Source organism: Mya arenaria, chromosome 6 (genome assembly GCF_026914265.1).
Source record: "Mya arenaria isolate MELC-2E11 chromosome 6, ASM2691426v1".
Classification (NCBI taxonomy): Eukaryota; Metazoa; Mollusca; class Bivalvia; order Myida; family Myidae; genus Mya; species Mya arenaria.
This window is the reverse complement of record NC_069127.1, coordinates 10,462,788-10,514,384: the sequence shown is the minus strand read 5'-3', so window position 1 is coordinate 10,514,384 and position 51,597 is coordinate 10,462,788. Positions and strand designations below refer to the sequence as shown.

At 37.0% G+C, this 51,597-nt stretch overlaps 3 protein-coding genes across 6 annotated transcripts; all 3 read left to right on the top strand.

Annotated features, from left to right (window-relative positions):
• Nucleotides 1-1,120: 1,120 nt before the first annotated feature.
• On the top strand, nt 1,121-6,814 carry LOC128236814 (glycerol-3-phosphate phosphatase-like). 2 transcript variants are annotated; one of them, XM_052951922.1, is made up of 2 exons: nt 1,121-1,218; nt 5,669-6,814. In XM_052951922.1, exon 2 carries the CDS (start codon nt 5,672-5,674, stop codon nt 6,656-6,658), a length of 987 nt encoding a protein of 328 aa, XP_052807882.1. In that variant the 5' UTR covers nt 1,121-1,218; nt 5,669-5,671; the 3' UTR covers nt 6,659-6,814. The 2 variants fall into 2 exon arrangements, with proteins under 2 accessions (XP_052807882.1, XP_052807883.1); XM_052951923.1 differs by lacking the exon at nt 1,121-1,218 and adding an exon at nt 3,864-4,015.
• A 2,623-nt stretch (nt 6,815-9,437) lies between these two features.
• On the top strand, nt 9,438-24,666 carry LOC128236755 (uncharacterized). Of its 2 annotated transcripts, none has more exons than XM_052951852.1 (9): nt 9,438-9,520; nt 10,863-11,017; nt 14,024-14,128; nt 14,817-14,881; nt 19,210-19,302; nt 19,577-19,810; nt 20,442-20,507; nt 21,406-21,482; nt 21,890-24,666. In XM_052951852.1, exons 1-9 carry the CDS (start codon nt 9,507-9,509, stop codon nt 23,910-23,912), a joined length of 2,832 nt encoding a protein of 943 aa, XP_052807812.1. In that variant the 5' UTR covers nt 9,438-9,506; the 3' UTR covers nt 23,913-24,666. The 2 variants fall into 2 exon arrangements, with proteins under 2 accessions (XP_052807812.1, XP_052807813.1); XM_052951853.1 differs by lacking the exon at nt 9,438-9,520 and adding an exon at nt 10,304-10,540.
• Nucleotides 24,667-30,356: 5,690 nt separating this feature from the next.
• On the top strand, nt 30,357-38,708 carry LOC128238842 (uncharacterized). 2 transcript variants are annotated; one of them, XM_052955116.1, is made up of 9 exons: nt 30,357-30,492; nt 31,099-31,153; nt 31,568-32,407; nt 35,224-35,580; nt 35,725-35,943; nt 36,101-36,165; nt 36,368-36,496; nt 36,700-36,843; nt 37,048-38,708. In XM_052955116.1, the coding sequence occupies exons 2-9, from the start codon at nt 31,129-31,131 to the stop codon at nt 37,093-37,095; spliced, it is 1,827 nt and encodes a 608-aa protein (XP_052811076.1). In that variant the 5' UTR covers nt 30,357-30,492; nt 31,099-31,128; the 3' UTR covers nt 37,096-38,708. The 2 variants fall into 2 exon arrangements, with proteins under 2 accessions (XP_052811076.1, XP_052811077.1); XM_052955117.1 differs by lacking the exon at nt 30,357-30,492 and adding an exon at nt 30,590-30,775.
• Nucleotides 38,709-51,597: the final 12,889 nt, after the last annotated feature.

The following is a 51,597-nucleotide window of genomic DNA, read 5'->3' as shown; positions in this document are numbered from 1 at the left end:
CAGTTTGATGTCTTATCTTTGATAGCTGTTTCATCTTAGATATATAGAAGTGAATATTTATTAAAAATAGCATAATGTCTTAAATAATCTTTTAAATTATTTCAGGAATTGCACCATTTTCAGTGGGTACAGAAAACGGCGTTACGTTAACATTTTTTTTTATTTACAGGCATAATTATACAATTTTCACAAGGTTGATATGTTTAACAATATAACAAGACTGCTGACTGAGAGATAGAATAATAACAGTGATGTAGATGCGGCAGCAAATTACATCCGCAGACGATATACGTCTCCAATCCTTCCTAGGTAAGCAGAAGTCCTAATGTCTCCATTCAAGTACTCGTCTGCAAGCGTGCTTATGGTGTTGTCTTGAGCAGACAACGGACGTTGCCTCCTCTCTCCAAGGCATCCGACTCTACAGCCATCTGCACAAGCTCGGCCTCCCGGCGAAGTACTGGCACGAGCCTGTATAACCCCAGTCCACTCCCTCCGGCCTTCTGGTTGAGACGGTTGTGCCACCCTGGAAATTTAGAAAATATACTTTGATTAAAATCAATATTAACTGAAATTTTGCTTTTGATTTAATACAATTTATTATTTAAATATTGTATTTTGTTTTTGTATTACAAACCTTCGACATCGTTGTTGGTGCGAATGGTCTGTCTGAGTACGGACGAATCCTCCACCGCAAAGATGGAATTCGTCATCCATAATATATATAAAAAAAAATTGAATTTCTTCCGAGGTTGCTAAAATATTCCATATATCCATACATAATATATATAAGTATACGAGTAACTAGCTTACTTAAACAAGAAAATTGATCCACCACTTCTCAAATTCATCATCAATTGTCCATCAGGTTTTTTAAATTGAAATATCAAAGACACACCGCAACTGATAATGTGAAACTATAATTATCACCTTATTAAAGACAAACTCCGCTAATCCTATCAAAGTACAACACCCTCAAACACAATACAGGTGTTTCCTTTGATTTAAAAGTAGGCCTTTTTGGACCAGGCCTTTCTGGACCGGGCCTTTCTGGTACTGGGCCTTTTTGACCCGACTCCATGAATAGGAGTGAATAGCTATTTATATAAATCAGTGTCAGACCACGTGGTGTTTGTTTACATAACTTAACATTGGTAAAAAGTTACTCTCGTGTTGAATTGTTTTAACAGAGAACGGAATGTATCTTCAATAATCATTACGGTTCGTTAGCAGTCATGTTTTATATTTATTATGTGTACATGTTATGTATTCAAAGGTTTAATTGGCATAAGTTTAATTTAACAATGTTGTTTTAATTCTCCCACCAGCTGCTCAGACATGTCTAAGCTGAAGGTTATACTCAAAAGACTTCATTATTTCTTGTTTTAAATTAGGTGGTCAATATTTTAGATCGCTAGCTTGCATACTTCAACTTCAAGAATATTCACAATGAGAATGCCATTTAGACAGAGATGCTGAAAAAATGATTTTGATATACAGTTGTTTGGGGTATTCCGGATCTTGGTTAGTTCCGGATCAAAGCAGGTGAAAACAATCAATTATGAAAATTGTAATAAAAATTGTCCTTAACAGTTAGTTGATATTGGAAGAGTCAACCTTTTTTCAAGAATTCAAACAATTATTTGTTTACAAATTGCAACTTTCGTGACCTATTTTTTTTGTGTCAGACAATCGGACATGCGCACTCGCTCTTTAAAAAGTACGGGGAAATTATGGCGTTTCAATGAAAACATCGGAGTCTTACCAGTAAGTATTGTTTAATTGCATCATATTTATACATCAAAATGTTCACAAATATGTCCTTTATGACCCAAAATAAGCCAATATTATATCGGCCGCCTGTGTAAATTGCCACATGTTATGATATGATATTGATCGTTCAGGTAGTCACGGATCACGTGACTCCCAAATTGATACTCAATGGGGGATTTTCTCAAATGTATTTTGAGCTGTCAAACAGCTTTTATGTGTTGTATTTTTCAAACGAAATTGAATATTTATGTTTATTTTTATTTTAATGTTCATTTGAATGATCATTTAGACATATCCAGGATATATCTATGATAGTTTTGTTTAATGGAACTTTGGATTGAAAATTTTAAGCTTTAAAAAAAAAAAAACTTATTTACTTTAACTTAGTCTTGTGTCTTGAAATACATGTAATTTAGTTGAATTGTTATTTTCAGAAATGGGAAAACCAAAACATCATAGCCCAGCTGTGAAGAAAGCTAAATGTATTAAAAAGAAATACCAAAGTGGATCCCCCAGGAAAGCCCTGAGATGTAGGCGAGCCATTATCGCAATCGAAAAAAGGTAAAGTCTATAAGAAAATCTTCAGAACTTTATGGTTATTTACACAGGCGGCTTTCTGGAGAAGTTGATTTAGTTGATGTTTCTAATAATTACCAGTACATCTTGCACATTAATATTTTGTTCATCTGTAACTGCCTTGAAATTGATATACATGTACATTTGTAAATATAGTGAATCTTAAAAACAAATACACTTGTCCTGTTTTGTGATATTCAAATTCAATTTCCTACTAAAAACATAGAATTTAGTAAATATACCTAAATTAATTTTGATCAATTAAATACTTTCTGTTTCAGGTAAAAACCAGTGAGCCAGTTCCTGATCCTTCAGGCACAGCTGATGCTACTTTGTTGAAGACTATTGTGTTAGAGAAAAGTGTTATTAAGGGATACCATGTCTACAAGATCAAGCCACCTATTACGGATCTGCCTACTAAACTAGGGTGTACTGTGAATACACTAACATTGTAGACAAAGACGCATGTCTTTTGTGGCTGCCAGAACATATTCATGACATGGTTACAGACCAAAGTAGACAATTGAAATTATCCGACATTGCCGGCCTTCCCATTGGTCATGTACCAAGAACATTAGCAGGGTTTTTCAGAAGAGTTCTTGACGAGGAGGGAAGTATTTACGCCATTACAACTGGTGAACCGTGTCCAAGCTTTCCTCCCTGGCCAGCACTTAACGAGAAAGGAGGGGGTGCTGTTATCCCATGCTCCTATTTCATCCTGTGTCCATCAAGAACATCTGAAATGTCTGTCTCCCTGTTGCGCTCAGCATTGGAAACAATGCAAGAAGGTTCAGCTATGAACGTGTCATTTATTAAGTGAAAAGAACAGTTGTTTAATTGATGCTTAATGATACAGGTTAAAATCTTCCAAGTGTGTAATCATGTTTTTAAATGTGATTTTTTATATAAGTCTAGTCAAACTTTGATTTGTTTTGTACACCTGGTATGTGATGTTATAAGTGCGAGTATTTGTTAATTGATGCTTGATGATACAGAGTAAAATTTTCAAGTGTTTTAAAAATGTGATTTTATAAGTCTAGTCAAACTTTTATTGTTGTGTATACCTGGTATGTGATGTTATAAGTGTAAGTATTTGTTATGTATACCTGGTTTGTGATGTTATGAGTGTGAGTATTTGTTAATTCCTGTCTTATAACTGGAATCTTAATGAACGCATGTTCTAAAGTTGTGTTAGTTTGTTATTTAATGCTAGCATGTATGTTTAAAATACAATCTAGTTAAATCATTGTTCTCTTTTAAAATGCCCCCTTTGTTAAATTTGAATATGGCATGTCCACATGGCATATATAGGAATACATTGATTAACTGGTACTAATGTATGCCCCCAACTTCTTAATTCAATGTGAAACACATTATATACTTCTAATTTAGTGAAGTGTAACCCTTTGACAAAGTTTTATAACTACTTTGAGAACACCCATACTTTGATCCGAAACTGCCCAAGGTGAACCGGAAGTAACCAAATTGGTATGGTTATTCAAGCGTGTAAATATCAATAAAAGCCGTAACATTTTGTTACAAACAAGTTTGGTTCAACTTAGGAATAGTTTGTCTTTCATGTTATATAAAAAAAATTAATTCATACCAATGGATTTGAACTAAAAATACGCGAAAAGGTTGTTACTGATCCGGAATACCCAAAACTACTGTAACTATATACATAATTGTTTTATCCAATTAACAATGTATTGTGGCTTTTTAGTGGCAAATGTTCAAATAAGGAAGATATTGCAAAATAGTGAACTTTCTTTTGAGTCATTTACAAAAATGCAAACATCGTTCATGAATTATAAATAATTACCACAAAGCCACATGACGTTGATGCATGGATAGTGTCAAGCATTCTGGCACCTGAAACTATTCTTTTTTATTTAACACTATTGTGTTTGATGATAAAATTTTACCTTGCAAAATATAACGTTTTCTTTCATGCTTTACGATGAAATATGGGGTTTTAACAGTGAAAATATCAATTTGATATTTTCACTGCAAAATAAGGAGTGAAAATATCAATTTTCAGAACTACTTTTAAAATCCTTTGTTATTACATGTACTTGCCTTGGTCAAAACAGAACACTGGACTTCAGTAAATTATGTCAAAAAATGTTAAAAAAAATAAAGAAATATTTTATAAATTTAAATAAATATATAATTGGGAACTAACAACTTACCGTTTATTACCGGTTATCCCGTTTATCAAACATTTTACTGATCTTTGAAGCTGAATGGTCGAACATTTGCTTTCATTCCAAACAAATTACAGACAAAAACAACTGTTCGAACATAAATAAAATTTTATAGCATCGTTCAAATGTATTTTGAACTGTTAACCGTTGTAGTACGTAAAATGAGCTTCCTGGAGAATTCACACAACAATTTACAGATAGATCCGATATTTTTTACCCCACCCACATCTCAAAATGTGTCAACAAACTAGTGTGGCATTTACTCTTCTGGAAAACAAACATTTTAAAGCGAAACAGACTGGTCTGTAAGATGACTGAATATTAACTTACTATAAAAACACGCGTATATGCAGTCTTAAACTAAGAAGAATGGTTAAAATCCAATGAGTATCCACATTTGTTTTGCTAACACATTTGACCTTCCAAATATTCATTCCATAAATATCGGCGTAGTAATTTGGTTAAAATAAAGTGTTTTCATTATTTTTTGGAACATTTGTGCACTAATAATACTTCATTTTTTACTGTTCATAAAGCTTTGCAATAAAAAACGAGCGAATATTAAGCTATAAGAATGAATAGCAGAGAACTATTTCTCAGCAAACCGAAAGTAGAAAAGTTGACAGCTATAATTATGCATGAGGGGCGCCCCACGGGTAGCGGCATAAAGCCCACCCTTTTCAAAAAAGGGGGTAATTCAGAAATAAATAATAAAAAAAAACAAATAAAACTCCGAAAATAAGCATAAAAGAAACAGAAAATTTGTTTATTTCAGTGTATGATCGTATTTAATTTCACTCGTGATCATAAAAAAACTACATTTTCACTCGTGGCTTCGCCACTCGTGAAAATATGTTTTTCTATGACACTCGTGAAATAAAATACGATCTTACACTGAAATAAACAAATATCCTCTATAACATGTATAAAAGGTTTTATAAATTATAAAACCTTTTATACATGTTAACGTTATACTTTGCAAAGTATAATATAAATATAATATAAATTATAATATATAACACATAAAAACGACATAAAACATAAATTTTATTAAAGCTTCTTTTTTTGTCTGATCCTTACCAACATTCCTCTAGTATTTTTCTTCTGTTGCTCAGGTCATGATGTTTTCCAAAGGGCCCGCGTCTCGCTTGCGGCGACCTCTCGTGGAGGCTGCGCGCCTGCTTTCTGGCGGCCGGATGCAGACGGAGAGTATCTCGTGTCGGAGCTCCATCGAGCGCTTCCTTGATAACTACGACACTTTTCTGTTCGATTGCGACGGTGTTGTGTGGAAAAATGATCACGTCACTCCCATCCCCGGCATTCCTGAAGCGATTGAAAAACTACATCAACTGGGGAAAACGGTTATATATGTGACTAACAACAGCATGGTTTCACGGGCATCATTACAGAAGAAGTTCAATCAGTATGGGTTTGATTCGTCCCTTACACATATATATGGACCCGGGTACTGCGCGGCCCTTTATCTAAAAGATGTATTAGGTATTGGCGGACGTACATACTTGGTGGGCGGGACGGCAATGAAGTGGGAGCTTGATCAGCTAGGTGTAGCGAACTGCGGGGTTGGGGCGGATACGGACATACCCTCCAGCAACGTGCACCACCTCCTTGACCACACGTTCCACGACGACATTCAGGCTGTTCTGGTTGGGTTCGATGAACACTTCAGTTTTAATAAGATATTTAAAGCAGCCAGTTACATATCTAACCCAGAATGTCATTTTCTTGCTACGAATACAGTGGAGCAAGGCTTGTTTATAGGCGAGGGCAGGAAGGACGGGCCTCGCCGCCTTCCTCTCACCGGGGTTAAGGTGAATGCTATTGCCATGGCAGCAAACCGCGCACCTTTTGTGATAGGTAAACCATACAGGACGATGTTCGACTGTGTGTTACAGACTCATCCCGATATAGATCCCAGCCGGACAGTATTTGTTGGGGATAATCTGAAAGCAGACATGGCTTTTGCCAAAACTATAGGTGTAGACTCGACCCTAGTGTTGTCCGGCGTCCATGGATACAATGACGTAAAGGAGAACTCGCACTTGGCACCCACATACATTCTTGGTTCTTTAGCTGATATAACATAGAATCCCCGGAACTAGGGGCCAGAGGCGCGTACCGTGATATAACATAGTATCCCCGATAGTGGGGGCCAGTGGCGCATACCGTCCTTAGAAAAAACATTATTTGTGCTGTGCTTTCAATTTCTATTAAATGACAAAACAGATAATTACCGACTTATGTTTTATTATCAAAGCGTTTGTTAGGTGAATATAATAATAATGTATAGTTATATAAATTCTTCATTCTACCAACTCTATGAACAGTATTAAAGGTATATCAAAGTTGATCAAAATCGACCTTCTTGGCGGAACGCATGCTAAAGCTGCACTCTCACACATTGACCGTTTTGGAACTTGTTTATTCTTTGTCTTTTTACACATAATGGAAACCAGAGATTTAATACTGATAACAAAAGATTAGATCACAGTTTTAAGATAAGATACGATTTATTATGAGTCGGCAAGGTAACAACAAGTACAACATAAGCTCGCGTGAGCTTTTTATCCGAATATGTTGTTACATACCGTATATAGTTTAACAATTTAATAAGAGCTGGTACGTAAAATTAGTGATGATTACAAATAATAATAACATATTTATATAAAATTATACATTAAATTCATTGAAAGGGTTGATGATTATAAGAATCATAAAACATTAAAAAAGAAAGAACTATAAAAAGTGTAATTACAATTATTACAAAATGGCTCAGATTAATGCAACGGCTGAGTACCCTTTCGGTATAATGATATATATTATTAAGTAATATTGCACTAGGTAGGCAGCTATCGCAGAAATTTAGTTAGCATTTTAATAAACTATTATGTATTGTTATATAGCAAAAATGATTACTATACATTTGAAACATATATGGAGATCTACCTATGACAAAGACCCAGAAACAATATAAAGGAAAACCAGAAAAAGATTCATCGACTGCAAGTTTCAGCCAGACATAATTAAGCAACAAGAAGAATGGAAAACATAAAGCAGTAGCATCTTAATCATGCAAGAATAATGCACTAGTCAATTGTAACCACGCCCCTCAGGTCCGGGGGTATACCGGGGATAGAGGTGGAAATGGGTCGGTTTATTTTTTTACTTTCCATGTGGCCACGCAGTGGCGAGTGACTGCGGTGGTTTCATTTTCGGGCCGAAAATAGCGGGGAATAAGTCTAACCTAGAATGCCCCTGGAGTGCGGGGGCTTTTGGCAGGGATTTTACGGGGTTGGCTGGACCGAAAGTCAAAGTCCCCACTTTTACCCGGACCTAGGGGCCGTGGTAACAATTGACTGGTGCATAAGCAACTACCTATGTACAAGCAATTAATCACATTCAAGATTATACAAGAGGATACACAATGCACTAGGCAACAAAACGACACACACGCGTGATAAAAACATACAGTGCAAGCATAAACGTGCAAGTATGGTGCTGTGTTGACCCAACTAACCATGCTTACAGGCAATCCACTTGCATGCCCTACCACTCCAGTTCGAGATCAGACTTCAAAATTGGTTAAAGCTAGAGATGGTCCTAAAGTGGTCTGACAGTGGATTGTTTTACGTACGCTGTAGTTCTTACCTATGGAATCTGTATTATATTGAAATATCTAAATATTGTGCGTTTTATTGACACCAAAGTCAGATTAAACCGGTGGAGCAGTATTGTTTACAATTTTAATTGTTTCTAGAGCCATACATAGACCTCAGTCTGCGAACATGTAAGATAGGCATATTTGATTTAACAAGTAATTCAGTTGAAGTGGCTGGCGTTAACAAGTAAATCAGTGGAAGTGGATGGCGTTAACTAGTAAATCAGTGGAAATGGATGGCGTTAACAAGTAATTCAGTGGAAGTGGATGAATGCTCATCTGTCATCAAATACAATTCCAACAGCTCTCTCGTGAGTCTTCTCCATTTTTTCACTGTACAAAAGTGTCAAGCTAGTGAATAAGAGTTGAAGTTTGACAGCACACAAGTATGAAATAGAGTAAACCTATTGAAAATCTATTAAGGTTATGACCTGTCCTCTTGAGAACGTTGAAATGCTGTAAAGCCATATTACAAATGTGAGTATCACTCCCAACAGTTGGGCATTTCCATCACAAGAGATATGTGTGCTTTCAGAACTGAAAACAGGAGACCTGCTGGTAGTGTTCTTCAGCCGACAGCCATAGCCTGAAATTTGTCAGGGCTGGCCTGCATACAGTTTAATTTGAACCAGTCAACAAGAATCCTGCTCTCATCCTGTAGCACATTGCACAGATCGTCAACGTGAAGGATGAGAGTGAAAGGAGATGGTCTGCATAGTTGTGTTGTGCCTCTATGGATAAAATAAAAATATCATTGATAAAAACTAAAAGAAGATAAAAGAAGCAATTGCCCTAATATAGATCCTTCAGATGCATCCTGATAGTTTTAATATATACGTTCGAAATTTATTGTTTTATGGCTTAAAGCGTTGCTTGCGCGAAAAGAAAAAAATGGGGTTTTTTTTTGGCATAAAACATCAATTTTCAAACGTAAATTTAAAAAAAACAAGGGGTCTATGCGGTAATTCTCGAGTTATTCACCCAGTAGTCTTGTGTACCGAAGACCGTCACCTCCTCTCTACTTAATCTTCAGCAACATTTAAAATGATCTAATTGGAAATAATTACAGTGTGTTTGCATAGGTTTCCCAAATTTTATAAATAGAAAGATCTAAATAATAGAGATACACACATCAAATTCATTTAGGTGCTATATTGGTTGACTGTAACCGAGAGCATTTTTTACAAACATATAGCGATAACTTCCGGGTTTTAATTGCTTCCGGGTATTGAATGGCGCAAAATTTGATTAAATTTTAACAACAAAGCAACGTGAGAATGGATCTTTTTAGGTAATTTCTTCGTTTTTCAACTAATTATATATTTTTCTCACATTATAACAGTTTTCATAAGTCGTTTAATCCAGCTGACCATTTTGTATTCTGTAAACATTGAAAATAATTGGTGACCCGTAAAAAATACCCCAAAATACAGGGTGTCATGAAAAAACACACAAACACTCGAATGTTTTTATCATATGTTTCACTGGTTTAAAATAATTCTTAACTCCTTTCCTCGTCAAGCTTTCATTCTGCTGGGGCAATGGCTTTTAAGCTTTGCTTACGAATCGCCGTGTTGGGAAATATTAATGACATATTTCACATATCGAACATGTCTGAAATAATTCTTGTTTATACTAAAATTTGACAAACAGAACCAGTCTGTTGTTTTGTTTTGACTATATTTAAATAAGGTCATTAATCATAAAATCAAGGACTGACAATTATCTTAAATATCAGATTAGATATCATGCCGTTTTTAACTGAGTCTTGCATCTCTGTATGTATTTTATTTAATTAATACTGCAGATAATGCCGACCCGGAATACATTCAATGACATCACAACAGGCCCTGCAAGTCTGCTATAGACATGAAGAGATTGTTTATTTATATGTTTATTTATATTAATAATTATAGATATAGCATTGTTTTGTTAAAAATTAAAATATATAAAAAAATTATATTATATTACAAAAGTGGAAAAGTGTTTTTATTTGGTGACTGACGGGTTTCTTAGCAAATTGGCTGTAGTAAGACTGGGTGTCTTGGGATACCGTTAGTGTGGCGCACTGCTAGTGAAGCAGTATCTATATGCACACAGTCTTTGCTTTTTTTCACAAGCATGGTGAAAACATCCATTCACATTGATATAAAGCTCCTCCTACCTGCAAATTTTAACTACGTCAATGCTTGCCATATGTTTTCAGTTGTACGTTTATGGTGCAAAAGTGACATGATGACCCTGTATTTATCAGATTAATAAATTTAAAGCATGCTGCAGTCATCGCAAACATCAATAATAATGGCCTCAGGTAGGATGATTATCAATACAGGCCTGGCTTCCGTTGAAATCTGTGAATTTAGGTCATAAAAGTGATGGAAATGATGCAAAAGTACAGTTTTAAACTTGATTTTAAGGACTGCCACAACTAGCACAATTTTATTTTAAAGTTAATACACTGCAAGCTGGAAACTAACCGACTGTTAGCGTTAACTGAACTCAGTACTTTTTGCCATAACTAGCTTATCTGCGCAAATTACACTTTGTTGAGCTTTTTATTCATTTATGAGGAAAAACAATTGCATCATATATGTGAATATTTAACATATTTATGATTGGGATATGTTTTGAAGGTCCAGGAATCGCCCTGTGAATCAGACAGGTGAAGTAACTATAGGTCAGGATAAGAGGCATGCAGGACTCTCTGGTTCCCTTGACAACTTGCTGGACATAGGAGATGCAGACGATTGTCATGATACAGCAACAGATGAATCCTCCTCTGGCTCTGGTACTTGCTTTAAAACAAAATCTGGTAGTGTACACTTAACATGTCAGAATATGCTGGTGGAATTTCAATTTGTCACTACTGGGAACAATGTCTGGCATTTTTTGGAGTACATGTTTAATGCTTTAAAATATTTGTTGGTTGGTTGACGGAACCTTTTCAATACAAAGAGAACTCTTTGACCAAAGGTCCTCAAACTTGGTGGGGATGTTGGTCATGAACTGTTGACCCCTATTATTTTTAGATCAAAGGTTAAGGTCACAAGATTGACAACAGTCATGGTCATCTTTCAAAACAAGTTTTGCTAGAAAGTTGCAACAAATTAACTATTGTCAATATTACAAACATATTGGTTACCATGGGACTTCAATTGACCTTTAAACAGCAGTCCCTTTCCAGTATATATGTACAACTTGCATATAAATGTATTCTTAACTTTATTTTATCCATTTTCACTAATTCACTTCTGTCATGAGGATGCATACATATATGATGGACATATTTTATTGTATTATCAACTCCTATAACAACATTTAGAACTCGTCAATTACTATACATATACCTATTATCCTAAAAACAAATAGGACACATTACATTTACCCCCCAAGCTTAAAAGTTTATGATGACATTTTAAATAATTGTATTTTATTTCATATCATTTCATGATTAGAAAACATCACCAATTCTTTACAATTTTTGGAAACCACTGTGGATAACTGATTATTAATGTAAAAATACTATAGTCTTTAACATTGGTCAAACTAGTATAAGTCTGTTTATGTAAATGTAAAATGTCTGAACAAACATTACAATAATAGTATACTTGTTTTTAGACCCCGAAGGTGGGCATATTAAAATCCCACCGTAAAATCGTCCCTTGTATGGACAGATTTTAAAATAACTTGCCACATGTGTTCGGCATACCAAGACGACGTGTCGCATGCAAAACCCGTGTCCCTACCTCTTAGGTCAAGGTCACACTTAGGAGTTTATTCACAATGGAATGCTGCATATAAGGACATAGAGTATAGGTTGTCGTGTCCGGGCTGTAACTTTTCCTTGTATGGACAGATTTTAAAATAAATTGCCACATGTGTTCGGCATACCAAGACGACGTGTCGCATGCAAGACCCGTGTCCCTACCTCTTAGGTCAAGGTCACACTTAGTATTTATTCACAATGGAATGCTGCATATAATGACATAGAGTATAGGTTGTCGTGTGCGGGCTGTAACTTTCCCTTGTATGGACAGATTTTAAAATAACTTGCCACATGTGTTCGACATACCAAGACGACGTGTCGCGTGCAAGAACCGTGTCCCTACCTCTAAGGTCAAGGTCACACTTAGGTGTTTATTCACAATGGAATGCCTGTATTTCCTTTGTATGGACAGATTTTAAAATAACTTGCCACATATGTGGCATACCAAGATGACGTGTCGCATGCAAGAACCGTGTCCCTACCTCTAAGGTCAAGGTCACACTTAGGTGTTTATTCACAATGGAATGCTGCATATAATGACATAGAGTATAGATTGTCGTGTCCGGGCTGTAACTTTCCCTTGTATGGACAGATTTTAAAATAACTTGCCACATGTGTTCGGCATACCAAAACGACGTGTGGCGCGCAAGACCCGTGTCCCTACCTCTTAGGTCAAGGTCACACTTAGTATTTATTCACAATGGAATGCTGCATATAAGGACATAGAGTATAGGTTGTCGTGTCTGGGCTGTAACTTTTTCTTGTATGGACAGATTTTAAAATAACTTGCCACATGTGTTCGGCATACCAAGACCACGTGTCGCATGCAAGAACCGTGTCCCTACCTCTTAGGTCAAGGTCACACTTAGGTGTTTATTCACAATGGAATGCTGCATATAATGACATAGAGTATAGATTGTCGTGTCCGGGCTGTAACTTTCCCTTGTATGGACAGATTTTAAAATAACTTGCCACATGTGTTTGGCATACCAAGACGACGTGTCGGGTGCAAGACCCGTGTCCCTACCTCTTAGGTCAAGGTCACACTTAGTGTTTATTCACAATGGAATGCTGCATATAAGGACATAGAGTATAGGTTGTCGTGTCCGGGCTGTAACTTTTTCTTGTATGGACAGATTTTAAAATAACTTGCCACATGTGTTCGGCATACCAAGACCACGTGTCGCATGCAAGAACCGTGTCCCTACCTCTTAGGTCAAGGTCACACTTAGGTGTTTATTCACAATGGAATGCTGCATATAATGACATAGAGTATAGATTGTCGTGTCCGGGCTGTAACTTTCCCTTGTATGGTCAGATTTTAAAATAACTTGCCACATGTGTTTGGCATTACAAGACGACGTGTCGCGTGCAAGAGCCGTGTCCCTACCTCTTAGGTCAAGGTCACACTTAGTGTTTATTCACAATGGAATGCTGCATATAAGGACATAGAGTATAGGTTGTCGTGTCCGGGCTGTAACTTTCCCTTGTATGGACAGATTTTAAAATAACTTGCCACATGTGTTTGACATACCAAGACGACGTGTCGCGTGCAAGAACCGTGTCCCTACCTTTAAGGTCAAGGTCACACTTAGGTGTTTATTCACAATAGAGTGCTGCATATAAGGATACAGAGTATTGGTTGTTATGTCCGGGCTGTAACTTTTTCTTGTATGGACAGATTTTAAAATAACTTGCCACATGTGTTCGACATACCAAGACGACGTGTCACGTACAAGACCCATGTCCCTACCTCTAAGGTGAAAGATACAGTTAGTGTTTATTCACAATGGAATGCTGAATATAAGGACATCAGAATGTAGGTTGTCAAGTATGGGTGGTATTTTTTATGTTTAGAGGCAATTTAAAATAACTTGCCATATGTTTTTGTTTGATCTTTAACTTTTCATGTACTGACCTTGTTCATAGGTCAATGTCACATTCGGGGGCATTCGTCACATACTGTGACAGCTCTTGTTTTATCTTTTATGATTATTTTGTTCCCTTTAATTTATCAAATCATTACAGAGGAAGACTTGAACATAGCGAGTAAAAAGCAGAGAGTGTTTGCTATGAATCTCGTCAAGCGGGAGAAGAAGAAAGAAAAGGACCATAGGAAGAAAATTGACAAAAGTGAGAAATCAGGTTTCATTTTTTCAAACCCTTATTGATGACTGTGTAAAGAAACACCAGGTGGTTCAGGGTAGCTCTGGTCATCAAATGGCAGTACTTATAATATGTCTTGACTTTCAAGCATTTTTCATAGGCCTCTCTCATATTATAAAAAATATTTAAATTAAACCTACAAAGGCAGGAGTGTTACATTTTTAATAAATGGCTGATGCAATAAAAACATATATTTTCTGTGGGGAGTCTTGTAGGAGCTGAATCAAAGATTCATCATGTTCAGCATCCAAATTCTGGTAACTGCAAAGCAGAATAATATGAGAACATGTAGCTTATCATTTCGGTGAAGAATAAAGATTGATCTATGTTCAATGACTGATAACTTTAGAACAGACTTAAATATCAGTATTACTATTTTCAAATGGATTTGGTCCATTTGAAAAATTAAGCATTGTCTAATTGATTCAAATTCTGTCTCCATCTGTATAAGTTCTCCTTCGATTATTGCTAGACAAATGATTGTTTAAACTTCGGAAATGATTGTTTTCGACTGTAATGTAGGTTAATGTACAATTTTTATTATTGAAAAGTTACCACTAAGAATACTTCGATCTATGCATGTTTAACATATTTTATATATTTCTCTATTCAAGTATAGTGATTTTAGTATTAGGATCCAAATTTGTTATTTCAGATATAATTACTATGGAGGATTTCCTGGGAAAACAGACTGAGTTCAAGATGTGGCTGTATGAAGAGGTATGATTCTTTCATGTTGTGTGATCTTTATACAGTGATGTGATTTGTTCGCGGAATTCCGCGGGTCTAATGGCCCCAGGCCCCCCCCCCCCCAGCTGATTAAAAAAGATACTAGTGTGCTTTTGGTTGTAAGAGTTGATATCCCAGTTTGCTTCAAATTTAAAATCAGAAGAACCCTCAAAAGGGCTTCTAAAAAGCCAGTTTTTCTTCTACAGCAGTGTGCTTTTGACCGTAAAAGTGCCCCAAGAATCCATGACCGAAATGGTTTCAGCCCCCCAGCTGCCAGGTCAATCACATCCCTGTTATATTAGGTTAACATGGAATATTTTCTATGATTAATGCTGTATTCATATCATATTCCCTCCATTGTAAAGCATTCAGACAGTGTTATAATGATTTAGTATTTTAACTTTTGGTTATCTATTTTTTCTTACGGATGAAGGAAAGCATACTGTATCTTTAAAAGATTTTAGCTGTTTCAATAAAAAGGTGGAGGTATTGTCATGATGTCATTGTTGATGTTGTTGTTGATGTTGTTGTTCTTGTTGTTGTGCAACAACTTGAACTTTGGCCATAACTCAACCATTACAGATTTTTAAATTAAACTTAGTACACATGTTGCTGCAGACAATATGCAGATGCCGATAAACTAAAAGTTAAGCTAAACTAATTGTGGAGTGATATCTGTTGTTTGATTTGGAAAAACAAAATAAAAGACAAGCATTGACTATTCACTGAACTCTTGTGATAAGCTTGTCTGATTTTTTAGCTCCACTGGCCGAAGGCCATGGAGCTTATGTCGTCACAGATTGTCCGTCGTGAGTGCGTGCGTGCGTGCGTGCGTGCGTAAACTTTTACTTTAAACGACATCTCCTCTGAAACTGATAAGCGGATTTTGACAAAACTTCACAGGAATGTTCCTTTGGTGGTCCTTTACCAAAATTGCTCAAATGGTTCCAGTCCATTGCACAATATGGCCGCCAGAGCTAAAAATAGCAAAATCTTTAAACGACATCTCCTCTGAAACGGTTCGGCAGATTTTGATGAAACTTGACAGTAATGTTCCTTGGGTGGTCCTTTATTAAAATTGCTCAAATGGTTCTGGTCCATTGCACAATATGGCCGCCACAGCTAAAAATAGCAAAATCTTTAAACGACATCTCCTCTGAAACAGATAGACAGATTTTGATGAAACTTGACAGAATTGTTCCTTGGGTGGCCCTTAACCAAAATTGCTCAAATGGTTCCGGTCCGCTGCACAACATGGCTGCCAGGGCAAAAAAATAGAAAAACCTTTAAAGAACATCTTCTCAGAAACCGATGATCAGATTTTGATGAAACTTAACAGAAATGTTCCTTGGATGGTCCTTTACCAAAATTGCTCAAATGGTTCCGGTCCATTGCACAATATGGCCGCCAGAGCTAAAAATAGCAAAATCTTTAAACGACATCTCCTCTGAAACGGTTCGGCAGATTTTGATGAAACTTGACAGTAATGTTCCTTGGGTGGTCCTTTATTAAAATTGCTCAAATGGTTCTGGTCCATTGCACAATATGGCCGCCACAGCTAAAAATAGCAAAATCTTTAAACGACATCTCCTCTGAAACGGATAGGCAGATTTTGATGAAACTTGACAGAATTGTTCCTTGGGTGGTTCTTAACCAAAATTGCTCAAATGGTTCCGGTCCGCTGCACAACATGGCTGCCAGGGCAAAAAAATAGAAAAACCTTTAAAGAACATCTTCTCAGAAACCGATGATCAGATTTTGATGAAACTTAACAGAAATGTTCCTTGGATGGTCCTTTACCAAAATTGCTCAAATGGTTCCGGTCCATTGCACAATATGGCCGCCAGAGCTAAAAATAGCAAAATCTTTAAACGACATCTCCTCTGAAACGGTTCGGCAGATTTTGGTGAAACTTGACAGTAATGTTCCTTGGGTGGTCCTTTATTAAAATTGCTCAAATGGTTCTGGTCCATTGCACAATATGGCCGCCACAGCTAAAAATAGCAAAATCTTTAAACGACATCTCTGAAACGGATAGGCAGATTTTGATGAAACTTGACAGAATTGTTCCTTGGGTGGTCCTTAACCAAAATTGCTCAAATGGTTTCGGTCCGCTGCACAACATGGCTGCCAGGGCAAAAAAATAGAAAAACCTTTAAAGAACATCTTCTCAGAAACCGATGATCAGATTTTGATGAAACTTAACAGAAATGTTCCTTGGATGGTCCTTTACCAAAATTGCTCAAATGGTTCCGGTCCATTGCACAATATGGCCGCCAGAGCTAAAAATAGCAAAATCTTTAAACGACATCTCCTCTGAAACGGTTCGGCAGATTTTGATGAAACTTGACAGTAATGTTCCTTGGGTGGTCCTTTATTAAAATTGCTCAAATGGTTCTGGTCCATTGCACAATATGGCCGCCACAGCTAAAAATAGCAAAATCTTTAAACGACATCTCCTCTGAAACGGATAGGCAGATTTTGATGAAACTTGACAGAATTGTTCCTTGGGTGGTTCTTAACCAAAATTGCTCAAATGGTTCCGGTCCGCTGCACAACATGGCTGCCAGGGCAAAAAAAATAGAAAAACCTTTAAAGAACATCTTCTCAGAAACCGATGATCAGATTTTGATGAAACTTAACAGAAATGTTCCTTGGATGGTCCTTTACCAAAATTGCTCAAATGGTTCCGGTCCATTGCACAATATGGCCGCCAGAGCTAAAAATAGCAAAATCTTTAAACGACATCTCCTCTGAAACGGTTCGGCAGATTTTGATGAAACTTGACAGTGATGTTCCTTGGGTGGTCCTTTATTAAAATTGCTCAAATGGTTCTGGTCCATTGCACAATATGGCCACCACAGCTAAAAATAGCAAAATCTTTAAACGACATCTCTGAAACGGATAGGCAGATTTTGATGAAACTTGACAGAATTGTTCCTTGGGTGGTCCTTAACCAAAATTGCTCAAATGGTTTCGGTCCGCTGCACAACATGGCTGCCAGGGCAAAAAAATAGAAAAACCTTTAAAGAACATCTTCTCAGAAACCGATGATCAGATTTTGATGAAACTTAAAAGAAATGTTCCTTGGATGGTCATTAACCAAAATTTGTTAAATGGTTCCAGTCCACTGCACACCATGGCTGCCAGAGCTAAAAAATAAAATAAACTTTATACGACTTGTCGTCGAAACCGATGACCTTTTTTCGATAAAACTTGACAAAAATGTTTGTTTGGTGCTCCTTTACTCAAATTGCCCAAATCATTTCGGTCAACTGCACAACATGGCAGCCAGAGCTATTAAAGTAAAAAAATTTTTTAAATAACTTCTCCTCAAAAATTGATGATTGTATTTCTATGAAACTTGACGAAAATGTTCGTTAGGTGGTCTTTGCTTGAACCTTTTGGCCAGTGGAGCACAGGCACTGATGTGCCTCTTGTTTAAAAAAATGATGAGCTACTGTCATCACCTGATTGTCGTCAGAGGTGATGGCGTCGGAGGCGTTGGTTAAGTAAAGTGTTAAGGTCATTTACATGGAAAAAATCAAAGCTATCACTTTGAAACTTTGGAATACCTGTTCACTATCAAATGTAATAAATAAAATAAATAAACCGTAAAAGGATCAAATCAGACGAGCGTTCAGCACCTGCAGGCGGTGCTCTTATTTTTATTATCATCAAATTATGTCAGGAAAATGTCTTGAAAACTGCTGTAAGAAATAAAATAGAACATTGCTAGACCCTGATTGCAATGTGAAGGTGTTCAACTTTGCAAGAATTGTAAATTTTGGGCACTTTTTTACAAAGTTTACCTTGTTCATTTTTTTTAAAGCAAAAATTGTCCAGATAATTACTCAAAAACTTTGAACATTGACTGATGGCAATGGTAATCTGTGGGCAACACAGGAACTATTAATCTTGGTCACTTTGTGCAAACTACTGGAAAGCTATTGAATGAAACTCAGGAAACTCAGAACATAGATAGTTTAATAGCACTGAACTGAAGCATTATTATTGGGAAGTTATCTCCCTTAGGTTACATTTTTTAATGATCTGGATATTGGATGATAAATGAAAATATTAAATCATACCCTGCTTCTGTTTTTTATTGCCATTAAGTTATTCACCATTATTTGAATTTTCTATTCATGATTATGCATTTAAAGTAAGTATATGTCATTTATCTGACACAAGTTTATCTTAAATTTGAAATTAAAGAAGACTAATCACTTTGGCTTTTTTATCAGCCATATTTTACAAGAAATGCATGTTATTAAAAGTATTTTTGTTAAATATTGAAAATGTTCTCTCTTTCACAGAAAAGCAAGAATGCAGCAGAACTGTCCTCACCAAAACTGAAGGCTTTCTTCAAGCAGTTTGTCAGGCATTGGAACAAGAGAAAGCTTGCAGGGGTAATCACACTGTCTGTATTTATATCTAGCATTTCATTATCATTGTTAGATTTGTTTTGGTTATGCAGTGATTTATTTTGTTTGACATGCTAAAATATGCCTGCCTTGCTTACATGTACGTGAAGTGTTAAATATTTGCTAAAATATGCCTGCCTTGCTTACATGTACGTGAATAACCCTAGTGAAGAAAAAAATAAACATCAGTTTTATGTTATACCCTAATATTTTGTCAAGTACATGTTTGAAATTAATAGCAAATATTGTCCCTGCACAGAAGTACTACCGGTGTTCCACGCTGCCGGACAGCCCCGCCCCCCTGACCCCCAAGAAGTCCAACTTCCTGTTTGACAGTCATGTGACAAGGGAAAGCCCCTTGAAGACATTCAGCGAGGACATTTCAGAGAAAGCCCCACAGACATCACCATTTGTTACATTCGGAAAAACTCCACCCAAGATGTTTAAGTCTAAAAAGTTAAACATCTTCGGCTCAGGAAAAGATGTTGCATTGGTAAATACATTTAAAACAATATGTATTTCAATTTGTTTAAATTGATTTTTTTTTTTCACTTAACATTTCATGTCTAATTTTGTGTTAGTGTGCTTTACACTAGATGATGTATTTATGTTACTGGAAAGGGACTGCTAAGTTTCTATTTTATTTAAACAGAGCATTGTTAATACACTAAATGCTTGCTTACTTAAAACATCTTGCTTGTCAGTTTCATTTTCTTAAACAAAGTTATAACAATTTGTATCAGGGCTGTCTTTCAAATTTTGTTATTTGGGCATGGGAATAGGGCCCTTCCAATCAGGAATTTGTTGATTAAAGGAAATTTTAAATAAACGTAAATTACCTATTCTGTAATAAAATCAATTCTAATTATATTGATGTGTAATATACAATAAAGCACACAATCATACTAATGGATTCTACATGTAGCTGGTGACAGCATGTTACTGAAAAAAAGCTCACAAAGTTAGTTTTTGGTCATGTTTTTTCATCATGTAAAGGACTGAAAAAATGAGGGGAAATATGTACTTTTAAAAGTGGGAAATCACTAAAAGACTGCCTTGTTGTTTAGACAACCCTCTATATAAACAAAGAACATATTTTTATAACCTTGTATTTTGAATTTCAGATCTCCATCGCTCCTCTTGGATCACCTCAGGTAGAAATCAGGAACAAGGAAAACATTGGCAGTGAGGTGGGTGGATAAAAGGATTGCAACAGTTATTCAAACCATGTGTTACAATAAACAGAGTATAATTGTTAGTTTCTATTAAAGAAAGCAGTCTTTTCACTGAGTGAGCACCAAATTTTATATTTCATGAGTGGCATAGCCACAAGTTAAATATTTTTAAACAATGATCATATGGTGAAAGTAATTGCACTCACTCTGAAACAATGATGTTCCTTTAAAAAGTTATTTTGAATTACATCATTGAAAATTTTCCCAGCTGTACTCTCACTGACGGAAACACTACAAGAAAGTATAATAAACTAGTAATACATATATAATGTTGTATATATAGTAAATACATTTTTTTTGTGAATATTTACATCTGCATTATTTAATAAAATGTGCTGATTGCAAAGTATTCATCCTTATTTATTTTAATTTGTTTTCAAGTGAAGTATGCTTAATTGGCTTTGGACTTTTCTCGGTCATTACCTACTATGTTGAACTATTGAATCCAAGTCCCTGTGTGTTTGTATGACCATGTTTATCATGTGGCTAGTAATCTCTCCATTGGTTGAACACTTCATGCATCATCATTCACTCCATCATACACCATACATGTATATCTACCAGGGATTCATTTTCAACAACTGCTAGACTGCATTCCTCAGGTCTCCCACATTTCACAAATATTGGTCCTGAGCATTACTCTAATAGATCCAAACAGTGCAGCCTCAGGATACACATATTCAGGACAAAATGGATCCTCTAACAGAAAAACCTGGATATGCAACAATATGAATCACTGTTTACTAGCACTGTCATCTATGTATGGTCAATGAAACAAGATCTACATGTCATCATCAGTCAATAAGTGTACGATATGTACTGTCCTTTGCTTATCATTGCCTTTCCATTTCAGGAACACTACCTTGTGCCACCAAAGATAGATGTTAAATCAACTACCCACACCACAGCCATTAAGGAAAAATCAAAAATGTAAATATATGTTTGACTGCTGTCTGGTATATAGACTTACATGAACTGGCCTCCTATCAATTAAGATTTGTAAAATCAAAGTGTTTATATAAGCAATTTTCAACATCAACTGAATCTTGAAAGAATGGTCTGGCAGTATAGGTGTCCACTTCTCATCAAGGATGTTGTGGGTTTCAGCCCCACAAAGGCTACCTCCTTTATAGCCTTTCAAAAAAGGGACACCAGTACTGTTTTTTTCCCAGCCAAGGGACTTAGGGTCATTTCATATAAGCTTACAGCTGTCTTCATGATCAAGCTCAAATAAATTAGTATTAACTACCACAATGTTCTATGTATTGAATTAATTACTAACTTTTACAGCTATGAATTGGCAATTTTAGTATATTTGATATTTTCCCTACCTGCAGGCCACGAGGAGCCACACCGTTTAAGCTCTCTGCCCAGCACTGGTCAGCCACTGTGGAGGTTGACTGTGACCCTGCGGCCTCCCAGAACCAGAGGGGCAACTGGCCTGCCCCGCCCACTGACACAGAAATCAAGGGAGGTAACTGTGTCACCAGCAGTGACTCTCCTCACATGCCCCCTCCTCCACCTCCACGAGTGGAGAGTCTCAAGAAAGCCTCATCAGGTACACAGCTCTCCGCCAACTACTCTGATCCATACGACACACTGCCAGACACAAAGACCAGAATCAGTTCAACCTCAGACTATCAAGATCCTCTGGATTGTGTCAGTGTCAATGCCAATTGCCGAACTATTCCTCATAATACGAAAGTTGTGTTGACTTCTCTTTCCTCCCAAAATGATGAGCCTGATTTGAGTCTTTACTCTAAGCCTGTGATTGAGAAAAGACTCAGTAAGGAAGAGTTGGAGAATATGTATGCCAAACCAGTTAAAAGATTGAAAAGTGATTCTTCTAGTGAAAAAACTAAAGATCACAGTGAACTACTCAATGAGATTATGGATCATATAAACAATAAAGGTGAAGTTGGTGCTCAGAGTAAAAAACCAGATCCGGAGTATGCTACTATAGAAGAGTGTAGACAGGAAGGGAAACTTCATGTTGAATCAAAAGATGAGGGAGGGAAGAAAAAAGATTCATTGTATAAGAAAGTGAGTCCACCAAAGTTTGCAAATCTCTCTAGAGTGAAAAAGAGGACAATAATGGCTGCTTCAACAGAGAAAATATACGAAACCTATCTCAGTTTTGGTCGCAAAACGAAACTACAGCGAGATGGGCAGCAGGGACCGAGTGAGGAGTCTGGGTCAGGGTTTTTGCCCCTGAGACAGCGCTGTCACTCCCAGCCGGACATCTCAATAGGTGATAACATCAAGGTGTTTGATATTGATCTCGACTCAGACCAAGGGACTGGCAATGATACTCAGAAATATGTTTATAGTTCATTTAAACCGTCAGACATGAGCAGCACACACTCATTGTGTGGCTCAACGGGTGGCTCTCAAAGACTCCTTAAAGAAAAAGCTAAGAGTTTTGATGACGGTTTAAGGGACATGGAAGCCCCTGGGACTCCTGTTATTCTGGCCACACCTTCATTTGACTCTCTGTGTAACGTCACGCCACTTAGTCACAACTCTCTTTCTCTAAAAAGCCTGTCTACTGAAAAATCAGGCTCATCTGAAAGCTTGTTATCACATGAGGCCATGTCAACCTCAACAACTTCAAGTCTCTCCTATGGGCCCGATGAAAAATCTGGATCGCTCCAAAGCTTGCATTCAGAAAAATCACTGTCACCGGTGAAGGAAGAAGACGAAGCAGATAATGAGTGTAACAAACCAGACAATGGGCCACTTGATAAGGAGGCATACAGGACTGGGGTCATACCTCTAACTCCAGGAAAACTAAGCGCATTAAAACATGGCATTGACTTCAGTAACTATTTATTGAAACCAGTTCATACTAATGAAGATGCTGTGAATAGGAAAGACTTTGACACAAATAAAGATAAAGAGACCAAGGATAAAAATGAAAGTGTGCAAATTAAGGAAGCTTTATCTGGTGTGAAAACAAAAGTTGACTCTTTGAAAGTGAATAACAGAAAGGAGACTGAAAGGAGACATACAGTTCAGACTGTTGCTGAGATTAAATTTAGCACAGAGACCAAGAAACTGGCAGTAGCTCCGGGCATTGGTGTAGCATCACGCAGTAGGAATACAAGGAAAGAGGCAGTGCTCCCAGGAGGGAAAGGCCGCTGCTTGAGCACGGAGGGTCGGTCAGAGTCAGAGAGCAAACGCAAATGTGTGGAGGGTCCTGGGGTCAAAAGTGTGTGTCCGGGGATCAGGGACAGGGGGTACCTGGAGACTGACTTGGATAGCGTGGGAGATAGACGGCCGCATGTGATCATGAAGAAGAGCAAGAGTCATAGTGGGTTTGACACCGGAGCAAGTAACGTAGTCACAGACATTTGGTAGAAATGGGAACTATTAGAAAGAGTCATAATAGGTTACAAGTAATGTTGTCACTGACATATGGTAGAAATACGAACTATTAGTCATAATGGATTGACAACAGGCTAATTAATATCATCAGTGACACTGATATAGACACTTCGGTTTAACACCAGGCAAGTTTCGACTTCACATTCATCTGGAAATAAACACTAAGAATGTTAGAAAAAGTCACTGGGATAACAGTGGGCAACCAACATCAGGTGGAAACAGTTGAAAGTACTTGTTGGTGCTTCATGACTTTTATATTGTATAAATACGCTATAAATGTACCATTTATATTAGTAACAGCATTCTTATTCAATGCATAATGTGCAAGCTAAACAAATGCCATTGTACTACACTGAAGCAAAAGGTGAAAAGTTGAAGTGTTTTTTTTTCCCATTTTGATTTTCTTTCAGATTTGAATAGTGCTTGATATCAAAAGTGTTTTCTTACATTTTGATTGGAAAAATGATCATAGTATAATTTAAAGGTTATTAATAAAGTACATGTACATGTATATGTACAAAGAAAAATCTATGCCATACATGTCATGGTGTTATAATGTTAACTAGATGAAAGTTAGAACATTAGTGAAATTGTAATCAATATCTAATGTATAAATCTTTTTAGATTAATAGTTGGTTTTTGAGTGTTGTGTATTCGTTAATTGTTTAGTTTAGTATTATATTTACCTCAGACTATGGTTGTCATTAAATATTTGTCATCTATCGCATCGACTTTGAGTTGTACTTTCTATTACCATTAATGAAAAATTCGATAGACAAATAAAAATATATGATACATTTCATGAGTTTGGAATTAAAAAACAATTCTACATGTATTTCTTGCAAAACCAGACTAATAATTTAGCTCACTTAAGAATTTTGAGCACTTTTACAGCCATTATTTATCCAATGTCGCCAAAATTTGGTCAGAATGTATTTCTCAATTGACTCCCAGGAAATTTTGAGATTGGGCCAAAAACTAGGTCAAATGGAAACAATTCAATATACCAGTCAGAATGTTTGTCACAATGAAATCGAAGTACTGGGTCATATTGAATAAAAAATAAAACTAGGTCACTAGTTCGAATCACATACAATCAATAAGCATACCTCAATATGTAAGCGTTTTTGATGCCCCCCCTCCCCCCCCCCCCCCTTCAAAGAAGATGGGTATATTGCTTTGCACACGTCACTTGGTAAAAGTATTGTTTAAAGTTTGTTTGAGTTATAACTCAACAAGTGCCTAGACAATTGGTCATGGAGGCTGGGCCTGACCAGTAGATGACCCCTTTTGGTTTTAGGGGTCAAAGGTCAAGGTCACAGTGACCTTGAAGGCAAACTTGACAATTATTGGACCTATGATCATCAAACTTGATATGAGGGTTGGGCCTGACCAGTAGATGACCCCTTTGATTTTGGGGTCATCGGGCCAAAGGTCAAGGTCACAGTCACATTGAATGATAAAAGGTTGTCCGAGTGGTAATTCAACAATACCTGCACCCATGTCTTTCAAACTTGACTTGGAGGCTGGGCCTGACCAGTAGATGACCCCTATTGATTTTAATTAAAGGCCTAGATCGGTAGCCCTGGACTTCTGGTTTGTGATTGACAGGACATTAGGATAGCGGGAGTCTAAAGCTATAAAATTTAGAGAGTCTAAAGCTATAAAATTACGCTGACCAGGGCAACTGAAGGCAAGTTATAACATCAGTATGGTCAGACTGTTTTCATGAAGTTTTCCACAGATTTCAAGCAAAAGTGAAAATTTCAGATTTTACTCAGATTTATACAGCTGAGCTAGCTATCAACTACACTTGATCATAACTTCCAGGCTTTTTATACCAACATACATTTAACATTTCACATGATGAATGTAATTACCCCACAGCTATTATCTCTATTTCACAATGTGATAATATCATAATTTTGTTATTATCATATTAATTTAGTAACCACAACAAAACACATGTGAATATGCTTTTTATTCATTTTATTTTATAATATTCCTATGTCTGGGTCACCATATTCAAGTGAAGTCAACACTTTCATTTAATAATATTGAGGTAATCATGAAATAACGACTTTACAAAGAAAGAACATTGTTATATTTATATTAAGGTAAACCTGTATAAGCAATCTTATGCGTGCTCATGACCGCAATCTTTCAGTAAATATTTTTTTAAACCATATGAACCAAAGAAAATGTAAAAAACTTTAACGAAAAGACGGTATCTAAGAAGATGAAACAAATTTCATCTGGAGCTCAAAAAATATTGCAATAACATGGCACCCACAATTGTCTGACAAAGCAGCCAAAGTACATAACCACTTGTACTTTGCCATAGACAATTGCAGAAACAACCCTGACGAATTACGTGCTATAATAGACAACTGTATACCTTATTTTTAAAATATTCATGAAAGTGGTCCTGCAGAGTCACAATGTAAAACACCGAACTTTGTTCCGGACTATATTTTGTAACGAGATCCAGTGGCTGTAAGACTTTTGCAGAATTTCCTCCATAGTCTCACTGCTGCAGACTATGCACTTATAATCTAAAGAAACATGTTAAAAGTTTCAACAACAGTGTTCTAATTTACTTGGACAAACGAATACACTATAACAATTCAAGCTACAAAACCAGGATTGATCTAGCAACGCTTAGCTTGAACGAACATATTGATGGACCATACACGCCCCGGTCCAATTGACAAAATGTTCAGCATAATCGTAGAAACCTTGGGAAACATATAAGACAAAAAACGTACAAATGTGTAAATGACATCTGGTCTCTCCTTGTAAGTGTGAAAGAAGACGGAAAGATCATACAAGGAGCAAATGACCAAAATGTAGATAATGCTGATCATTATGATGAGGAAATATAAAATATTTTGTACCTACTTATGATAACAACGTTATCGCAATGATTAATATTTATAAGTATAATATTTCTACTATTGTTCTCGAACATATCATGTATAATGAACAGCCAAATGTATGTGCATAATTATTACAGTCTCAATAACCTCCGTTATACTTCAACCAGTGATATACGTAGCCAGCTGTATGTATTATACCCTGTACAATGTTTGAATACAATGTGTAGAATTAAAATACATTCCTTTTCATTCTGAGAAGATATTAACTAGAGTTTTAAACATTGTATAACTGTATCAAATTTAATTTGTATTATTGGTATGCATCCTTTCACATTAATCATGTAACAATTATTTGTACAAAACTTCTTCATATAAATATATGTGTGTTTTTTTTATGTTTTACGTCATTGTCCTATTACATATACTCACTATTGATGGTAATAATGTATTGAATTGGTTTTTATTTGATTTAATCTACATAGCCTTGCATTATAATATAAAAAGCTATAAATATACTCTAAACTATTTGGGTTCATATATTTCTTCTCTTTACCCAAGCACAAAAATTCCAGACTGACCCGTGCTGCTAATAATGATTATGACCAGCAAACTGCTTTTCAATGACCCATTACCCAGCTTGTGTTAATTCCTCCTGTCAATCACAGACCAGTTCTCCAGGACAACCGATCTAGGTCTTTAAGGGTCGTCGGGTGAAAGGTCAAGCTCACATTAAGCTTGAAGGTAAACTCGACAATTCCTTAACTTATGGTCATCAAACTTTACATGAAGGTGCGGCCCAGTAGGTGACCCCTATTGATTTTGGGGACAATCGGGTCAAAGGTAAAGGTCACAGTGACCTTTTGCGTGAAAATTTTAACAAAGCTTCTCCCAGTTATATCTCAACAATGCCTGGACCGAGGATCATCAAACTTGACATGGAGGCAGGGCCTGACAAGAAGATGACCCCTATTGATGTTTTGAATCATCGGTCAAGTTCACTGACCTTGAATGCAAAAATGTTGTTCGAGTGATAACTCGACAATGCCTGCACACATGGCCCTCAAACTTGATTTGGGTGTTTGGTCTGACCTGGAAATGACCCGCTTGATCTAGGGGTTATCGGGTCAAAGGTCAATGTCACAGTGAACTTGAACGCAAATAACTTGTCTGTGTGATAAATTGACAATGCCTGCACCAATGACCCTCAAACTTGACATTTAGGTTGGGGGTGACCAGTTGATGACCCCTGTGGATTTTGAGGTCAAAGGTCATGGTCATAACTCATATTCATCATTTAAAGTTCGTCATATTTACTTATTTCCTGCTGCTAAGAGGATACATTATTATCTTCAAATATCAGTCATCATCTGAACATGATTAAAAAATGTACCAGCTGTCCTCACACTTTAAATGGTCATAATCTTAAAACTGCCTCAAAGGAATCCAATCCCAATGACAAATCAGCTTTCATTTCGGTGCATGCGTATTTCATTCAATTGTCCGAATAATCCTGACAACATGGCACATCATTGGGGAATGGCGTTAAAGCAATCTTCTGATTAAAGCATTAACAGCTAAAATTCGACTATTTGAGAAATGAGGAGTCTATACTTTTCGCCCCAGCATCGGCATCTTGTTTAGATTTTAGGGCAAGGTGACATTTTCACTTATAACTCCAATACTCTTAATTCAATTCTCATAATACTTCACACAGCTGTTCTGGACCATCACACAATGAGTTAACATAACTCTTTATTATCCTAAACACAAATTATGCCCCCTGATTGACTTAAGAACTTAGGTTAAAGTTTTAGGGCACATTGTGTTGGGTTTTAGGACAAGTTTTGCGATTTGTTTTTACAACTTCTATACCTTTCATTCAATTGACTTAATACTTCACACAAAATGTTTGGTGAAAGGTTTTTGGTAAGTTTGGGTTATAAATCAGATTTTAAAATATGTTTTATTTAACGACCTTCATTACACAGCAGCAATAACACAATTGGGTTCCATCGCTACATATTCACCTTAAATACATTAAAAATGCATTTGTGGCCCCTAGAGCCAAAGTCAAGGATCACTGTTACTAGTGCAACGTGCGAGCCAAACAAACAAACACCAGATAGCCGAGCTTTCTGGCGTAACGAAACAAACACCAACAGATCCATTCAGTGAAAAGCATGCTCGACCTTGAAGGGATCCACTGGTCTTTATATACACTAACTTCTCTATTCTCACATAGCCCGGTTTTGCTAGTTTGCATATTACCAACCAAGTTTACATCCGGTATGAACGTATTTCCGTTTTATACGGAATATTATGAAGGCACCTCCGCCGCTGTAGTCCTCTGCCGCATACAGGGGACCGTTACACTTCAACCATCAAGAAAGCAGAGCTTTAAAGATTGTTGAAGTTCCAACTTACTATGCCTCACAGGACAGCTGAGCTTTCTAGCAAGTGCATAGAAGTGGAGACTATGAACGCACATCCGCCGCATACAGCGGACCGTTACACTAGAAATAGAAGAAAACAGTTGAAACTGAATCTCGTAACGAAGTCTGATGTTCTATTGACAGTCATTGACAATTTGGCTTTGTCACATTGCGGCGATCCTTATGTACTTTTTAATTTGACTTTATTATTGCTTTTCACAGGCACATATACCATCATTTTTGTATTCGTTTTCTAAGACAAAGCCGTGTTTAGTCGAGCGCGCTGTCCTATGTCAGCACTTGTTAAACTACATATTAAACACGCATTTTTTATACCCATGGATTATAAAAACGGTAGGGTCGCCGCCTTCTTCGTAGGTAGGTTCGAGTAACCACATTCTCTTACACTAGAGAGATGATGCGATGCGTACCATAAATGCGTTAGATTTAGCATTGTCGAACATCTGATGAGTGAGATTGGGTTACCCGAACCAGAAGTGTTTCTTAGGCCCAATGATTAATAAAGGATACTTACAAGAACAATAAGTGAACACAGTCATTCACAAAACAAACAAACAAAATAAACAGAACGCCAATGAGTGTATGAGAGAATTATAGTGCAGTGTTGATAAAGACAGTAATGTTCACAGTTGTGGTTCAACTGAGATCAAAAACTATTTGATATAATAACGCATTGATTTCGAGTGATTGCATGAGGACGACCATCAGGGTGAACATGTTCTGCTATGACAGATATAAATTCTTGACCCAACACTACAGTTCTACAATTAATGCTCGCTCACGAAATCTTAAAACATTTGTATTTTTCTTCTTAATATAAGGACACCGAGCGTGATTCTTAAGATAAGATGGCCTTAAGTACAGAACATCGCATCCTATACTTAACATAAGTAATGTACTAAACATGTTATTCCGAAAAGAAAAGGTTAGTTATCAATCAAACAAAGATAAAGAAACTCATAACATAACTGATGGTCATAAACAATTTTGTTTTCGTTCTCAATGTTTACATTACTGTTGGGAATTATATATTGATAACCTCAGGTGAGACATATCGGAAATGACGACACATGTGTCCTATTTATAGAACCATATAAGTACGCCGACAGGTGAAAATGACATTTTTATTCCGGGTTTTTCCTTCGCTCACAAATGTTCACAAATAAAAGGATTGATCAAAACATAGATACAGTTAATATTTGAATACGGATATCAAAAATCGTAAGTTTGTGACATCCTTATCTAGTTGATTACCTCATTTCAGAAATGTACCAACATATAATAATGCTGTAGTTTGATTCGTTTATCAGCGTGTATCCGTGATGATGCGAGTTGTTATAAATGATTCTTACGTTCTTTCAGAACTTGTAATGGAATATATACATTATTATGTACAGTAAAGTTTAGTCCGTGTCATTAATCTAGTTCAGTTTAGGTGAATATCGACTCGTTTCATTAGAAATATCGGAATACACCTTTTGCTATATTTAGTGGACAATATCACGTAAGCAAATACATACAATCATTAATCATTTAACTTCAAGTGTTTTTCACCTTGATGTCATGTTAATTCGTTATTACGGGTATATACTCTCTCTCTCTATATATAGAAAGTTATCTAAAATGACTAGTATTTATAATCTCAGACACAAGCTAGGTTGTCAACAGCTGTTAGGTCGTTTACACCATTATGGGGATATTATTGTTATAAGTCTATTCATCCTTGTATACTAATGATCGCAAATGAATAGACGGTGGGGTTGATATCCTATTGGGAATTGTTAATATTAAATATACTTTCTTTCAACAGTTTATTATTTACTTTAGACAGTGTTGTATGCAGTCCAGTCAACGTTTATGGGGCATTCAGGAGATACCATTGGTATGTAGCACTTTGGTTATATATATTTTTTATTCTTATGTATGTATGATATCAAGTAATTCGATATTTATATATAAGTATAATTGGTAATAAATGCCAGTGATATGTTTTGGTACTGCTGATAATGTGTGACAATTTATACCAGCTAATCAGTTATTTATGATTCTTCATTTTAAAAGTCAGATAGTGAGTCATCGGTCAAATCGTACTGTACCTTAGTGTTAATATATTAAACGATACTGTACCTCCGACAGTTGATGCTCACTGTGTTATGCAAAAAACTTAGATATTTAATACAGCAGTTCAAGTATATATTTCCCATAACGAAGAGTGTACTTCAAAAAGAGGTCGTATTGTGTTTCTCTTTGGACAGGTTCACTTTCACCCCTTTAACAGTCCATTGTCCCCTTTCAGAGATGGCCGGTCACGCGGGGCATGTGGCCACAATACAGCGCAATCCTACAATGCCACTCTCCAAACGGGAGTCCTTGATCTCAAATGGGAGCCGCCTCTCCCTCCTTGCAACAGGAAGTGGCGCAACCAATCACATATCATCGCCGCCCACCGGAAATGGTGCCGTCGGGAATCAAAGACATTGGGGGGAGAAGGATTTCGTTAACACAAACACGGAAATGGTGACCGGAAAAAAACGGACTACTAAAAAAGTGAAACGGACAGATTCCTACAAACAAGCGCTCAACAGGGAATCTGCTTCTGACTTGATAAATGACGGCCCAGAGATTGTGTCGGAAACCAGGCACCGCATAACTGATGGTACTGTCCACGAGGACAGAAAAAAGTACAATACTTTACCTATAAAACCCGGTAACTCCCAGCCGCTTTTAGTGCCTAGTGTGGTCAAACAAAAACTCGTGATTGGACGGTCAAGGACTAAAAATGAGTTTGAGCGGAGCGCGTCTCAAAAGTCAGGGACGTACCCCTCGCCCGACACCGACGATGAACAGAGGTCAACACGACTTGATAAAAAGAAAAAGAGTAAGTTTACGCGGATGAAGGAGAGACTTATCCATACCTTTAAAAAAGACAAAGATAAAAAGAAGCCCTCCACAGGAAAGGGACATGCGGCTCCTTCCCACAAAGTCAAACCGCATCACTCGGACCATAGTACAAAGGCGTTCAGTACACCAAGTGGTGGTATAGAGGAGGTAGAAGACATAACGTATAGGAACAGCAGCTCTGAGAAAAGTCCTGGACTCTTGAAGAGATTCCGGAACAGCTTCCGGGGGTCGAAAAGTGAGTACTATTTTTATTATATTTTGGCTACATTATTTTTACACAATCATGTCATTGTGGTTTTGACAAAGGCATTGAATTCAGATCTGTTTCTCAAGTGCAGTAGACAGACAGTTTAACCACTGTCCGACTTTCTGTCTAGAAATTACTTAAAGTTGGTCATCGCGATATGGTTTCCTTTGAAATAAATACAGCGGTTAAGTTTCTGTACCTAACATGTTTTATAAACGTCATTCAATTGAACAATTAGTATAGTTCACGGTTGTAGATATCATTGTAATAACGAGGTGTTTTTTTTTCACTGCTGGTGGCCATGTCGAAATAATTATATCATTAAATATAATCGATTATAAGCGTCATCGGGCTGGAGGAGTTTCAGCCTTGAGGCCTTGAGCACAAATAAACATATTTTTTATAATGATAAACATTAGTAAACGGAAATTAAAAAGATAACTTCCTTGTCAGATAATGGACCTACACATGTAGTATTACATTGGCGTAAGTGTGTATGGTTATAGAGGATATCCGACACGGTGCGTACGTGTTAAATTACTCGTGCGCTGATATAAACATAAAGAAAGTGTCGAGTTTTTCGAAGAAAAATATGAATTTGATGAAAGTTTTCCCTATGGTATCAAGTTCGCGTATTAAACACATCTAACCAAAATTTAACTGACCTCGCACAAATCGTCCTTGAATGCTGCACAATGTTACTCCAAATGTGTTAATAAACGTCTATAAAAGAACGTTACAGGACATTTCCCGGAGTTTTCATTCCGGAAATGACGTCCGATGATTATTCTATCTGTCTTGGTCTATCTCTGAATAATGCCAACTCCTCTTCCGAGTGGTACCGTGACATGAACGTTCGCATTAACGATTTAATGCATTTTCTTAAATATAAACATAAATAAGCAATTGAATACATTCGAAATAATATCAATATGAAAAACAGTTCGTTCCTGAAAAAAGCATGTTACTGAAAAGTAAGTTTGATTAAAAAATGATTATACATCAGTCTGTAGAAAGGTATCACTCAACACATATCGTTTTATGCTAAAATCGATATGATTTTGGCGTGATACGGACTTTTCAATACGGCGTGCTTTTTTCACTGTTGAAAATTGCTTAAGATATATATTTTTAGAACGGGAGAATGCCTGTAAAGCTACGACTCAAGTCTTACTGTATGATTTTCATTCAAGCTTAGCATATCATATGTATGAACTCATGACGATATTGTTCACAAAATCGACGCACGTGTGACTCGAAATATTATTATTATACGAGATTTGTTGAGCGCCCTTTTCATAAAAAATATATACGTTCAATAATGTATTGTATTCGAGTTTTAACTTTTAAAATTATTTAGATAAACTGAAACAATAAAAATGCATTGGCATCATCATACCTACAAATAAGGAAAAAGTATGAATAATGTTAATAATTGTTTATCTAAATACTTTCGATTATAAACATTTAATAAGCTAATACTGGGTATCTTGAACGGTCTATCTGACATTCTGTACAGTTATCGTATAACTAGTCATTTTTTCAGCTGAGCTACGCCTTCTGTTTTTATAAAAGTACGTTTAACCTTATTATGTGTTGCTTTCACGTTTCCTAACCAGGAAGTTCATAGGTATTTCTTAAATTTGAAAACCCACCCGATTATGAATAATCCACACAAAAATAGATATGATTCGGCTTCACGTTATCATTTGTAGTACAGATAATGGACATATGCGTACATGAACAAATACCCGTTGTTGATTTCAAACATATCTGTCGATTCATGATTGCTCTGTAAATTTCGAAGGAGTGAATGCGAAAACGGGCGTTTAAATATTGATGTACAAACACGTGTACATTTCCAAAATTAAGAAGAATTACTCTGAACATTGTTAGTTTATAGGGCATATACTTAAAGATTAATTAAAATGCAAGCACAACTGATTGTTAATAGTATCTCGTATGCAAGCACAACTGATTGTTAATAGTATCTCGTCATTTGTCGTTGAAAAGAAAAACAATCGATGAATTATCAAAGTCACAGTAGATCTTTAATGCCGAATAAAGCATCAAAGGGACGTTCAGTTTACATCGTCCGGCTGTACTCCTATCATTACTTCTTACTTATTGTTGAACTCGTGTATAAACAGCTTAAGCGCGCACTTCGACAATCATCATTAGTATTACATGTTATACTTTTTTGCCAATGTCATATAAAAATACGCACATGTTTATGGTTATATTTGGCAGAAGTGTTAGGTAATTGTCGATTCACACAGTTTTGTGCATTTGAACCTGAAGATCAGGTCATCTCGTTGTTCAATGGTTTGGTTGTCTTTGACTTAGATGATCACGTCCGTCTATGTTGTTTCAAGTATATACTTCGAACACTGTATAAGATGAATGCTTACTAAACACATTTAATTGAGTACATGATTTGTAACTCTAATTAACTGCAGTACTGTTTATAATCTATCTGCAATATAGACTTTATTTTATATAGCCTGTATCTTAGAATCGATTTAAGTATGTGTATATATATTTGTATATAGTTAAATATATTTGATTGTAATTATTGCTCACTATTTACATATAATGTACATGTATGCTCTTCTTATAGGAGGAAATAAAGAATATATATATATATATATATATATATATATATACTTGAACTGTCTCATGTATTTTATGGCATAAAATTATAAACACTTTAATTCGTGACTGGCCCAGCCCATTATGCAGCCAATGGGATCGGGTAGAGGTTCATAAACACTAATACACAAACACATTGACAAATATTTCAGAGGACAAAGACAGAACAAACAACACATTTCCCCTGTCCCCTCATCCGGAAGTCCCTTCCCCGCGGCCCCATGGCACTGGCGCCAGTCCCGAGCAGGACACAGTGGACAGTCAATTCCGGGATAATGATTCTATCACAGAACTGTTCGAAACTCTTATCGATCCTTCGAGACCACGCCCCGACAAGTCGAAGCTCAAACTTGATCTCAGGCATACATTCAAGCCAGCTTGTCGTCAAAGATATACGGGTCACAACGCAGGCGATAGAGCCAGGCACGCAGGCGATAGAGCCGGGCACGGAGGATGGAACGCACCTCTGACGCCAGATGAAGTCGAATGCGATGGCTTAGATTTCGCAGGTTGGTTTACTTAACTGATTTATAAAATAATTTATAAGATCAGTAGCATTACTCCATCAAAGTTCGTTTAGACATTCATTAAAGATAAGTCCCCCTTGTGAATTTTGATAAAGAACGCACATTTATTTTATTCTTTCATTCCAGATGGCCATGCCTCCGGTGTGTCCGTGCCGCCGCCTCAGGAGGAGGAGTTTATCACGGAGTTGATGGAGGATGCTGAGCGGCTGCGCGCGGTGGGTGAGGTCGCTAGCCGTCTGGGCGCCATCGGGGACAGCATGCTCGTCCGCCGGGAGAGCGAGTCATCCGGAGAGGAACTACAAGGCCACTTGGTCGTTCCGCACCCCGGACTCCGCCGCCGCTCAAGTGCGTTGCTTATTTCCTGTTCATTGTGATTGAATCAATTTAAAAAAAATACAATTTAAACCAGTGATCAATCATGATGAATTTTACGAAACGGACACAAAAATGAGTTCTTATCAACTTGTTTAATTTGAGTTTTATATTATTACCATTATTGTAGGTTTTGAGGAATCTCTCATACAAGATCTGCGACATTTTGCAGACAATAGCGATCTCTTCTCACAGGTATGTTTACACATACTATACACATACTGTACACATATTGTACACATACTGTACACATACTGTAACGCATGCCATCGAAGGTATTAAATTTGCCTCGAAATACAATTATCTACAAAATATTATTTCTTACACATGTTGAAGTTATTAGTGCTCATCGAATAATTAAATAACACAGACTAAGATTACATTTATCTATCCTCAGCCCGACAGTCGGCCCCGGCTGACCCCTGGCATTGTCCCGGTGATCAAGGCGCTGGTGCTCGCGCAGGATTATAGCTGCTTCCGGCAGATCATTTCGCGGGAGATCTCAAGTAACATCGGCTGGGAACAGGTAATGTTCCAGGACTTTTTAACATCGTGTCTCAGCATAGGTCGGAACACATTATCTACATTAGCGTTTGTCCGCATCCAATTGAAAACAAATATGGATCTTGCAATATTGGTGTTCATTCCAACTTCATTTGGACATTTTACTGTTAACTTTCAGTTTTTGTTTATTGCGAGATTGATTGATTTCATTGTTGTTGCCGGCAGGTGGCGTGGTACACGTACCTAGTGCGAACGTCGATGCTGGTGGCGGATGCGGGCCGCTCTCTGGGCTCCAACGTGCACGGGTTCGCAACCCAGTACTTCCGGTCAACCATCCAACCGTGGATCCGCAACAGACCCAATGGATGGGTAAGCTTTAGTCTATTTATGTTCCACAGATGTAGGCCTTTCTATGAATATATCCCGGCTAGGGGGCCTGCTGCAGTTCCAACATTATTTATCTATTGTTGGTGGTTTTGCGATTGCCAAAAATAATTATTTCTAAATATATTTGATCTTGATAACGTCATAAAGATATATATTTTTAATTTCTGTTCTTCTTAACCATTGCAGGAGTCCATCCATGAGGAGACGGACATAAGTGAATCGGAGGTTGATTAGGCGGCTTCCCAGTAGCCATTTTTTCCTCCATACATACCATAGAGAATCTCCCGGGGCCCCCATCGGTAGACATCACAACAATCGTTACCACATACGCAGATGACCTCATATCCGGGGCCGTTCCACGACCCTAGTATTGATGGACGGGGCAATCAAGTAGCGATGTACTGCATAGGTACCTTCTGTAAAGATCGGAGCGCCATTTGCAAAAACCATCTGCATAAAAAGACACACACCAATGCCAATAACTTACTGTTGCCGTGTGTGACACACGAACAAGTTAATTTATGTGCTAATTCATTCAATGGTGCACACCTGATTTTAACGATAAGATACGCAATAGCTTTACCATGAAATTCTCTGAAGACATAAAATGTCGTTGATACTGTTTATTGTGCATTGCTGCGACGCAATCACTAATATTAACGAGTTACAGAACAGTACATTCCCATAAGCCCTGGTTTTTGTTGCGATATTAAGACTTGCACTAGAAACCACGGCGACAGCCATGTTTCCGGGGGGATCCCTCGCCACCCGTTAGACCACCTGACTCACTGTCACACGCCGGCTGTCAACGCGGACTGTTTATGCCAGATCGGGGCGTACTCTGTGGTTTTCCACATGCTGATATCATCTGTATCGATTATCGCTGGGTTTATCATGACTAGTCATTACAGAACGTGGTACAGTTTAAATTTAAATACGGTGGTGAAATAGCTTTACTTGTGTCGAAGTTCTCGTTTTCTATTACGCATATTCGTTTGAAATCTTGAAGACATGAGGTAGTAACGGCCTTCCATGCCTGGGTGCACGTATTGTTCAAATATTCGTCATTGGGATCTTATTTTCAAGTGTTTACTACCTGAACATTGTAACCTGATCAGTGTGACATCTGATGTAACTAATATCGTCTTATCTGGGTTTTATACAAACATACCAAACTTATGTCATAAGACGATTGTCTTGTTTTCGCTTTTATCAAGACAACGGATTCCCATTTACTGATCTCATTGTGAATTAATACTGTTCAACGAATTTATCTCAATGTGTCGTGTGAACTATTAATCATTATTGCTCACACATTGTCTACTCTATAGTACAGTTTATAAAATGTTCAGGCGTAAACTGTTGTGTTTGTTTCCAATTTTACTGCCAATAAATGTAGATTAAGTAGGTTCGGGATTTTTTATTTTTTATATTTGGTAACGTTATGTGTTAATACCATTTTCATTCCAAAAACTATCTCAATATCCAGGAAACTATTGGGAACTTATCTTCAGAACGAAAGAAAAACAACCCAGTCCGCTGGCCATAAATAATAGGGTCGGGTGAAGACAAATAATGAAGGTCAGGAATCCGGAAACAAACACACTTTTGTTTCGCCTTATGCTCACTTTGTACACGTCATATCATGCAGTCATATTACAGCCTGGATGGTACCTGTTATATTTATAACTAGCTATAATATGCATAATTGTTCGGCTGGTATGTTCTCGCATTCTCTGTGATATCATTTCTACATTGTATATATTGACACCAAGTGTATGTTCAGTTTCGTTGCAATATTGTCATGATTCAATTATTTTGTGATAAATAAAATGTATTATGCACTTCACTGGTTTTCATTCAGCTGAACTCATAAAAAACACATTGATGTTTCATCTTGCAAAATGAACGATAATAAACAACTACATATACAAGTATTGAACTTGTCCAGGGCAAGTTTCGGCGACCCTAGGCTCTCGGTTTCTCCCTCCACCAGCTGCTTTGTTACTTCAACAATGACTAAAGTTCCCATCTAAGTAGGCAGCGCTTTTATTCTTATTTAGAACTGATGTGATATAAATTGGGACACATTTTCAACATTCAAGAAATGTCGCGCATACTACTGGCCTTGAAGATCAAGAACATTCCCAGTTTTCTATGTGGACATATGCCACTAACCTTGCGTCCGCTCTGTAACATCAACATTGTTCTAGACTAGTACAAGGCGAACTTTGAAACAAGACATCAAAGACGCGGCTAAATAGGTCCACATGAAAAAAAGAATCAAATAAAAAAGTAAGCCAAAGTTTTAGTATGCGTACTTGACTACGTGATCCTAAAACTGTCCATTTCCAAGTGCTAAATCAAGCACCGCAGAACGCCCAGAATGCACCAGATTGCACCATGTTTTTTTTCAAATTTTTATGTGTGGGCATGCCCCCGGACCCCCTCGCACAATTATGAATCCACATGAATAAAGGGCTAGCTACGCCCCTGTGTATAGATTCGAATTAACTTAAACATGAGTTTAAATAGTGATTGGAATAAGTTGAAATGTGGATCTGTTCCATACATATAAGGTCCACAGTGATTGGGTGGGAATGAGCTCCTGCTTTGGTGTCATTTGACCTGTACAAAATTTAATGACATTTAGCCTTAAATGTATTTTTTTTTTCAGATTCACCAAAAGGGTCACTCCTACCAACTATCTAGCATAGTTAGAAATAGAGGATTCCTCTATTTATACTTTTCGAGATTTTCTGACTTTGTTAAAGTGCAGTAATATATATATATAGCCTGGAATTAACTTAACTGGGTTTTCCCATGCCGGTACAAATAAAAGGTGAATATCGAGCTATTGAAATTCATGTAACAGTCCAATGACTCTATTGTCTCCGAAGTAACGTGTGTATATAACAACGGTTTAATTTTGTTTGTACCGGAGGATTAGGCTGGGAAAACCCGAATAACTATAATTCCGGGCTTAAACTATTCATAGTTATTTTATGCTAGATAGTTGTGACCCTTTTGATGAATCTGAAGAAAAAAATATAAGGCTAAATGTCACTAAATTTTGTACAGGTCAAATGACACCAAAGCAGGAGCTTATTCCCACCAAATCACTCAATCGGAACTCCTCGGCTAGTATCAAGATATGGCCTATCTCGAAGCTTGCCGGAGATGGCCGAGTTGTTACGATTGCAAATCACTGTGATAAGGTCGATACCAGAGGCGTAATCACCTAAAGTCTGCCTGTTTTAGCAAACGTAGCTCGCAATTAAATATATAAGCTGAATGATGCGGTACATTTGATTCCAAGGGAAGTAACTATACAAAATACATTTTTACATTATTTTGTTTCACTGAGGTGGAAGAAAAAGCATCTAACATAGCTCTTTGTGTAAACCTCGTTTCCGCAAAACAACCTACGCTCGGGTCGGAATGAACCTATCTTACTCTCTCGGCCATGGAAGATGCTTAAAGTCTCTGCGTGGACCGAATAAACCTGTACTCTAATTAATTCACCGCACGTGTCACCAACAGCAAACGAGATTGGTTTAGCTGCTTAGGTTTGTATTCTAGTGGTACCATGGTATAGAGCGAAGAAATTTCATAGGACTACAAACATATATACATTCTACACATAACGGTATGGAACATTCTACACTTAGCCATAGGGAACAATCTACACGTAACGGTAAGGGACATTCTTGCATACCTGACATATGTATCCGGTCATGTAACCAGTGCTGGTACAAACCCGTCTAATGCCGTCTAATATTATGCCATTTCAATATAGCGCAATAAAATATATAAATATGCAAGTCTTTTAATTAAAATTGAAAAAACAAATATTGTAAAAACGCGATCTTTAGACGAACTATTTGACGTCAATAGTAATTTAAAACTACTGCGCTTTAAGACGCCAGTATAAAACGTCGCACGCGCTTTTTGTTGAAATATACAAACGTGCGTTTTACGTCATTTTTTCCACAAATGGATAATTTAAGATATGCAAGAAACAAAATCAATAATATTTTCCCGGTCCTGATCGAAAAATCAGACCAGAGGGCACGCTGCGTGTGGCCGGTAACTCGGCAAGCCTCGTTACCAGCTTACGCGTGTACCCTCGGGTCGGATTTTTCCATCCGTATCGGAAAGACATGATAGATATTTATCTTCTTCACGTAACGATAGGAAAAATTCTCACGGTGATGATGCATTTCCGTCCACATTTTTTATTTGCTGGTTCTATCCGGCACCGGTGCGGATTCTATCCGTGAAAATCACATTAAAGGTGAGTACACCTCAGCATTTCTTCGCCGTTTTAGTGTTATCTTATAGCGTTTCTGCAAATATTTTTATTTTAAAGAATGACAATATTATTACTAACTATTAATTCATTGGTATTTAAGAGATGCCGTTTAACGATCGTTTTAAAATAACAAAAAAATGAAGAAATTTTACATGAAAAAGGTAGTCGACAAGCATAAACTGTGTTTTCGTATCTATTTTTGAATTATGACTTATTTTATCATAAGAAATACAGGCACTAGAGTTTCACCATAAGAACCATGCTTCAATTTTATCTAGATTCGTCGTTTAATCGTGTTTTAAGGACTATTTTTATGTTTTTACTCGGCAACAGAATCTAGCCATTGTGGTCACCGGATTCTACAGTACTGGTTTAGAATAGTTACATGTTATTGTTATGGAGTCTGTAAAACTAGTTAATGCTAGAGGATTTTATGTGTATTTAAAGGACATTCTGGCACGCTCGACTGAATAAAGGGGTTGAGTATAAAAAGGGCAAAACCAAAAAAAAATCTGTGTTTATTGTAACTGTCTGAAAAACAAAAATAACAGGTCTTGACAAAGTATTTTGTCTCAGAAATTCTCTTAAAATGTCAGGTTTAATCAACACTTTTTTTCTTTTCAGGATTCTACATACTGTCAAAGAAGACTTCAGATTATGAAATGGTAGGAATACTTTAAATAAAGTTTTATATTTAATATCCATACGTCAAATAGACATGAACAATGAAAAGGAAGTAGCAGGCAACAGCAAAAAATGCATTATGTTATTAAAATTCACTTTAAATGATATATATGCAAATAATTCAGATGGCTTTATAACTTTCATATGTGAATTAGGGTATTAGGTTTTTGCTACATATTTATTCATACCTATCCGGTATGCCTAGGAGTCACTAGTGCCTTATGCGATAATGATCCCTGTATTTGCTCGTACCATGAGCCGTTAGAATATAATCTACATGAACAGCCAATGAAAATGCAGATATGCAATAATTTAGTTCTAGGCTTAAAGCTGCACTCTCACAGATTTACTGTTTTTTCAACATTTTATTTTTTTATCTTGGAATAAGCATTTGTTTGCATTAATATATGCAAACCAGTAATAAAAACCTGCTGACAATAGATCAAATGACAGATGTTCATATTTCTGTTTGAAAACTTATGTTGTGTAAATCCTCAATTTTTGAGCTTAAACTGAAAACTCTGTGACAAAGTTATTGTCAGCAGTCTATATGGTTGGTTGTCACGTAAGACGTGTCACGTAATGCTACTGTTCACATAACTTGTTGGAAGTCATTAAGCTATTAAACAACAACCGTTCGAATGTTAGTTCTTTATTGTTCCACGTTCTTTCTAAGTATAATAATCAAGTCTAAGTACAGCATGACATTTAAGATAATCCCGCATCCTAACTGCCGTCCATTAAGGACCCAAGGCCGCTTTCTTGCCTTCTCTAACCCTTCTGTTTTACATACAAAATCGTCTCTCTTAAGTACTACTTTTTTGTATAAATATGACAGCTTTACAACCCAAGGAATACACGTTTTTGTCATTAACATGACCATTTTGTACATTTGTACCAGGTCGGCTGTCAACCACTTCCATATTCAAATGACAATCAAATATACCCTACATTACTAAACATACAGTATGTAGACACATATCCATTTAATTAAATCTTAATTATATCTTAACTATAACGTTTTTTAACGTATTACGTCACATTCGTCCTTTTTTATCAAGATTTTTAAGAAAATCTTTGCTTCAACCCCAAACAATGGTTATAATTGAATAGATAAATAAAATCGTAAGTAAATATGTTTCTCAACCCCAAACAGGTAAATTAAAAAAATAAATAATTCCGACAAAAAATACGCCAAAGAAAATCGGTGCCTAAATCACAAACAATGATGATCAAATTGTCTAGATACGTAGATACCATCGCTTTTTAATGCAAGATTTTCTTTTCGTAAGCAATAGAAAGTAAACTGACACCATATTTGTCAAAATTTCTGACATAATATAGACTAATTGGTAATTAGCCCTCAGGTAATTAATAAATATAGTTAACAATTAGAAAATAACACTGCAGATTGAGTACAAGTAGGTAACACTGACAGCACTGTTGTCAATTTTATATTTAGTCAATGTTTTATGTAGCGCTGCTTTTCATCGTTATCATTCTGAAGACACGTTGTTGTTGCTGCTGCTGCCGTTGTTGTGGTAGCTGTAGAGTTCATAGCTAAGGGGCTGTTTGATTGTAGAAGGTCCCCTCCAAATATGACCTCGTTTCAAAATGTTCTGCCATTATACGACTGCTAATGCTTGAAGTGTACTTAGATAGATGTGTGCAAGTGTTCATGTTAGTGAAGATACTAGCGATCTCAAGTTGGTGTTGTCCATCGCACAGGAATCATCACGGTCCTAAAGACTTGATCATGTGACGTCAAGCCGAGCACAGGTCATACAAGAATGTGTGCTTAGCTCCTCTGGATATTCCGAAGTGTAACCAATTGGTTAGCACATTACATACGCAATACCAGAATATAGTTCGATCCTTTATGAAACACCGATGACCACTTAACACAATATCGCCACTAGGTATATTATCTCGATATTCGCTGAAGAAATATGTTGACCTTGACTGTTCGTATCACATGATATATTACCTGTACTTCTAAAACCTTTCATTGACATAGGTGTTGCTATTACCATGAAATTTTGTGTTGATATTTTCAAGCAGGCTTATATTTTGAAATTGGCCCCATTTATAATTAATTACTATATCTGCGCGTAAGTGTTCGTATGTTTGATTTCTATGAATGTTTGACAGGTCGGCTGTCAACCACTTTCATATTCAAATGACAATCAAATATGCCCTACATTACTAAACATACAGTATGTAGACACATATCCATTTAATTAAATCTTAATTATATCTTAACTATAACGTTTTTTAACGTATTACGTCACATGGTTTACATACATTTTCTCATAAATTGGCTCGTTCCAAGCCAAAAAAAGAAAAAGTTGTCAAAACGTTCAATCTGTGAGAGTGCAGCTTTAATCATTTAGCATTTCAACTTTCGTGGGTATTTTAAGGTTCGCCCACTGCAACTCATTCAATACAAAACCCTGCAACAGATTTTGCAATGACAATGTGTCAATAAGGTTGTTTTTCAAATATGTAAGATGACCTGAATTAGAATCTTAATGATTAAGAAGGGCTCGCTTGCTGCGCTCTGTCTGCCCATTTTTGATGATTAAGATTTTAATGCAGATCAACTTAAAATAACTTATCACCGCTAGTGTATTGACATCTATAGAAGTATTATTTTGCATAAGGATTGATTAGAAATGTTGATTTTAGTTTGCAGAAGTACTATTATAAAATCCACAATCCTTAATTGTTACAGCATCACACATTTGGTCAGTTTGGTATTTAAAAGGAATTATGATAATCATATTATGACATTATGTATTAAAATAAATGATTACATGATGTAGATTTTTTTCTTTTTCTTTCAGGACCTCGAAGACGAACTGAATTTTTTTTGGGTTTGAATTGACCGAAATCGAGGTTGCAGGGACGAGTAAAATCGGGGACGACATCAAAAGCGACAACACAAATACCTTGAATAAGAATATGGACGTTAACTGTTCCATTTGTGAAACCGGGGTTGGAGGGAGAAGAGAACCCCAGGATGCCAACAACAATAACTGCAGCAACAACAACAACAGCAATGAGAACCAAACATTGGATAAGAGCGTAAACATTAGTTTAACATGTTCTATTTGTGCAACAGTATGTTCGTCGAAGAGAGCATTCAAACGTCATGTAAATACTCACTCTAAAGGCCAAAATTGCCGCTTTTGTTTGAAAACATTTTTTGATAATTATGAATTGAAAGAACATCAGAAGACACACTTTCATGAGAAACCATTCATGTGTTCATGTGGAAAATCATTCAAGACAAGAGGGGGGTTAAATACTCACAAAAGGGAACATAAGGGGCAGTTTAAGTACATTTGTAAAAGCTGTTGTAAATGTTTTAACTATAAATCCCATTTTGAGGGACACAAGGCATCCCATTCAAAGAAAAAACATTCAAGTGTAATTCCTGCGACCGTGCGTATTCATATCAACCTAATCTTGCAAGACATAAGTGCGGTCATACTATTGACCGACTTCCGTGTAGATATTGTGGAAAGAACTTTAAATCCCAGCGATATCTGAAGGAGCATGAAATGGGACATACTAACCCGGAAAGCTACCAGTGTGCAATATGTGGTACATTCTTTAAATACAGAGGGACTTTTTCAAGCATAAGAAACGCACAGGACATAATTAATTGACAGGAGTTCAACTTTGAATAAAGGCGGATGTTTCTTTGTTAAAACTGATCATGTATAGCTTACATAAATAATTTTCAAGAGTACCTTGTTATGGCTGAACAAATTAATGCTGTGGCATCGTTGAAGTGAAACCAATTCATTTTAGGAATTATTGATTGTGTTATTAGTACATTCGTTTTGGTTTTCGTCCATGCAATGTTCATACAGATTTGAACGATTTCACTAAAAACAAAGTAGATGGGGTAACTGGAACCACAACATTTATTATCGTACGTCAAGGTGGGCCAGTCAGGAAACAAAGCCTTCATCTATTGCAGCAATCTTTTATGTTTTCTCTTTATTATTTCCCTTTATAAAAATGCCTAGGTGGTATCATGTAAATGTTTTATACGCTCAGCTTGTGAGTTATGTTGATTTTTGTTTTCGCTGTTACAGTATGTTTGTTTTTAGCTCGACTATAAAAAGAAGAGCTATACTACTCACCCAAGCGTCGGCGTCGGCGTCACACCTTGGTTAAGGTTTTGCATGTTAGCACCTTTGAGTCATTATCTCAGTAAATACATCATGTATTGCATTGAAACTTTAGATATGTATTCCTACGTATCTAACCTACTAAATTAAAGAAGGTTGATAACAACTTTTTGAATATAATGCAAATTGTGGACCTTTATTATTTGACTTGGAAATACTGGTTCAGGTTTTGCATTTAAGCACACATAGGTTAATATCTCATCGACTATTTGATGTATTGCATTGAGACTTTATACAATGGTACTCAACCATCCAATCTACTTAAATAACCAATTAAGATAAGTCTAGTATGCATTAAATTCAAATTAGGGCCCTTTTTATTCGACATAGAAATTCGAATGCATCATCTATTGCATTGAAGCTTTATACAAGGGCTCCCAACCATTCAACCTTCATATCAAATCAGGAAAGATAACTCTATCGTGCATATTATATAAGTTTTGCCCCTTTATTATGCGACTTAGAAATTCTGGTTAAGGTTATGCATGTATGCACACATGGGTTATTATCTCAGCAACTACTTGATGTATTGTATTGAGACATTATACACTGGTACTCAACCACACAACCTACTTGAATAACCAAGTTAGATAAATGAATTTTGCAAAAATAGCTCTTTATTATTGGACTTAGAAATTCTGGTTGAATATTTGCATGTAACAGCATTTATGTTAACATCTCAGCAAATACATTATGTATTGCATTGAAATCTAATCTAATTTTACAGTGGTCCATGTTTCGCCACAATTTCAATCCTTTCACTGAAAAGCGGTGGAATAGTCGAGCGCGCTGTCTCAATGACAGCTCTTGTAAAGATACATTTTGAAACCACATGGTATGTGAAACGTTTTAGTTTTGTCTGTTAAAAAACATTTTTTAATGTGTTTACTTACGTTATAAAAACATAACACTGAAAAGGACATGTACCTGACGTGTAATTGCACGACTTTTTGTTCAACAAGCACGATATCTTTGTGTTATATTTTCACATACAATGAAGTCGGTTAGACTGAAATAAAAATTGAGAACTATAAATTGTTCCGTTTATAGCTCATCAAAAAAGACGGACTATGGCTTAGCTTTAGCATCGTTGGTTTCTGTTTTGTGCAAAAATGTTAATCTTGGTATCACAAAAAAGTACAAGATGTTCGAATTCAACTTATTTTCACACATTGGCACACGAATAGAAAGGGACATAACTCTTGCATCAATACTATTTGAGTTGTTCTCCTTTTTGGACGGGTTTATTTTAACAATGGCCAAAACTCAAAAGTATATACATGCAACTTGGTTCACATGTATGTAAAGACAATACACACATGAAAAGCCAGGGGCATAATATTGACATAAAAAGTTACAATATATTTTATTTGTTGTAATGTTTGCATGTTAATGAATAAAAACAAGCCTTTTGAAATATAAAAGGTATAGGGTAAGGTAGAGTTACAAACCTTAACTTTAAAAATGATCACATTCAAATTGATTATGATATAATTCACTTCGGGTGGTGTATGTGAGAAACGCGTTGATTATTTTCACACAAAGACATAGCTTTAAAACAATAATATAAATCAACGTTCTCTTAAAACATTGTCCGTTATAATGAAATACTTTATAAGCAAAATACACGTTTTAGCTTTAGCACGTGTTGCTTTGTTCACCAACTTCAAGTGGAATTCATAGGTACCCTTGTTCGCTTTCAAATCAAGTGCTTGCTCAATTATACCATGTGGAAGTTCTTTTGGAAAATCTATTTCTTTGTTAGTCGTAAATTCGGCTACATATTTTTGAGCTGGAACAGCAAAGTTTATCGAAGTCATTCGAGGATTTATTTGTCCATTACCGATATCCAACTTTTCGGTTGTTGTTTTCATTCCAGCCATAAAACGTAGTGCTTTGCCGTGAAATAGTCGATACAACACCTTCCATAATTTTAAACAATCTTCTGAGTAATACATCTGAGAGTTTTTATCTACAGAATACCACTTGACAACATCAAGAAATAGCAAAAGTGATATATTGTTCAGAGGAAACTTGTCAGTGTTAACTAATCGAAGAAAATCGCAGAAGGGTGTACAAAGTCCCGATTTGTTTAATTTATTGAGAACACTTGGCAAAATTTTCAGCATTTCTTTTTGTATATCTTCGGAGACATTGCTTTCGAAAAGTATCCTCTGTGATTTCTTCGAACGTTGTTTCGTTTTTTTTTGGGGGGGGGGGGGGGAGCAATCAGTGAACTAACATCCGGGCGATTTGCGACATTAGAAGTGCTCGAAGGTGTTGCATTTCTTGATTTTTTTTTGATTTTTTTTTATGTTCTTCGTTCTGTTTAAAGAAAGATTAGATCTTCTTTTCCGACTGAAAACAAATAAACAAAAACAGCATATCAAATCTTGGAAAGAATCTGGTGCGAGTGACAAAATACATCCCTTGCCCAAATTTTTATACATACGCTCATAATAGATAGAATCCGGAGCTTCCCTAAACCGATAAGGGAGGACTGCATTTCCATTTTTTATCCCAAATATTATATGCAAAAGCAAGAAATTAAATAATGCCTACTTCGATACCTTATTTCAACAGTTAAACGTATTTATCAGTATGCAAATATCTCCTAATACATACATTTTAACGTTTCTTTTGCGTGGTAGTAGCTGCAAATGAAAAATGTGGACGGAAAGAATCCTCTATGCATCATCACCGTGATTCTACACGTAACAGTTGGACATATTTTACTTTTACATGTACCGGTAAAGGACATTTTTAAATTACACGTTACGTTTCGGGACAATCTACACGTTAGGGTACGGGCATTCTACATGTTACGGTAAGATACATTCTACACGTAGCGGTTGCGGACATTCTACACGTAGCGGTTGGGGATATTCTATACATTGCGCTAGGGAACGCGTTACGATTGGGACATTCTACACTTAACGGTAGCGGACATTCTACATGTTACGGTTGGAGACAATATACACGTAGCGATTGGGGACATTCTACACTTAACGGTAGGGTACATTCTAAACGTTACGGTAGGGGACTTTTGACACGTAACGGCTGGGGACATTCTACACGTAATGGTAGGGAACATTCTACACGTAACGGTAAGAGACATTCTACACGTAACAGTAGGGGACATTCTATACATCGCGGTAGGGTACGCGTTACGGTTGGGGACATTATACACGTAGCGATAGTGGACTATCTACACGTAACGGTATGGGACATTCCAATCGTAACGATAGGGAACATTCTATACGTAACGATGAGGGACATTCTACACGTTACGATAGGGACATTTTACACGTCACGGTTTTGACACTCTACACGTCACGGTAGGAGATATTCAATACACATCGGTAGGAGACATCTACACCTAACGGTAGGGGACATTTTACACGTAACGATTGGGGACATTCTACAAGTAACAGTTGGGACATTCTTCACGTCACGGTAGAGGACATTCTACAAATCATGGTAGGGTTGATTCTACACGTAACGGTTGGACACATTCTACGCGTAACGGTTTGGGGCATCCTACACGTATAGGTAGGGGAGATTCTACATGTTACGGTAAGAGACATTCTACAAGTAAGAGTAGGGGACATTCTACACACCACGGAATGGTACATTCAACACGTAACGGTAGGGGAGATTCTACACGTTATGGTAGGGGGCATTCTACACGTAACAGTTGGGAAATTCTACACGTAACGATTGGGAACATTCTACACGTCAAGGCAGGGGACATTCTACACTTAACGGCTGAGGTCATCCGTCACGTAACCGTAGGGGACATTCTACACTTAACGGCTGGAGACATCCGTCACGTAACCGTAGGGGACATTCTACACTTAACGGCTGGAGACATCCGTCACGTAACGGTAGGAGACATTCTACACTTAACGGCTGGAGACATCCGTCACGTAACGGTAGGTAGGAGACATTCTAAACGTCACGATAAAGGGCATTATCCACGTAACGTTACGGCAGGAAACATTGTACACGTTACGGCAGGGAACATTCTACATGTTACGGTAGGAAACATTCTACACAGTTGGGACATTCTGCATATAACAAATTACACGGAACGGATGGGCATATTCTAAACGTCACGATAATAAGCATTTATCCACGTTACGGTTGGGGACATTATACACGTCACTATAAAGGATGCTCTACACGTAACGTTAGGGGACATTCTTCACGTAACGGTAAGGGAGATTCTACACGTATCGGTAGAAGACATTCTTCAAGTAATCGTGGGGAGATTCTACAAGTAGCGTTTGGGGACATTCTACATGAATGATAGGGGACATTCTACATGAACGGTAGAGGCCATTCTACATGAACGGTAGGGGACATTCCTCAGGTAACGGTAGAGGACATTCTACACGTAATGGTAGAGGACATGCTACATGAACGGTAGGGGACATTCTTCAGGTAACGGTAGAGGACATTCTACACGTAATGGTAGAGGACATGCTACATGAACGGTAGGGGACATTCTTCAGGTAACGGTAGGGGACATTCTTCAGGTAACGGTAGGGGACATTCTACACGTAATGGTAGAGGACATTCAACACGTAATGGTAGAGGACATGCTACATGAACGGTAGGGGACATTCTACATGAACGGTAGGGGACATTCTTCATGAACGGTAGGGGACATTCTACACGTAATGGTAGAGGACATGCTACATGAACGGTAGGGGACATTCTACATGAACGGTAGAGGACATTCTATATGAACGGTAGGGGACATTCTTCATGAACGGTAGGGGACATTCTACATGAACGGTAGGGGACTTTCTACATGAACGGTAGGGGACATTCTTCATGAACGGTAGGGGACATTCTACACGTAATGGTAGAGGACATGCTACATGAACGGTAGGGGACATTCTTCATGAATGGTAGAGGACATTCTACACGTAATGGTAGAGGACATGCTACATGAACGGTAGGGGACATTCTTCAGGTAACGGTAGGGGACATTCTTCATGAACGGTAGGGGACATTCTACATGAATGGTAGAGGACATTCTTCAGGTAACGGTAGAGGACATTCTACACGTAATGGTAGAGGACATGCTACATGAACGGTAGGGGACATTCTACATGAACGGTAGGGGCCATTCTACATTAACGGTAGGGGACATTCTTCAGGTAACGGTAGAGGACACTCAACACGTAATGGTAGAGGACATGCTACATGAACGGTAGGGGACATTCTTCAGGTAACGGTAGAGGACATTCTACACGTAATGGTAGAGGACATTCAACACGTAATGGTAGAGGACATGCTACATGAACGGTAGGGGACATTCTACATGAACGGTAGGGGACATTCTTCATGAACGGTAGGGGACATTCTACACGTAATGGTAGAGGACATGCTACATGAACGGTAGGGGACATTCTACATGAACGGTAGAGGACATTCTATATGAACGGTAGGGGACATTCTTCATGAACGGTAGGGGACATTCTACATGAACGGTAGGGGACTTTCTACATGAACGGTAGG

Coding starts and splice junctions, on each gene's coding strand:
- LOC128238842 (XM_052955116.1), top strand. CDS start 31,129: ATGGGGCATTCAGGAGATACCATTG. Junction 35,581..35,724: donor CGATGGCTTAGATTTCGCAG/GTTGGTTTACTT, acceptor CTTTCATTCCAG/ATGGCCATGCCTCCGGTGTG. Junction 36,166..36,367: donor ATAGCGATCTCTTCTCACAG/GTATGTTTACAC, acceptor ATCTATCCTCAG/CCCGACAGTCGGCCCCGGCT.
- LOC128236755 (XM_052951852.1), top strand. Junction 14,882..19,209: donor AGATGTGGCTGTATGAAGAG/GTATGATTCTTT, acceptor TCTCTTTCACAG/AAAAGCAAGAATGCAGCAGA. Junction 19,303..19,576: donor ACAAGAGAAAGCTTGCAGGG/GTAATCACACTG, acceptor GTCCCTGCACAG/AAGTACTACCGGTGTTCCAC.
- LOC128236814 (XM_052951922.1), top strand. CDS start 5,672: ATGATGTTTTCCAAAGGGCCCGCGTCTCGCTTGCGGCGACCTCTCGTG.